Raw genomic sequence first — 72,089 nt, forward strand, 5'->3', positions numbered from 1 at the left:
CTCTCTCTCTCTCTTTTTCTCGTCTAACCTGAATAAATATTTTATTTTAAATGCATGAGAGACAAGATGTTTCCTCTCGGTTATATAGGGTTATTGTAGCTAGTTATAGTACACCACAGTGTGTTTTGGCACGTTGGTATTATATAACAAGTTATCGGTAGTAGTGCGAAATATGTGTTGAAGTATTTTATTTTACAAAAGATAATTATGTTAATATTTTTCTCTAACAAGTGTTATAACTTAAGTATATTATCATAAAGTATATTTTATAAAATATAATCATTATTTCGTAACATATATATTTATATACAAGTTAGCTTAAAAATTAATTTGATATATATTTTATGTTGAAATAAAATGAAAAGAATGATTAAATCTCAGATATAATGTATATAGGGAAAATAATAAAATAATAAAAAATACAAAAGGAACAAAGAAAACAGGAGAAAGGGGATATTTAATCGACAAGTACAGATTTGATATAAAATACGAAATAAATAATAAGAAGACCAAAAAAAATCATAAACAACATTCGAATATTTCTGAAAGTTGATAAAATGTTTTTCTCAACGCAATATTTTTTAACCGAAGCAACCACGCAAAGTATGTAATTCTCGATATCGTCATCAACGATAAGAGGAAACGCCAGTTGGTCTTCCAGTTTGAGATGTTGGTGTAACGTATGGATACGATTTCTCTCAACTTTCCACGATCTCCATGCAATCGATTCCACCGACTTCAAAGCTTTGCGAACTTTCTCGTGCTCTTTCACGATCCTACGAATAAATAACATAGACATTTTCTTGTATTTTTCTGTTTTTTTTTTTCTAATCACCTATCTGATACTTCTTTTTTTTTTTTTTAATTTTATTCTCAATCAATTTCCCACTTCCGTACTTTCAAACGTTTTCTCTTTTCATATAGTTGTTAATTAAACCTATAATCAAACACTTTCATTTCGTTCTTTTTATATTATTAGTTTGACTTTTTCTTCAATTTCTTTTCCCTTTATGTAATCGTACTACAACTCAATAACAAATGATAAAATTAAGTTTAGAAATGAAGTCTAAAGTTAATCGATTAAATTTATCACGAATTCAATTTCCTTCGATTAATGTATAAACGATCTTATATTTCTATCATATATATATATAAATAATATTTTAATAAATAATTAATTATTTGAATATCCTATCTATCCTGTATATGTATATATATCTAAAAATTTCATTTCAAATATTCATTTTCGATAAGAAATAACGAATATATATATTATATCGATAATTAGCTAATTGCTTTCTCAAATAATTCAAATGACTCGATGAAACACAATATATACCCTAAATTAGCAAACAGTGTTCCAGTCAACGAATAATTATCATTCATATTATCATTATCATCAATGTTATTACGTATCTACCTACCTACCTATCTATCTATCTATCTATCTATCTATCTATCTATTATAATTATTATCATTATTATTATCACGATTGTTGCCAGTATTCGTAAATTTTCTCCTTTAGAAATTCTCGAGATATGTTACGATAAAACAAGTCTATTTATCTATCTATCTATCTCATTCTCTCATAGTATTCGCTATTATCGATCGATTCCCCGTATACAGGAGGGGCGATAGGGGGGGATGGGGGGGGGAGGAGGAGTATACGTGAAAGTTAGAAAGCCGTTTTGCCGCATCCATCCATTGGCTGCTCTTGGGTTCTCTCTCTCTCTCTCTCTCTCGGCATTGCACTTTCTCGGTTACATCCATTATCAGAGCGGTTAGTAACTCATTCCACTTATTACATCACGAATACTTGGTGTCTGATGTTAAAGCCGCCACGACTTTTCTTCTTAGAATTTCTATTTCATTTTGATTAAAATTCTTTTAATTATATTCCATCCTCGCTATTCTTTTCTATCTCACCTTCTTCTTCTTCTTCTTCTTCTTATTTTTATTTCTTTTTTCCTTTTTTTTTCCTTTTTACCCCCCCCCACCCCAACCACCACTCCCATTACTCTGAGGTATGTCCAATCGTATTTTTTCTTTTCTTTTCTTTTATTTTCTTTTCTTTGGAAACGTGAACTCAGGGGAAAAATTTCGATCGGTGAACGTTCATCCCTTTTCTTCATTCTCAAAAGAACATTTTTCTATTCCTCTTTTTTTGTTCCTATTTTTAAGGATTCTATTTTGCGAATGGTCCTCTTTGTCTATCGAGAGAGAAAACGGAGGGTGGGGACGAGAGGAGGGTGCCTCATTGAACGTCATTTCTTATCCGAAATTCTTCCACTCTTTTTCTTCTTCTTCTTTTTCTTCTTTTTCTTCTTCTTTTTCTTCTATTTTCGATAGACGAGGAAGATCGAAAATACGAGTTTTTCGTGATAAGAGAATACATATTTGTTTTTGTACGTATAGGTTTGTGTTTGTTTGTGTGCGCGTGTATGCGGAAGGATGAAAATTTCAGAAATTCTTTCTGTTCTTTTTTTCCTTTTTTTTTTCTTCTTTTTTTTTTCCCGTGTCTATCTATCTACTCTCAAAAAAGATTTTTTCGAAAAACTTTTCTTCTTGTGGTTACTTGTATATGTGTGTATATGTGTGTGCGAGTGTTTGTACACATGACACAGACATGGGACACATACACACGGTAGTTTTATGAACGATCGAAAGATAGAGTGAGAGGGAAGAAAAGGTGGGGCAGGGGAGGGGGATGAGGGGTAGCTCTTTTCCGTTTCGAGAAACGAAACGAGTTCCCTTCTTCCGCTTCGATATTTCTTTTTCCTTGTTTTCTATTCCACCGTATTTTTCGGCACTGTTAGTCGTAAGTTTGAAAAATATACTCTTCAGAATTGCGATAGTCTAATTATTAATATTCCACTCGTGAGTAACTTTTATGATTATTTTTTTCTTTCCGTTAGTAGCGCGAACTATTACAAATTTAACGTTTATCCAATTTAGCGTTTCGTAGAGTTATTTTTTTTAAATATCATTGCATCGGGTTGATCGAAAAAGGTTACACTTTTATAATTTGACGTGTCGATTGATTTTATAACAAAAAAGAAAAAATTAATTTTTATTATTTTATGTATAATAAATTATGTGGACGGGTTGAAAAGTTTTGAGCTTTACATAGAAACAAATTCTTTTTTTGTTTTTTCGATATAGGTCTTCGAAATTTATATCGGAAAGAAGAATAGGTTCAAAACTTTTCGACCCATTATATTAATTTTTTTTGTAGTAATTAATTAAAATCAGCATTTAATTATTAGGAATTTAAATATATGTAGATATATATAATTCGGCACAGGTTTTACGGGAAAGTAAATATTTGTATTATAATATAATTATAGTTAAAAAAATATATAGAAAATTAGTGGAGAACGGTAAGCAATAATTAATTAATTAATCGTGGAGCGCAATTATACGAAGTAAATAATTTGATAGTTAGACGATATATTATAGAAGCTTAATTAGATGTAAACAATGTATTTTTAGATAATGAGAAAGAGCGAGAAATTTTACGATTTTTTTTTTTTTTTCTTTTCTAATGATCAAAAATACACCCTCGTCATTTTAACATACACTCGAATTTGTTGGAAAATTCAATCCTCGAGAATAATGTCAAGGATATTGGATCGTTCATAGAAGATTGTTTCTACTGCTATGCCGTTGTTAATCGTGAAATCATGAAAATAACGAAATTTTCAACTTTGACCTTTCGAAAATGTCGGAGAATATTCAGTCTACCGTAATCGATACGCATACATTATATATATATATATATATATATATAATGCAATAAGTTTCTATACGAATATATACAAGGTGTGTTCCTTTTCTTCGATAGTCATATTTTCTTCCTATCATTAATTAAATCTATTCAAATATGACACTGTATGCACATGCCGATATTAAAAACAGAACGAGGATTCACATTTTTTTTTTTTCTTCTTTTTCTTTCTTCATTTTTTTTTTCTAATACATCAAACGCGTATACAAAGTGTCACATATTTTTTACCTTTTTTTTTTTTTTTTTTTCAACGAATATCAAATTTTACATACAAATTAAACAATATATTACGAATTGTTTACTTTCACCATTATTATTGCTGTCTGTTCAATTAATAATTGCTTATGTTAATATTCAAACCTGGCAATACCTTTCAACTGTAATTATATTATAATACAAATATTTGGTTAACGGAGAAATTCGTGTCGAATTATAGATCTCTATATATATATATATAAATATCGTTTAAATATTAATAAAACAAAAATAATATAATTTTAATGAATATCAAATTAAATATTATACGTCAAATATGAATTAAAAATTTGACATGAAATTTTATTGAAATATTTCATTTAGATCGGCTTGAAATGTGTCATTTGACGTATCATTAATATCACAAAACAGAAATTTAGGAACGGGGGTGTATTTCAATTTTTGTTGTTTCTTGTCTGTCTCATTTTCTCTTACACACACAACACATACACACATACACGTATATTCAACATATAAGTACACCACATACATGTTCATATACACCCACACACATATATATATACATGTATACATGTACTCTTCCAGTGGTACATCAAACGCTAGGAACAAGTGCATATCAAAAGCTTTCTCCACGAGTGAATTTCAAAGGAGTCAGGCTACCGAACGATATAGTTAAAAACATCGCGATTTCGTTATGTACTTTCCATACCTTTGCTTTCCGGCAAAGAGTCCAACAATTGTGTCGCATAGTAACGATGGTAGCCATTCAAGAAAAAGTACCACTATCCAGTGTAACCAGCCGATAGCTGTTATTCCTCGAATTCCAAATGTCGGGTATGGAAACTTTTTAGCAGCCTGTTGACCTTTAGTAATTAGGTCACCCCATGTACAACCAATCGTCGCAGTATTGTACACAACTGCACCGAGATCTTTCGGACTATGGAACAAAAATAAATCCAAATTTTATGACAATTTTTTCGTACCTATGGAAAAAATAAATATTTTACCTTTTAAATTTGTTAACGTATTGCATATCTGTTATTACTATTATTATTATTATTATTATTATTATTATTATATATTTAGCAGAGAGGATTTGGATTGATATAAACTATGCCAAATTCATATCAGCATGATTATTGTAGGAATTTCCTAACTATTGTTTTCGTATTCAATAATTACTGCTTTTTGTACGTGTGGATGACTGCGTATTAGTAGGTCGAGTAATCATTATACATTATTATTATTATTATTATTATTATTATTATTCCTATTGTTAATACGACGAGGCCGATAATATTAAAACTTCTTAATTAAGTATTGTTATTACAAATATTTATTATTACGAATTTTACACGAAATTTCATTCGCCCGATAGGAAAGCTCGTTAATTAAAATCAATCCTGCGGGGGGGGGAGTAGGAGTAGGAGGAGGAGGAGGAGGAGGGGACAGGTGGGGATGGAGAAAAAAATAACATACGCCACGGTTCGGAATTTTTGTTCTTTTTTAATCTCCGTTACTTCGTTTTATTGCCCTATTTTTCTATATTCTCTTTTTGTTTTTTTTTTGTAAATTTGTGGAAAAGTTCGACAAGCTGACGCGTTAAATGGCTTTTCACGGAATAGCAAAGTTGTACTCTTCCTTTTTCGTTGAGGGATGATATCGGTGACTCGGGAATTTTCCGTTCGTACGATTAGCTTCCCTTTCCTACCCTATCCTACCCTTTCCTTCCCATCCCTTACCTTCCCTTCTCTTCCGTTTCGTTCATGTAGCAACGTTAGTCGCATTCGACTTTAAAAGGAAATACCTAAGTATAGTGCACCGGAGATATCTCTTTTAGAGGTCGAATGCAATCAGCTTATGCGAGGTTCAGTCGTTCGGAAATACTTCAGAGAAGGATAGAAAGATAAAAGAGAAAGAGAGAGAATGGGGGGGGTAGGGGGAGGTAGGGGGAGGGGGGAGGGAGGAAGAAGGAAGGAATGTAAGAGACCTACAGGTTGAAATTGCTAGCAAACGTAAGGTTTTTAGTCGTGAAAGCCAGTAAAACTCTGGCTCAGCCTTCGTCCCCTACTTCGTTTCTCTTCGATTGCTGCTGCTGCTGCTGCTACTGCTGCCCTCGTCCTCGTCCTCGTCCTCGTCCTCGTTTCGTTTCGTTCGTTTCTACGACGCGACTTAAATAAAAGCTTAAAGGGTAGGTTCTATCGTTTCTACGGAAAATTCCATATGAGTTCGATTTTCGATAAATTACGTTGAAAAATGTTACCCCTGTTTGACATTTCTGTAAAGTATCTTCGTAAAAATGTACGCGTGTGTCACTTACAACGCGTATACAGATACATATTAATGTATATGTATGTATATGTATTTTGTGTATTATTTATGTGTATATATATGTATATTGTATATAGATGTGTATGTATATTATTCGTAGGGTGTATGTGTATAAAACGATTAACGCGATCGTGTTGGTTACCTCGGTGAGAGAATTTAATTAATATCTGGAAAATGATGGTTTAAATTACACCGTTATATTCGTCCGATGCCTTCACTTTCGGATAAACTCGTAGGAAACATTATTTTACGGTATTAACGTTTATTATCGGATACTTATACAAAAGATTACATTTTCATTATCACCGATTGTATTCTATTTATATTTTTTTTTCTCGTTCTTTTTCCTTTATCAGTATGATTTCTTTTTCTGTCTCTCTCTCTCTCTCTCTCTTTCTGTTTCTTTTTATCTATCTCGTTTTTCTTTTTATTACTTTATTGCAACGATTTGATTTTCTTTTATTTTCTTTTATTTTTTAATACAAATTAAAATGGGAAACATAATATTTGATGATCGAAATTGTTCGACATCGACGAAACGATTATATTTACATCGCGAAATCAAATCAAATGAAATTTATCAATGTTTTATCATTGTTTTATCTCCGTATTATGCAATCTTTATATCCAAATAAATCTGACGATTTATTAACCACGGATATTTAAATTAATTAACTCGAAAAAATGTGTGCATAACGTTGTATACGGTGTACCGTAATTTAATATAATGTAATTTAAAAGATATACATTTTATGGTTCTACCAGTGTTATGTATCAATGTAATATATTTTTAGGGGCTTGAAAGAAAAAAAAATAATAATTATAAAACACGAGCATAAACGAACGCACACCCCTCTAAAACATTTGCGAATTTTTGCTGAGAGTTAGAGCAAAAAAAAATGAAGAATAAATTATATATATATTATAACAAAAAAAAATTCACGTGTAACACGAGTTAGATAAATCTACAAAATTCATTTATAAAAATCTCGTGGAAAATATTTTCTAAAAAATCAAAAATATAAACAATTATTTCTAATAAATTAAATGAAAGTAAATTACCGTTGAGCTCTGTCCCAAGCAGCTGCGATCAATGTGTTGGTAACAATATCGATAGGAATCATTTCAGCTGGGTTTTCAGGGTTACCCTTAACGTATCCAGCGCCAACCATAAGTGCGGTTATTCCTTTGAATATTTCCACGTGGCCTGGCATTGGTTCACGAATGGGTGGTGCAAGAAGGGGTACGCGTATCAACGTTAACGGTACGCTCGGTGTATTTTCATTTTGAAGATATTCGTGGATGTGTCCTCGGTGTTTGAAAATCGTCGTAATGGCCGCCAGTGTTTCCAATTTCGGCAATTCTTCGGCAAATTGAAATACCGCGTCGTGCGGTCCGGCAGCGTGAAAAATTACGTTGACTTTTTTCTTAATAATATCTCGATCTTTCTCATTTAATCCGAGACTATCGTAAATCAAATTTCCTTCGTAAACTTTGACCCTTGAAATCGCATCTGGAATTTCTAATCGTAGTCTCGCGTATCTAATTGGAAAATAATCCAATTTATTATCTTCGTTAATATGATTAATCAAATTTAATTAAACACAGTGCATTAAAATATTCAATTTTATTATTATTAAAAATATTAAATATTATTAAAATAAGTAATAAGTTACATATATCATGGTAGGTAGTTACTTTTGATAAAAACAAAATTGACTTTTTTATTTTGTCGTATCTAAATAATATTTCATATAATTATTATAAATTATAATATACAACGCAAGAAAGTACAAACCAATCAAAGATGAGAACAAATGATTGCACAATTGTATCGTTTAACTGATACACGAATTGCTTGCATATTCGACAAAAAACAACGAGTATATTTTTCATATACAAAAATAATATTGAAAATAAATATATTGTTAATAAAATTGTAATAAAAAGCAACGAGAGAGAAGAAAATAGTTGTGGAAGACGACGACGAAATTCATGCGAAAGAGAAAACGGTTAATAATTATTTCAAAATGCGAGAATGCGAGCGTGTTAATGAAAATAAATCTCAGATTAGTGAGAAAGTGTATGTGTGTGTATATGTGTGTGAGAGAGAGAGAGATAGAACGCTTCCGGGTGTGTTTAGTAGAGCAGTGAAGTCTCGCTTCACGTATTTTGCGATTCCACCTGGCTCGTTACGATGAACGATCACATATTACATATATATGTATATGTATGCATGTAATATAGCAATCTAATTTACCTATGTATATGTATGTGTGTGTGTTTATAAGATCTTCCTGTCTATTTCGATTCAAAGTGGTATCAAATATATTCCTACATTTCTGTTCATTAATCCTATCAAAACACATTTGTCAATACGTTAACGTTTTATTATTTTACGTTTTTTTTCTTTGTTATTTTAGAAAATTGCGATGATTTATCATCGACGTCATTCGTTGAATGATAATTATTATGATGTTATCGAACAGGTAATACATTTTCTATATGAAAAATGACTTTTTCCTTAGAAAATGAATGTTAATGGCGGAATGATTATGATCGGTAGACACATAAGCGTGTAAAGAAATTTGTAAGAGCTCGTAAGATTGTTAATTTATAATTTACAGAGAATAATTATTGTTCATTCGATTATATTATTTATATCCTTGCTTGCGAAGAAATATATCATTCAATTTTTATTACTGTAACGCGAAATACAATATTGCTCTCTTAAAATTTTCTTAATATTTATAAATGAAAGTTTGAAAATGAATTTAATTTTTCGTATTATAAATGGGACGATTAATTTTTACGAGAGTAACAAAATTCTTTAAATTATAATTTACGTTAAAATATATATTGGAAGAAAATTTGTTCTAAACGTATAAATATTACAAATTTAAACAAAAAATCGAAACATCTGTGATATTTTTTTTTTCGTGAGAGTGTTTTTGCGAATAGAAAAAAGAAATTAATTTTACGATACGAGGGATGAAGTAAAAAATGTTTTTTTTTTAAAAAAAAAAAGTGTTTCGCATCGTATGCATATATGCCACGTGCAACTTCAAAGTGACATTTTTATCAGGTCAATCATTTAAATGGTTTCAATGAGAATTCCTTTTGTTTTTTACTTTTTCTTTTTTTTCTTTTTTTTTTTTTTTCATTCTATCGAACGATTAGCTTCTCACCTAGAACAACGTCTATCTCTCTCTCTCTCCTCGTTTTTTTTTGTTCTCTTATTTTTTCCCAGTACGTTCTCAATGACGTGACACTGGTAACAGCGTATAAAGAAAATAAATAGAAAAAAAAGGAGAGTAAAAAAAGAGTAAAGAAAGAAGAAGAAAAAAAAATCGGTCAAACGTTTCTAGAAGAAATTTCTTTTCTTTTTGGTTGCAATAGAGATAGATAGAGAACGTTTGCTCGTTTCGTGTAACATCGGAGATCGATTTTCCCGTCAAAAATTATGAAAAATGACGCGAGCTTTTCCCCGGTGTAAAATAAACGAGCACGAAAATTAAATCCTTCTTCTTCTTCTTTTCCATAATTTTTTTTTTATCCCCTTCTTTTTTCCCTTTCATTTTCTTGTTCATTTTTATTATTTTTCTCGCGTTTTCAGTCAAAGGGGTTTGGAAACTGGGAATTGTAGGAAATGAGGGGTGGGGTGGGGCTCGCCGGGGGTGGGGGGTAGGTTGGAAAGAACGTAGCAAGGAACGGACAAATATTTACACGTTTATATTTCCATATTCGATATTCGAGAGAAGAGACGTTGGTGTTCGATTATACATGCGTGCACGCGAGATGTAAAAATATATATGTAGTTTTTTCAAACGTGGGAGTGAACACAAGAATGAAGCTATAACGTATGAAGATGCGAAAGAAGTGAAAACAATGGAAACTTCAACGTTGACCAGTCCGGTGCTTTGTTTTCGTTATCATCGTTCGTTCATACGTACGTGCGTATGTATATAATTGTGTGTATTTATATATAAGTGTGTGTGTGCGTGTGTGTGTATGTATTTACTACGTGCAAATAAACGATCAATATTGAAATGACTTATTTTCTTTCCACCGGAATTATGCTTATCGCAAACGTCAGTATGCTAAACGTTCGTTATATGCATTTATGTATATTTATGTATTAGTATAAGTACTGTATATTAATAACTTACAAATGTGTCTACAATTATACAAGTGATTTCATTGTAAATCATTATTATGTAGCTCTTGTTTTTTAAGATATTTCAAGGAATTTTATATAATATTGTTCTTCCTTTTGTATCGTGTAATTCAAAGAAAATAGGATTTGTGTTCTTTTGAAATATTTTATTTTAATTTTGATATCGAGTAGAGTGTTAGATATATCTTAAATTCTTGTTCATTAATCGAAGGAAATTTATATTGTTATTTAAAAGCACGGAATATAAATTTCATATAACGTTCTTATTGAAAATTACTATTATTTCATTATTTAAATTCGAATACATTTGGTTTGAGAGAGAGAGAGAATTAAATTAAATTAAATGAAATTTATATTACCCATAAATATAAAGTTAAAATAAAGAATAATATAATCTGTAATTACAATTATTACGAATTATATTTGAGTTAGAGATAATGTTATATAAACAATAATTAACAAAAAAATTTTAATTAACTGTTACGGAGACTTTCAATGACTCAGAGTTTCTGGTGAATTTCGAAAAAGATAGTACGTTGAACTTATACTCTGTGCTTTTAGATTTCAATATATATTTCCTTCGATTAATTATCAATCACTTAAGATAAATCGAATATATAATTAGATTTTTGTTTGAAATATGTTTGGTATCAATGCTTAAATTTTGAATTTTATTAGTTGCAAGACGACTTTGTATTTATTTGATTTTATTTATGGCAAATAATGCGAAATAAAGCAGGATTTACTTTCTCGATGAAAAATTCAGTAAAAATTGCATATTTATCTTTTTAAAAGGTTTTATAAGCGAAAATAGCTTTTCTATGGGGATGTATAATAAATATTATAAATGACTTCAAAAGGTTAAATATTTAATAATAATCTGTTTTTAAGAACGAAAAAGATTGAATATGAATTATTCATTTATTTATTCAGTAAGGTAAAATATAGAAATTTGATGTGTGCATTTACGTGGATCTGTGGTATTTAGAAAATTTGCGATAATTTTCAATGGATAAACACACGCTGCGTTGATATTATTTTCATGAAAATAAATTCTTATCGATAAATAATGCAAATTGTTTATACGTTCGTCTATATATTAATCGTTTATTTATGTATATGTATGAAGACAAGCCAATTATTATTTGTTGTGCTGTAATATTTTTTTGTATTACAGGTTTTAACGCAAGGTTGGGTGTTACATATTATTTATCCTGATGAATATATTAATTACTTTATATTTGTGTAAAAGAAAAATTATCACATTTAATATTAATATAATATAATAAATATATTTAATAGATTATTGATATATTTTATTAATAAATAAAATGAATATTTGATTATCTTCAATTTCCAACCTGCGTTATATTTTAATTTTGTAATATTTAAATAGAAATATATATATTTTGTGAAATAAATCTGTACATTTTTATTAAACTATATTATCAAAATATTTTATCGTTTAATTAATTAACAATATAAGCCAAAAAACATTTCAAAATAATCATCGACTTATTATTTTGTATATAATTTTTGTTTTGTTTATCAATTAGAATTATATTTTCGAAAGTTTGAAAATAAAATTGATAAAAAATCTTGAATAAATACCCAGCCGATGCGAAGATTTTTTTAATTCGTTCCTCATTCGTCAAATTATTTCGCGTTCTAACAATAACATGTACTTTAGCGTCTGGAAAGGTACGAAGTATTTTCTCGAGAAGATTTTGACCTAATTCACTGGTCACTCCTGTTAGGAGAATTTCACGATTCGCGTACCACTCGCGAAGAGACATGTTTCTTGACTGAGAAATCGACTAAAGGAATGAAACTTTCAAACTCTCGGCGTTACACTTGTGCGTTATGTTTATACGATCGTAACGAGAAAGTTTTTTTTTTACGTAGTCATCATAAATCATTTTATCTATATAATTTTCTACCGATATTTTTATCCCAATAATAATAATAATATCTTATAAAAATATTTAAAAAAGAAATTTTTAATAGAATTAACATGAAAAAAACAGAAAACATTGTAAACGAAATTACTGCTTATTATTTTATAATTAAAAATATTCTATAAATAATCTGTAAATAATTTATACATTACTTAAAGATTATTCAATCAAATTTAATGGTTAAAAAAGGAAAAAATTGTAAACGAAATAACTGCTTATTATTTTATAATTAAAAATATTCTATAAATAATCTGTAAATAATTTATACATTACTTAAAGATTATTCAATCAAATTTAATGGTTTGTTTTAAATAAAAATATTTTATAAATAATTGAACAAAAAATAAAATTCTGAAGTCTCTTTTGTTTTTACTTTCAAACAAATATACACATACGTACACACATACACACATATTTATTATTTTTTCCTAATGCGTAAAAGTGAAACGAGCATGGTCATTATGGAAATGTATTGATACAATAAAATTATTAATACGAACAATAAGTCTCTTTACAAAACGTATAAAAAACAGTCGAGACGTTCTTTAAACGTTCTTGAAATTAAATGTATAATGATATTTTCTTATACCCGTGATCGCAAACGATCGTTAGCATACTTTTTATGTTAAAAGGTAGAAAAATATTCTTTATAGTTACGTAAACGTAAATTACGTTTTATGTTTTCTTTAGAATAGATTTCCGTTAACCGTTTAAATAAAATGTTTAAATAAAATATACAAATAAATTATTATCGTTTAAAAATATATTTACATACGTATGTGTATTATGTGTAAGAATAGAACGAAAGGAAAAGTCAATATAGTAACGTGTTTAATTGTAAAAAGAAATGTTCTCTGTTTTATTCGTAAAATGAACATTTTCAGGCGTAACGAATCCCTTTTAATTACTTGTTTGCGTATCTTTTTGTTCAAATGTACTAGTAATGTATACAAGAGCAGTACGCGAATAAGTGTTAATTATCTCTTATTATTATTATTATTATTAGTATTATTAGTATTCTTTTCCCATGTTATACATTTGAAATCAGATTTTACGTTATTTCAAGCACAGAAAAATAAAATGTAATTAAAGAAGAAACGAGTTTCAAAAGAAATATCATTAATATACATTTAGAATAATATTATTATACAAAATAATACAAAATTAATACATTTATAATAATATTATTAAATATTTCAGATATACGTATACGCGTGCTTATAGTTGGATTTTTATTTTTGATTTTTTTTTTTTTTTCATCTCGTCATAAAGTTACAAGGATTTCGAATGTACTATTATATAAGATACGTTAATAAAATAGTATAATATTTTAAAATGAAAAAAATAAAACTATGCGTGTGTGTCTTATTTTTATTTTTATTGTTCATTGTAATATTATCCGTGTACCTTGCTTGGATGAAGTTAAAAATAATGAATAAAATATGAAACACACACGTGTGTTACATTGAATAAAGCTATTAATTTCTGTATAAGGGTAGGGAAGATAAAGTTTCGAAGTATTAGAATACGTTAATAAATTAACTAATCACTGATAAGTTCAATCCCGTATCATGGGATAACTTTATGGGGCGTCTAAAGTACTATAACAAGATTTTGAATTTTATTATTAGTTTATGTATCCTCGTTCTCTTGAGAAAGTTTTTGGGTTTTAGGTTAATAAAATAGGTCGATAGTATGTTTGACCTTGGAGACGTCTTAAATTTAGACTGTCTGTCGTCTTACAACCCTTGGATTTTAGAACCTTGGTTCCAATGTCTACTCTTTATGTTCCTTACAAATTTAAATATATTATATTTCTGTTTTGTATTACAACGGTAAGAAAATTCTGTTATTTTTTGAAACACGAGAAGGTAAACTAATCGCTTATGTGTAGCTCTGTTTTCACGTTACGTTTTGACGTAACATAAATCATCCTTTTTTCTTGTTTTTTTGTTTTTTGTTTATTTGGCAAACCTTTCTTGCATTTACGTAAATACTATTACATATTTCAGATATATACAAAGTAAATTATAATTTTTTTCTTCTAAATTGCTATATTATAATATATTTCTTAATAAAGAAAATATTACACGAGTATGAAATGAAATATGTAAAACACATATACGTGATATTATTAAATATATGAAAAAATATATAAATGAAATTATTCTTTTTATTTTCTTTGCAATATTGCACGTGTCTTAAACAAAGTTACGAGCATCGAATGAAATATGTAACATATATCTAAAAGATACGTGTAATATTGTTGCATATTTTATATTTTTATATGAATAAATCGTTATACATTATTATATATATATATATTTTTTTTTTAATTACAATGTGTCGCATATTTCTAGATAAAGAAAAATTTATGAGTAAGAAACGAAGTATGTAATATCATTTTGCATGAATAAAACGAAGTTTCTGCTTCCTATTTTTTTTCTTCTTTTTTTTTTTTTTTTTTTAATTAAAATGGTATATAAAATTTTTTTGATAGAAGTAACGGGTATCGAATGAAAGGATCAACGACCGTCGAATATTGTGTGCAACGATATTCTATAGTATTACTGACGAGCTACTTGTTGCTGCTGCATCTCGATTTAATGCTCGGTAAGACTCTTGAGTTTGGAAAAGTCTAAGTAGTGTATGTACAATACCAAAAGATCTTGCCGATAAGTATGCTTCTAATTATAGTCTACTTAAAGATAACACTTTGACAATTCGTTATCGATAATATATGTAATTATCTATCGAAGCACGTCGATCGTTAAACTTTACAAGAACTTTAACTTACGTTGATTGGGAAACTTTAATTATCCCAAGTAACGTGTTGCATTTATTGACGAGATTTGTGTATCATAATCTTAAGAAAATCATTAGCTTCTGTCTAACGTTTCAATTTGTAATTTAATATCAAATTTCTAATCACTAATAATTTTATATGTATACATATAATTAATATACATTAATTAAAATATATATAATTATATAATAAATATGATTAATAATTATAAATCTTTATAATATTTATAAATTTATTCAATTGTAATTTTCCATTGTTATACGAGTTATGAAACGTATTTATATATCTAAAGTACACGGATAGATTCCATTTGAAATCGTTACGTGATTATTCAATGTTGTATGAGTGATTTACGTTAATACAACAACAAACAAATTGTATTTTATGCTTCGCTGTGTACGTTACGAAACCTGCTCGCGTTTGATACTTCTTTTTATTTTATTTTGTTGTTGTTGTTAGAAACAATTTTTTTTTAGACACACACGTTGACACAAATATACTGTATTATTTATAAAAAAAAAAAAAATATATGAGACGTGTACCATGCATAATCATAACGTGCGTTCATATTTTTTTTTCGATAGTTTATTTATTAGTTATTATAACAAAACAAAATCTTGATATCCATTTTCTATATGGAGATTACCTTTCAACGTTTTAACTCGATATACGTTGGAAAGTAATAGGATACAACGCTCGAGGTTACTAAAAAAGAAATTTTTTTTGTAACAAACAAAACAACAAGATTTTTAATTATACGCGTATCGTGTATCGTGATTAAAAATATTTTAGATGTAATATTTTTTTACTAACGTTCGAACAATATTTTTCGTATAGTTTTGAAATGCTATATTAAAAACGTTAGGAAAAATTGGAAAAATATAATTACCGTTGGAAAATCACTACGATCAAATGCATTTAACATTATTAAATATAAAAACAATCACATTACTTTCTCGTTACAACTATTTTCAATTTGTATAGAAAAATAAACAATTAGAAATGATTATTTTTTAAACAGATTCAACATTCAATATTTTCCTTGAATATACTTAACAATAATAATTATTAATATTACTTTATTCTCACTTAAAAATCACATGATTTATTTACTCTAATAGACTATAATCTTTATTCAATAACAAAAAAAAAATAATTAGTTGTTCTAGACAAAAATAATGTCAAAGTAACACGATCATACTTTTTAAATAGCTACGTAATCGATAAAAAAACATATGAATAAAATCCTTATCATCTATTATTCGATATAAATATCAAATAGATTATCATCTACGATCTATAATAAAAAAAGTAATAATGTTTTGTCATAGGTAGATTTAGTGTTAAAGTAACACGATCGTACTTTTTAGATTGCAATGTAATCGATAAAAAAAGAAGAAAGAAAAGTACGTATGAAGCATCGTAAAAGTAAGCGATAAAGAAAGGATGGTATTAAATGGTGGGTTAGAAATCATGAAAGTGGGGATAGAAAAGTTAGATGAGGAGGAGGAGGAGGAGGAGGCAGGTGGTGGTGGTGGTGGTGGTGGACCAATGACGTAAACGATCCTATCGAGGAAACTCATCTTCGTGACATTCGGTTCGATCGTTTCAACTCTTAATGCATTTTTGATCGGTATGCTCAGAACGCATCGGGCCTTGTTCAAGCTGTACACGTAACCGTAACGGCAGATGCAGTCGAAATGACCGGGCAGATTAATGCAGCTCTCGCCGTCCTCGTACGTGCAATTGTGCATCCCACGGGTGCACTCGTTTACGTCGACGCATAGACCGAACCTCGAAGACCACTCGTAACCTGTTTCCGGACACTCGCAGCTCACGTTTATTCGATTCGTTCTAAGAGAAAAGAAATCTCGATTCTTTTCACGATCCAACCAGCACTCTCGGCCTTCTGTCAAAATCAGTCAACTTTAGTTTTTATTTTTATCCTCTTTTTACGACAAAATCAAAATCGTGCTTTCTTTCTTTCTTTTTCTTTCTTTTTTTCTTTTATTATTATCATTTCAAATATCGCCTACATCGATCTTTTATTTTGTTCTAATTTATTTCTTTGATTTTTTTTATTTTGCAATGTTATTATCAAATACAAATTATATATTAATTAAATAAATAATAATATTATTTTAAATTAATATTATATATATTAGTAAATAATATATAGTATTGAGAGAGACACGGATTATTACTAGATTTTAATAATATTCTTCATTCGCTTATTTAATATTTATATATTACGGATGTTTCGTTCATTATTTTTTAATAGCTTACAAACATAGTTCGAATGAAGGGATTTTTTAAATTATTAAATTCATCGTCCTCATTGTCAAATGATAAATGTGCATTTAAATTAAACAAATTTAGTTTATGCCTACTATTATTTAAAAACCACATACAAAGAAGAAGAAGAAAAAGAAAAAGAAGAAGAAGAAAAGGAAGGGTTAGAGAATGAAATAGTAGTTTGAATTAGGAAATACCTTGAAAGTTCACGGCATAGCAAGGATTCCGCATCGACTGGAAACAATCTTTCATGTGCCAGATGTGTTTCATGGGACAACAGTGATCTGGACAGAAGCTGTAGAGTGCACAAGCGAAAGGTTTTGCATCGTCGGCTCTTGGATCCTTATTATTTGGACCGTATTCGTCGAGACAGTTGGCGAAATTGTCGCAGGATTCACCAAAGTTGGCTAGTTCTTGAACACCCATCATCGTGTACCAACACATATAATAACTGACACTGCTACGCCATTGAAAACGTTCTGAGAAGTGGAACAAAAGATCAATCCGAGTTCTCTATATCTTTTCTCTATTCAAAGCTTCGAGAAAAATTCGTATGAAACGTGACAGGAGTGAAAGAAAGAGAGAGAAAGAGAGAGAGAGTAAAAAACCCTTTTATACTTTTCTGTCATACGGCACATGTACAAATGCATACAAGTTCTAACAAAAGTTTAACTAAAGTTGTAATTTTACGATCGAACGATCAAACATTAATCCGATAATTCGTGAAAAATGATCATTGATTTTTCGATAAATCACTTCAGATCTTTTTAAACCATTCGAAAATTAGGTTACGCTACTTCTTAGAATCCTTCCGTTGATTTTTCTTATTAAGATTTAATAATAAATAAGACAAAGGGAGAGTCCTTTTATTTAGCTTTCTTCTTACTAACTAAGATCGTTAAATATAAATGAGAATTGTAGTTCAAGGTAAATTTTCACTCGGAATACAATCGTGTATTAATATTTTTTTAAACGCTCAACGAGTTATTGTTTTATGAGTTGAATAAAAAAAGAAAGAAACAAACAAACAAATATTTGTGAATATTATGTTAACTTTGATATGAAATAATATAATTTAAACGATTAATCAAATTTATAATATAAAAGTTATTCGATAACTTGCCGATTGGGCCTTGAAAGGGATGCATGGTTTGATTGTCGTGCCTCTGGGTCTCCACACAGTCTCTTTGAGCGGCTAAAATCTGCTCGGTATTGTTTGCTAGACTCCACTTCTGTTCTTTCATGACCGTGACGGTGTCGTCTTTGCGCCTCAGGCCAGTGAGCTTAATGATCCTTTCGAGATATTTCAAGCACTCGACAAAGCTCGCTTCGCAGTATTTGCGTACCTCCCAGTGTACGGATCTCAATGTTGGATTCGGAAATTCCTCATACAAATGACTACGAACTTCCTTGATACTCTTGTAATATCGTCGATCGTAATCCTTGAAAACAAAAAAAAAAAAACAAAAAAAAACAACGAAATATTCCCCCTTTCCCCAAATCGGCGAAGTAAAAATCAAAAATTTTTTTCCACAATGGGGATTAAATAATTCGAATATAATTATTGAGAGAAATTTGATCGAAACAAAAAAAGAAATCAAATTTTCTAGAATTGATTTTTTAAATTAGAAATAATTGTTGTTTATTGCGATAATGAACAATATTTATATGAATATTAAACGTAAATGTTTAATAATAGGTGTACATGGGTGGGTTGAAAAGTTTTGATCCTAACATAGAAACTCCTCGTCCAATCGATCACTTTTATTTAAAACAAATACAAATATCGTAATAATTGTAAATAAAATAGGGAAAATAATTTTTTTATTTTTTTGTAAGTTACGTAATAATATATGATACGTGAAAAATAATTTGAACGATTCTATCTCGTCAAATTGGTTAAACTTTGAAGCTGAAATCTTGTTCCGGATGTTACTTTTTGTAGATAAAAAAATAAAAAGATACTCGAGTGTAATAGATCAAAGGGAATTTTTCTGAAAGATGTTTTCAAAGATGTTTCACGTTAAGAATAACTGGAAATAAAATATGAACGTAGAGAGAGACAGAGAGAGACAGAGAGAAAGAGAGAGAAAGAGAGAGCTGTTAGGATGAAAGTTCGTTTCACGAGTCCCTTTTCTAATTAACTATTTCAAATGGTTTGAATACAAGGCAAGTTGTAGTACCTTCCGTGACGTCTTTCCATAAAAGCGACTTAAACGAAATAGCTTATAGGAGACGTTACCTTAAACTTATGAGCTCGAATGAAGTATGCCACGTCCTTTATAACTTCCTTCGCGTCCCAGTTTGCTTCAGGAGACGAGCTAACATCGTCAACGTCCGGTATATCAACTATACTTATATTATGTTGCATAATTTGTTCCGTCGTTGGTATCGGACCTATTTCAATATTATCTTCTTTCTCATTTTCCAATTCTATATCAGTCGTACTCATCATCGTCGTAATAGTTTCAACTTTATCAACACGTTTTAAAATTAATACGATTATTAATGAATTTATCAAATAACGAGATATCATGGTTATTCATTTTTATTTAAGGTTAGACGGAATTTTGTAATGAGATAATTGTTCAATACGATATAGTTATTTGTTTTTTTGTTTTTTTTTTTTTATCGACTCGTAAGTTGGGATCACGGTGAAATTGTTTTTTCTATGGTGCTGTGGTTTGGAATGGAAATCAAAATAAAAAATGGTGATATTGTTTTTATCGGTTTCGGGACAAATATTTGAATTTGAGGTTTCAATAAATGTAACCAAGTTCTATATTTATGTTGGATATTTTTAATTTATTCCGCGAACAAATAAATGTAACAATAAAAAGTGAAAGAAGAGGGGAAGAGAGAGAGAGAAAGAGAGAAGAGATGACAATTTAATCTTTCGTAATTGTAAATGAAAATATAATTTTTTTATAAGAAAAATATTTAAAGCCTTATGTTTAATTTAACTTTAATCCGTTCAAACGACACGGAAAATAAATTCTTTTGAAGAATTTACTTTTCTCTCTTGTCTCATCTCTCATGGGCGATTTTAATCTACAATCGTTTCTTCTTCTTTTTTTTTTTTTTTTTCTTTTTCTTCTTTCCCCCATGCGGAAAATTATAAGTCAAGGATCATGCAGAAAAAGAAAGAGAGAAAAAAAATATGGTGGTACAGATTTCTTTGTCCCTGGAGAGACTCGCAAAGTTTTCGAATATTTGACCGTAGGGGGAGTGGAAGATATGAAAACTGTAGAGATGTAATAATTCTAAATAATATTTAGTGTCGGTATGCCGAAAGAATTTCTTACGAATATTCCGGATAGGAGAAGACCGTTGTTCACCACAAACAAATTTTCATTTTATAAAACCATTTATATCATACCGACGTGGAAATAATGAATATTATTAGAAGTTATGCATTTTCGTGCGTTACTTTAAAAATAAACCAATAGAAACTTACTATTATAATAATTTAACATATCATATTTTAAAAAGAATAATAAAACAATAAATCAAATATTACATGCATATTGGTTTTTCTTTTTTAATAAAAGTGAGAGTATGAGATTAAAAAAAGAAAAAGAAATGAAAATTGTTTCTGCACAAAACTTTTCAACCCACCTTTCTAGAAACTTACTATTATAATAATTTAAAATATCATATTAAAAAGAATAGTAAAACAATAAATCAAATATTACATGCATATTGTTTTTTCTTTTTTAATAAAAGTGAGAGTTTGAGATTAAAAAAAGAAAAAGAAATGAAAATTGTTTCTGCACAAAACTTTTCAACCCCCCCCCCCGCGTGTACGATGATAATAAAATAATTTATTATTTATTCAAATAACATTTAAATAATAATCATATTCGTATACATATAAAAAGAATAGAATAGAATAATAATAATAATAATAATAATAATAATTTATAATAGCACCCTTTTTCTATCTTGTGATATATCTTTCCAAAGGTAATAAAAATAGAATAATAATAATATAATAGAATTTATTTTAATATTTAATATAGAAAACAAAATTAAATATATTTCATTAGAATCGTGTCACCTGTAGATGTGTATAATATTGGACAATATCTACTTTTTTTTTTGTCGTGTCACCAGGAAGAAGATATGAAATTCTTCGGACAATAAAGTGCTCGTCATTTCGTTAGACCGTCTAGCTCAAATTACGTGCAAAACCTTAATGCAATTTTGAAAAGAGAGATAAAGATAGATAGATAGATAGATAGATAGATAGATAGATAGATAGAGTATGATAGAAGAAGGAAGGCTAGAAGTAAAAGGATAGCATGACGGTCAAACGCGATATACGTCGAAGTGATCCAAGATTAATTACCGCATTAAAAAGAACGGAAAGAGTAAAGCTCGCAATAAAACGACGATGAAAGTTAGCTCCTCGATTAGCAAGTAAATAAAACGACGCTAAGGGTAGGAAACTTTAATTACTTGCTAGTATCGACGAGCTTGCTATTAAGAAAAGATACCCCACTCGCTTATTTTAGAATCGATCCATACCGTTTAATTATTCTCAACTATGCCATTTTCATTTATCCATTATAGTTCAACACGAACGAATTCATTATTATATATATATATATAATTACTATATAAAATAAATACTATATAAAATAATTACTATATAAATAATTACTATATAAACTAAAATTAATACTATAATTAATAATATAAAATTATATAAAATAAATTACTATATAAATAATTACTATATATATATAAATATATATTAATTTACTATATTATTTTATATAATTTAATTTATTATAATTTACATATTATTATATATTTATTATATTTATAATTTATATATTATTTATTATATTATATTATTATATATTATTAATTTATTATTATTATATATAAATCAAAAATGTATTGTTAATAGCAATTGAATCGTTAAATATCTAACTATAAGAATGATTTTTTAATTTACAGTTGATTATACTAAAAACCATAATTTTTTTAATTTGCGTATCATAATTAAACAAAAACGAGTTTGAAAGATATATCGTAAATAAAATATATGTATAATGAAATATTCTCGTATCGTAAAATATTAAAGTAACGTTCTGAAATATCATCGAATAAAATTTGTATTTATTTAGTTATGGATGTTATCGAGTAAATTATTAGAATAAAGAAAGTTGAATTATTCAATACGTTGATTATTTAAGATCAAATGAAGGCCGGGAGGGAAAATTCAACTGAATTTGATTAACTTGGAAAATGGGGAATACGAAATAAACGTATGAATTATTTCGTAGGGTATAAAAACACATGAAATATTTAGATTTGTATATTACTTATTAATTGTCTTGAAAAATCAGAAAGTGAGTGCTATGAATCATCCAATGATACCCGCGTGGTTACCCTCGAATACAAGACTTAAAACATTGCTTGAAAGCTTGCGTAAAATATTGTAAAAAAAAAAAATAAAAAAAATAAAAGGAAAGGGGAAAAAGAGTTTTTGTAAGGGGACCAAGAGAAAAAAAGAAAGAAAAGAAAAGAAAGGAAGAACAGAAAGAATAGAATGACAGAAAGAAAGAGTAAAGGAAGAAATGCGAGGGATGATAAAAAAGAAACCGAACGAAAGAAAGTTCAGAGAAAGACTGTGAAAATAACTCGAAAGGGGAGTTCCAGGCGAGTGAGTTTTTCGTTCCTCGCGACTATTTTTGCAGTCTCATTTCTAAGGGTGTGTTCGGATCAACGAGATCCTTGTTTTGTTCCCTGTAAAAATAGACTTCCTTTAGAAACGACGTTAGGAAGAATCGGTCGGAAAGCCATTCTACTTTTATTCGAGAAACTCATTTTTATGTTATTTGGGGAAACCGAGAAAAGGAATCCTAAATCGAATAGAATAAAATTAGCTTATATATAAATATATAAATATATATATATATATATTGTACAAACACATAGTGCTAGCCTTTTTAAAACTTGCTAACCCAAATAATTCTTCATTCCAAGTAATAAAGATTTTTAAAATAAAATTTATACATCGTAGGAACAAATTGGAAATCAATATTGAATCAAATTTTAAATTTCATGACTACTTTCGACCAAGCCAACCGAATTTTGTGAAATTTTTAATAGCACCCTTTTTCTATCTTGTGATATATCTTTCCAAAGGTAATAAAAATCCGCGTCTAAAAAGCCTTTAAAAAATTCAATTTGCAAGATCTAAGGTGAAACTTCAAATGACATATAACCAATGTTATTACATTTTCTAAATATAATATAAAAGAAAAAGAGAGAGTCTGAGCAAAGAAGAAGAAGAAGAAGAATAAAAATTAAAAGGTTAAAACGTTTCAATCTAATTGAAATAATAATAAATAAATGAAGAATGACGATAATATAACGTTAAAATAAAACACGTTTGTTAATCACCGGGAAATCGATGGGAAAGTTATTTCAAATGATCTGAAAATAAAACTTGGGGAATAAGTTTTGCGTATTTGCGAATGGCCGACAGGTGACGTAGGTTTTACGTTCTATGGGGTGTATGGGTAATACGTGAGCAAAGAGACACGGACGTGTTATTTCAGTAGGAAGTACCTGGCGGATGAGCATGACTTCTCTATGGGATGTCGCACCCCTCTAGTATTTTGTCGGATATTAATGGAAGGCAGCTTGATAAATGAGCTGGTCGTGTAAAGCACGCGAAAAGATAGGGGAGTCCAGGGACGACTTCTCTCCTCTTCGTTTCTCTCAACTCCCCCTTCAGTTTCAACTCCTTAAGTTCACCCTTCCTGCCTGCCAGCCAGCCTGCTTGCCTATCCACCCCTATCCTCTCTTCTTCCACTATTTCCACTCCTACTTCCACTCCCACGAGTGTATCTACCGCCTCCAGGCTTTTGTTTTTTTTTTCTTTTTTTTTTTTTTCAAGAGAAAGACTCCAGACTTTCAACGGCAATCCGCATTGCGTATGCACCCGCATCTAGAGATTCTACCTCCTATTTGGAAATTCTCACGCTTTTCTTTTATTTTCTTTTCTTTTCTTTTCTTTTTTTTCGTGGTCAAAGAAAGAAAAGTGAATCACACGAGTGTGCGTTGTTGTTTGATAACTACCCCTTAGACGGTATCTATCATGAGAGTGAATTATTTATGAGTTGTGATGTAATTCGTTTAAAAAATATTTCATATAATGTATAGAGAATTATTATTATATAAAATGTGTTTTAATATTGTATAGTTTGTTGTCGTGTCGTTTTCCTAATTTTATATATTTAAGTGTATTCAATATAACGACTTATGTTTTATAAATTTGATATATATTCTATGTTATACTATTTCTTTTTATTATTTATAAAAATGAAATCAATTAAATTTTACGCAAAGACACTTACGTTTTTTATTTTTTTTTTTCGTTGTAGTAGTAACGTAATATTCGGATAAAATAAACAGCGCACCGGGGTATCATACATTTTTATTTAAAATAACGCAATAATTAAATTTTGTCGACGATAGGACAGAAACGTGATATAAGAATTTACGATTTTATATAGTAAGTATTTTTTTATTTTTTTTTTTTTTAATAGAGGATTTATTTATCTTTTTGTTTTTTTTTTTTTTTAAATAAAAAGATTTTCCACGTTTCTATATATTTCATATTCTATTTAATACGAATACATATCAATTCTATCAAATATTTCCAAATTCTCCGCACGATCGATTCCGATGTGACATTATTTACAAATATTCGTTCGATTTCGATGAGATCGTTCTACGTTACGTGTTCTATATTTTTTTTATTTTTATTTCTTTTTGCGGACAAAAAAAAGAAAATAGAGAGAGAGAGAGAGAAAGCAAGAAGAAAAGATCGTGTTTTAGTACGCTCGACGTTATCCCAAGAAGTTTCGTGAGTTCATAACCAACGAAACGTAATTTTAGCGTGGTAATATATGTAATAGATGTATATATATATATATATATATAGATGGATACGTAACATATAGGACTATATAAAGTCCTTTCCAAAATACGTTACATTATATAGCATCAACAAATTAAATCTCGTATATGCGCACTCTCTCGCGTATGCCGACCTAATTCGTTCAACGTTGAACTTCAACCTATGTAAAACACGTCTATCATCGCTACCGGTTTCACGTCATTGTTGGAATCTGAATTCGTCTCGTGTGTGGAAACGAAGTTTCCTTTTATTTTAATCTAATCATTTGTTTCCGCGAATGTAGTAATAATAATCTATTCCTCGTCATTTAATAACGAAGTATACATTTTTCTTTTTTTTTTCTTTATCTAATCGATCGCGTTTAAAAATGAATTTTTTATTTATCCTCTATATTTGCGAGATAAACGCGAACTAATTATTGGAAAATAGAGAAGAGAACAAAAAATATGTATGCAACGATTAAATATTATACGTACACCGTATATATGTGCAAGGTGTTTAATAAAATATGGATATGATTGTATATTATTATATAAGTAGAATGTATTAGTGCATTAAAATAATTGTTAAATAATTATTAGAAGTGTCTCTATTGTTGTTTAAAAGCTAGGAGTGTACGATCTGTTTACCGTCCTCTTCAAAATTCGCCATTGGACTTAATCATCGTTCTCTGTAAAATTTCTTTTATTATATTTTGTTTATGTGCGTTTCTAAACGTTGCGCATGTGTATAAAGGGAGTAATTCATCTAATCGATAAAATTTAATATTTTAGTATGTTTTCATTTTTATGTCATTGTTTTAACAAATGTACATTTTTTTAACGTTTCTGTGTAGTGGTGACTTCGGAGGGGGAAATTTTCATCGAAAAAAATATCACATCTAAATTATTTAATATTTAAAGTATGTTAATATAAGTATGTAATGCTTATATTAGTAAATATATGTTTAAACAATCTGAAATATAAAGAGAGTGTATTAGAATATTAAAATAATTGTTAATTAATCGAAAAAAATATGTATTGTAATTTAGGAGCACTGAGTATATGTTCGGAGCTCCGTCCTCTTCGAAATCCCCCTTCAGACTGGTCCTTTGTCCTCTATGTAAATTACTTTTATTAAATATTGTTTATATGACTTTCCGAACGTTACGCATGTGTATAAAATGAATAAAATTCTTAATGAATAAAATTTCTTTATTTGGGAAGTCATATAAACAACATTTAATAAAAAAATTGTCAAAGATGACAAAGTGCACTTGCATCGATTAATTAACAATTATTTTAATGCACTAATGCACTCTACTTATATTACAGGAAAATTTTACTCGCGAAATCATCTTTGCGCAGGAGCAGTTAAATAATTACATAAAAATGATGAGAATGCTAAAATCAGAACGTTATAATTTTAATTTCTTTTTTAATTACAAATAATATTCTCGTTAAACACATGAGCAACTTTCGAAAAGCCATGTAAATAATATTCAATAAAAAAACTTCATTACACGACAACGTGTCAATCTAACACGAGATTTCGAAGAGGCAGGTTCATCAAAAGGTGCATCCATATTTTTACGTTACGTTCCATACTTCCATCGCCTAATTAACAAATTTGTTAATGCACTAATGCACTCTTCTAATATTATATATAAAATTGAATAGATTTTAGAAATGAAAAATTAATTGCACTTATCCATTTATATTTCTTTTTTCTATGTTTACGTAATAACGACTATTACAACGATATCGCGATATTTATTTTATCGTATAAATAATTGTAAGAAAAATTAAACCAATACAAAAAAATATATCATCCCCGATTACGTGTCAATAAACGTAATCCTTACAATGATATCAAATAATATAACAAAGTAAAAGGTATCGTTAAGTATTTACGATCAAAATAAATCATTGCTCGATTCTCTCATATATATAAATAAAAAAAAAAAAAAAACAAAATGGATCTCTTTTTTGTCCCATGAAAAGAAACGTTTCGGTGGAAAGGATTAAAAGAAAATTATATCGCGGTACAGTAGGTACCTAGTTGGTATTAAAAGGGAAAAAGAAAAAAAAAAACATAGGTAAAAAGAGAGAGAAGAGAAAAAAATACAAAAAGCACACGAAAAAAAAAATGAAATAGAGGGAGAAAGAGGAGCGAGGGGGTTGAGGGGTTGAGGGGCGGGGAGGGGAGAAAAAATAGGAGATAAAAAAGGGTAGTATCAGGCTCGATCGTGCAGCTTGGACACAGTAGCGGTTACGTAATGAACTTTTCGCGTGAGCACGCATCGCACCTTTTTTAATACCGAGCACGTTTCCATGCGTTTTACGTACTTCCCTCTCTCTCTCTCTCTTTTTCTCTTTCTGTTTTTTTATGTATGTGTATTATATAGACGTAGGGGAATAAAGTTTGTGTGTATACGTTGGCTGCGTGTGAAAAGAATTCATGTGGAATGTGTGCGAGAAGCTTTATTACGCTCGCTCCCGGCATTGAAACAAAATGAGAGAGAGGGAGAGAGAAAATAAAGAGAGAAAATTATAAAGAGAGGGATAGAGAGAAAGAGAGAGAGAGTTTCGGTCACGGAAATGTTTTTAATGCCAGGCACGTTAGTTCAGTTGGTTAATTACGGCCGGCAATAAGCAAGACAAGTACATTACGCTGAGTTACTTGGTGTGCGAGTAAAACTTACAAGCAAAACTCCTGATTTTCGCTTCTTTTCCTTTCAATGATGACAATCTAAGGAGTACGGAACGTGTTCAAATAATTCGTTACGTTGACTTTCATAAACTCGTGGCTTGGGGGAAAAAAAAAAGAAAAAAAAAAGAAAAAAATAAATGAAAAATCGTACCCACGCGGGGGTTTATCTTTTCAATAATATTTTTCAACGCGCCGCGTCTATGTTTGTTATTATATTTAAAATATTTAACAGAATGAACAGAATGAAAATTGTAACTAAATTAAATCAAATATACGTATACGCACATGTATATATATATATGTATGTATATTTACTTTCTTCTTTTTTTTTTTTATTCTTCTTTTTTTCAAGTTACCACAGATATGTTCGAAGATAAAATAAACAGATACGTGGAAAGATACGAATAAATGATTTATTTTAACTGGACAATAAAAAATATATCAGCGCGTATTTGCGTTGCGGTATGTTATTTAAAAAAAAAAAATAAATAATACAATTTATCGAAACGCGTTATATTCCTATTATCTTCTTCTAATATTTCTTTTGTTAAATCATTCTAAACGTAATAAGAAATATTAAAATTCGATAATTCTCACACGAAGAGAAATTACATTTGGTAATTAGGTATTACATTTAAAGTTAACCAATATATATATATATATATTATCAAGAAGGGGAGGGGTATAATAATGATAAAAAATTTAAAACCACGTAGTATAGATAGGTGTGTGTCGTAGCAACGTGATGGTGAGGGGGGGGCGGGGATGTATTCGCGATGAATTTAACAGACATTTACGTTTCCATATTCTTCGCTCGTTTAATCTCGACACGTTCTCATTAAAACGTTTTTACGATAGTGGTAAAAGAAAGAGAGATAAAAAGGATAGATGGTACAGTGATAGTGTTGGTTTTGGGTATACCTACCTACCTACCTACCTACATACATACACCCACACATTATAAGTTTTAAAAGAATCTCGTAAAAATTAATCAACGCATCATACCGGAGTTCGATACGAGAGAACGTGTATCGACTTTTGAACGATTATTATCATTCGTTAGGTAGGAAAATATTTCTGGCGCGTACATGTTAATTAACGTCAAAATGCGAGCATAAGAGAAAGAGTGAATGAAAGAGAGAGAGAGAGAGGGGGAGAGGGTGGAAGGAAGAAGAGAAGCTCGCATTGAAATTCTCTAACAGCGTTGCTCATTTTCAAGTTAATTATGTGTTCGAAACGATCCGGAACGATGCCTTGACTTCCGATTTACACGTTAATCGCGTTGCACTGGTGTATCGAGCCCGTGCCTTGGATAATTATCGATGCGAATAGATAAACAAGTGTGAGTATGTGTGTGCGCGTGTGTGTGTGCGATAAAGAGAGATAGAGATGAAAAGGGGAATAGGAAGTATCAGAAAGTTTGACTAGTTGTCTATGTTAACGACTCGTTTAACGTTAAATTGTATTGGTAATAGTAGTAGTAGTAGTAGTAATAGTAATACTGAAATAGCGATGATGGGAGAAGAAGAAGGAGAAAGAGAAGAAGAAGAAGAAGAAGAAGAAGAAGAATAAGAGAAGTTAACGTTTTAGAAAAGATACACGAACAAGTAAGTGGAGAGTAGGATGTCTGGTAGGAACAAAGGTAGAAGTTCGTAGTATTGGAATCCTGACATTGTTAAGTGGGATTCCGTAGTTATTAATTGGACTTGGAATTAATCCCACACCCGATGTTGCTGCACGCCCTCAATACGAACCACCTGAAAACTTGATTAGTATTCCCTCGAGCGCCGCGAACACGCTGATGGTGAATTTCTGGAAATAGTTTGGTATCGATCTACGTACCTAGCACCCTATCTATCTATCTATCTATCTATCTATCTATCTTTCTCGTTTTATCCAAGCTGCTAGTGCAAGAATGAGATAAAAAGAAAAAGGACGAGAGTGAGTAGGTGAGTGCAGTTTAAGGGTGATCGAACGTACCGGCGACAAACATTCAAGAAAATGCCAGACCAGGGATGAGACAGCACTATTTCTCCTACTTGTTATGCGTCTAGCAAATGAGACGAACGTTTTGTCGAAACTTATTCTATACATTCCTGATTTCTAAAAAGGAGAAAGGGATGTGACATAGAAAGAAAGAAAGAAAGAGAGAGAGAGAGAGAAATAGAGAGATAGAATGAGTCGTTTTTGAAGTAGCACCGTATTTGCATTTCATTTGGATGCCAGGCCGACTTTAGGGAGAAAACGAAGTGAGCTCTCGGCGAAAATAGATTTCTTCCTCTCTGATTACTTCCCAGACATACTCCATTAGTTTCCACGAAATTGAATACGGACCTAACCGTCCCTTTACCCCTCCCCCCTCTCCTCCCTCTCTCTCATTCTTTTATCTCTTTGTTTAGATCGTCTCGAGATTTGCCAGATTTTCCTTTCCCGTTTCGGCGTGAATTCTTCTCTTCTTCCCTTCTTTTTTCCCCAACCGATATTTACGGGACTTATCTAGTCTTCCTTTATTCTTTTTTTCCTTTCCCTTTGATCGTTTCACGCTTGTATATTATTATCAGAAAAGTTAGAAAGGGATGGGTGCTTACATCAAAGCAACCCTCTTCTTCTTCTTCTTCTTTTTCTTCTTATCCTCTCGTTCCTCGGTAAATTTCTTCTTATGAAGTTTATTCGGCTCGTATATAATAAAAATCATCTTTGTAAAGAGAACGAGGTTGCAATACCCCCCCCCCCACCCCCGACCCTTCAAGCATTTATTCTTTTCATCTTAATTATTTCTTGAACTTTTTGTTTAAATCTACGGCATGTGTGTAAATCTTATCTGTTTAAATGTTATTTTTATTTTTCTTTATTATTATTAACGGCATCGAAGAAATTCAACAACTTGGATGAACGTTTGTTAAGAAAAAGCTTTTTTTTTTACACCCCCATCCCCCCCCCAAATCCCTGTCCTTTTTTTTATTTTTCTTCCTTTACAAACCTGTCTTTGTTAAAGGTTCTCATTTAACGATAATACGTGAGCATTACGGTGTTCCAGTTTTATAGCCACGGAAATGTTAGTTTCGAAGGAAACGAATCGTCGGAATTTTCGAATCTCGCTACGTGATGTCTATTTTTAATCGACCTATCGATTCTTTTTGACCGTTTCATTCCAAGATTTTTCTCTATTATCCGTTTCCGGTAACTCCATTTCATCGGTCAAAAGAGAATTGTTTTCCATTTTCTTAACATCTGTTTCCTCCAATTAAACGATACGATATTAAAAAAAAAAACAGCACGAATAATTCAAAATGTTATTAATTACCCGATTGTAATAATGTCATTTAAAATTGTTAACGGTAATTCGATATTGTCGAAATTTATTATTATTAAATTCGATCGTTCGTGATTACATAAAAAAAAAAAAAAAAAATTTAATTAAATAATGAAATAAATAAATAATAAAAATAATAAAAATTAAATATAATAAAAATGTTCATTGCGAATATGAAAAACAAAATCGTTTTTGAATTATTATCACGAGAGAAAAAAAAAGAGAAAAAAAAAAAAACTAACACGAAATTACTTTCAGGCCAATCCAATATTTACTTATTCCAATCCGATATAGAATTTGTGGATATTACCTTCCCATACCCACCGATCTCTAATCTCTTTAATAAGGTTTTCAACCGAATTAACAAGTACCTATCTCAAATATCGATTTTCGAATCTCCCAGTTGATATTAAACTTGTAAAACCGCAAATAGTAGTCATCGAAGAAGTTCCCTAGTAGCGATAAGATCAAAACTTAAGAGTCAAATTTTCTTTGAGATACATTTCCCGTCTCATTAGGAGGAAGACAGAGAAGTCAGTTTAAGGAAGATGGGAAATGTAAATGGTGTGCTTCATTAACGATCCAAGCAATCGGCCCGACAACCACGCTTCTCCTCTCATTCGTTGATATCCGCTGCTGCACTACCCCCCACCCCCTCCTCCTCCCACCCCCCGGTAATTGGGCCTTACCTATTCGACGATGTCACGAGGTGATTCTCTTGAGAGGGGTTAATGAGAAGGAAAGTAACTGAGACCGACAACTTGCTATAGACTAAGAGTGAAAGAGAAAGAGAGAGAGAGAGAGGGAAATTAACACCAAAGGATAGACAGAGAGACGGGTAGAATGAAATGGAGAGAAATTATGAAAGAGAGAGAGAGAGTAAATCAGTGAGTGAGTGAGTGAGTGAGTGAGTGAGAAGTAGGAAGTGAGAAATGGGGAGTGAGAGAGAGGGATAGAGAGTGAGTGAGTGATTGAGTAATAGAGAGTAAGAGAAACAGAGAGAGAGAGAGAGAGTAAATCAGTGAGTGAGTGAGTGAGTGAATGAGTGAGTGAGTGAGTAATAGAAAGTAAGAGAAATGGAGAGAGAGAGAGAGAGAGGGAGAAATACAAAAAGGGGATAGAAATATTGCGAGAGAGTGAGAGAGAGAAACTTTACCGCGGACAGAAATACGTAGCCGTCTCTCGGATGATTAAGATTTTCGTTAATCTCCTTAATTCCGCAACGTAGATCCTTCCACGTCGTAGTCACGCTTTTCTCAAGGTTTCGCAAGCTTCGTAAGGCGATTTCATATCGCGATCGTACCGCCGAGACGTTAACGAGTATCGCGTGTTACGCGTTTATGAGTAAAGAGACGAGTTGAAAGTAAATTGCGAAATCGCGAGGTTCCTACAAAGTTCCCTCTTCTTCTTCTTCTTCTTCTTCTTTATCTTTCTCTATGTTTTAAGGAAGAAAGAGAGAACTATGTACTACTAATTACGTTCTACGGAGTATTTAAACAAGCATTTTGTAATAGAGAGAGAGAGAGAGAACCGATATTTTCTTATTATTTCGTATTCTCTAAGATCTGAGGATTTGGTTACGGTAAAGCTCGTTTATTATTATTATTTTTTTATTAATATTACAATTAATAAACACACGTTAATTCACAGAATAATATTTTAATCTTAATTTTGTAAGGTATTTTATTAATAATATATTTTAATAAGATAAAATAAAACAATTAAGAAGTATATATATTTTATCATTTTTATAATACTAATAAAGTTGATTTTATTAACGCGTGTTATTAAATTTAAAATAAAAGATATTATTATTGATTATTTTAATATTTTTATGGCTAATTTTGTGGCAATATAATTAGTATTTTTTGTTATTGTTATTAGTTTGAATTTGTTTGGTAAGGAATTATTATTTTTCATCGAAATACTCGGAGTACGAACAAATAATAAGAAAATCGTTTATGGTGGAATATCGATGGCCGTATTACCTAACCATTATGCTTACTTTTCCGAGAACAGTTCGTTGAAGTAAAATATGGAATATCCGATTCGCTCAGCCTACTTCATATCCCTGCAAGCGCCCTTTCTTTCGAGCTTTTAAATCGTTCGATAATGCAATTCCATTACGATTTTCTTTCGTGCTTGCTCGGAGTCTCTGCTCTACAGGAAAATTTCATTTTCTTCAACGTTCTCGTCATCCTTTTACGTAAAACGCTCCATCAGCTATACGATTTTGTTCCGGTGGAAAGTACCCAGGAAAGTTTAAATAACTTCACATAGTAAAAAAAAAAGAAAAAGAAAAATATTTACGATTAATATTATAATTTAATACGCATATTTTCAAAATCCAATTGTTTTTCTCATATTATTTTATTATACAATGTATTTATTAAATTTATATACTTGAAGAATTTGGTAATAAATTATTATAATTATTTTTCAATTATTGTTATTGAGTCCACAAAAATAATGACACAAATTAAAAATAATTTTTATGTTTTTTTTTTTTTACTAAAGTATAACTATATAACAAATAAATATAAATAAAAAAATTATAACAATTACAAAAATTAGTGAATATTCAAAAGAAATTTATCTCTTATCTTTAATAAATGTTTTATTACTATTAATCTAATTTATAATAATAATTTATTCATTTAATTCGATTTTATATTATATCTAAATTTTATCCTGTAACTATAAATTAATATTCTCGAGTATTAGATGACATATAATAATTTATTGACCAAATATTTAAACTAACAGTAAGAACTATCAAATAAAAAAATCTCTATCTCTCGTGATATCATTTTTCTACTTCTTTGAATAATCCTACCTTATATACATATACATATATATATAAAGTAAGACAGTTAACGTATACACTTTGAATAATTTTACTATGAAAAATTGTATCGTCTTATATATAGATTTTTCAGTAAATACATAATCGCTTGTGCATAGACTGACTCTTACTACTTTTCAAAACCATTTCAAAAGTGGTCTCGAGAGAACGTCCCACTCGTGGTAACGTGTGTTACATATATGATGTGTACACATATACACACGCACACACACCTACACACACTCACACAAAGTCATGTATACATTGACCACATAAATCACGTTCATACGAGAAGCCTCGGAGCTCTGCATCATGACTAACCGGCCCGTTTTCTGATTTACGATCTGAACTTCGTCCTTCGTCTTATCTTCGTACATATTTTCGAGGAAGAAGAGAAAAAAAGAAAAAAAGAAGAAAAAGAAAGGGAAAGAAAAATAGAAAGGCAAGTAAAAGGATAGATCGAACGTGGTCGCGAAGATGTGGAAGAGAAGACCTTCCTTCAGAGCTTTATATAATGCGTATCCTTTCAAACATGAAGTAGTATCGACATGTAAAAGAGGATAAATTCCTTTAAACGTTATATTTCGTTCTCCTTTTCTTTTCTTTTCTTTAACTTTTTTTTCTTTTTTTTTTAATATTTCTTTTTAATAAATATCCAGTACTTTACTAATTAAAAAGACCCACTTACGGTTAATTAAAAACGCGATCGTTTTAATTAGCAAGCGAATCGTTAAAACGACAAATGATATCTTATTAATTATTATACGAAAGATTTTCTTACGTATCATTTTTCTTATACACCGTGAAAGAAATTTTTAATTGGTGCTTTTCCTGTTTTTTTTTTTCTTTTGCGTGTGTTGGATTTAACAAATCAATAAATGTGTTGTAAAAAGTATGTTATGTTAAATTATATAAAAGAAAGAAAAGAATTTTAATTATTTTTAGTTTGATTTTTATTTCTATATATTATTAATTGTTATTTTTACTCATATTTTTATTTTCAAAAAAAAAAGAAAAAAATGTTTTATCAAATTATAGTAATCATTTTTCAAGCACACTCTTTATTAATTCGTTTTTCCAATTTATTTTTATATTCCAGAGAATCCCTTTAGAATATAAAAATAAATACTATATTTTTAAGATAATTAATTTGTCCTGTTTTTATATTTTATATATGTATATTAGAACTTTCTATACTATAGTATACAGGTATAGTATTTTATATACAGTTTAAAATACGTAAGTCCACTTAAGAAAAAGCTCAAGCTTCTTATAAAACATTGAATCAACCAAGAACCGCCCTTAGTCGTTTCCATCGAGGACAGTTCTTCTTTCCTTATTTAACGAATAAGAAGATGTCGTTTAAACTTAAGAAATTAGAAAGGATAAAGAGGAGATCCGTTAAAAAACTTGATTCGACATTTTGTCGAGTTACTTCGTTCGTTAACGATTACAAAAGACGATATATTCAATCATTTAGAAAATAAATTCTAAATAATACGAACGAAAATTGATATACATCGAAATATTTTTATTTTCAATCATCTCACGGTATTGGAATAATGAATTTTTCGCGATAATGTTTTACAACATTTAGTAATTAATTGTATAATGATTCCGTGCATTTAATTTTATTCAATTTTGATGCACACACACAAACTATTATCCATACATATATATATAAAATAATTAATATTAATAATAAATATTTTTCTCATCTACAATTTTCGAACAATAAAGACTCTTTCCATTAAATTTATCAATATTAAATGCATTACTCGATTGTATCGAAAATAATAACCTATTGAAATGAATTCATCGTTGAATTCATTTATCATTACAGAACGATGGATAAAATTAACAAAATATCGTTATGAAATACTAAGTTGAACGATGAGGATATTTACGATGAATATACAATACGTATTGGAATGGTATTGGTATATTAGCTATTCACGATTGGATTAATTATAATATTTTGCAAGAGTAAGAGATAGAGAAGTGTTGGCGCGAAGTAATTCGTTTAATCACTTTGCCGTGTTCAAACACCCGTTTCTCGGACTTCTCCGATACATAATTCAATGAATTCCATCGGTGAGAAAAGCAGGGGAAGAGAATACTGTTAGATCGTATCCACGTTGGTTCTAGAGGCTGTACTACTTCGTAAGAGAAGCTGATGCCGAGGGTGAGAATACTAACGTCATCATTATTTCGTGCAACTGCTTTCACCGAGAAATATACTATTCTGACACAATTTCCCTTAATTACGATGCTATAATATATACATATATACATACATACATAATGATACATATATATATATGATATTATAAGAAAAAAAAAATTATTCATTTGCACGTCATTAATTTCTTTAAATAATTACTTTAAAATTACATATAAATTACTTATTAAATTATATATATAAAATATTAAATTATATTAATTACTTATAAATTACAATTTTCGTAGTATTACTGCCGGAGGGATTTTAAATTTTGACTCACTGTATAAGAAGTTCTACGATGGCTCCAAAAAACTCCTACTTCGCAGCAAGTATTGCAGTCTCACTATTGAAGAAGATCTATCGAAGAATTAATTCCACATCTTTGAAAAGGTAGAAAATCCGTCGTCATATCTGTAACATAAAATAATACAATGCAATGAGTTATCTGCAATATGATTTAAAATCGAAATAAAAATGCAAATTAAAATGAATATTTACAATGCATTCCAATGGGACGAAACTCAATTGCATCATGGCGATGCATCTCGCGTGAATCTAATAACGCGTTATTAACGAAAATAAGAAACTATAGATGAGTTTCTTATCGCGAAACCGAAATTAAATTATGCGACGAACAACACTGATTCTAATTCGCGTATGATTTGAATTTATTATGCGCCCGATCACTGATTCTACAACTGCTTTCAAAGACTGCTTTGCACGCAGTCAATGCAAGTACAAAAAAACACACACTTTATTTGAAATCTTCATTGATGCACTGATTCTAACACGCGAACAGTCTGTGCGACTGTTTAAAAATAAAAATACAACTTTACTCGAACAAACTCTAACACAATTACTGCATTGGTCGCAGTTAATTTAATATATAAATTTCATAAATAGTACGCGAACGCGACCGAATTAAAATTAACGAACGAACGTGCTTCTAATCCGTGATTTTAATTATATTTAAACCATACAGCACTCCCGTATATTGCTTCGCGCACGTTTGCAATAGTCATCTGAAATAGAAGAAAAAAACAGAACTATTAATATCGCTTTTATAACAAACAGATATTAAAAGAATTGAGGAAATATTTAATACAAAATATACTTACTTCGAGTCTTCATTGATGAATGCACGATGGGTCTCCTACCCTTAGGATGACGATGAGCACACATTTAAACCGAATATAAGAAACTTACGGAGTTTCTTTACCCGAAAAAAACGACACTTCTACATGCGGCGTACAACACTGATTTTACTTTCCGATTCTTTTGTATTTTATTTTAACGATGCAACACACGAGCACTTCATTGCCTACGCGCTCGATTGCAATGATGTTCTGAAACAGAGAAAGAAAAAGAACAATTAATATCATCGTTATAATAAAAAACCATGAAAGTTATCATAGAAATGTTTGATAGAAAAATATACTTACTTTTAGTCTTCATTGATGAATGCAGGATGGGTATCCTACCCTTAGGATGACGATGAATAAAATAAAATTAAAAAACAAATCTGAAAAGCTGAAACATACTAAAAATTATATTACAATATTTCCTAGAATCATTTCCGAAGACAGTAATTGCATACAAACTATGTAATGTTATTAAAAATTGTTAATAAAAATCTTTAAAATAGTGTAAACAAAGCAATATCTATAACAACAATCTCAATAAAGAGTAATCTAAAAAGTCCAACAATTTTTGTACCATACTACGTAATAAAAAAGTTATTAAAGTATTAAAATTAACGTTAGAAATAAAATTATTGAATAATCTAATACGTCACGTCACTTTTATCGATCTTAACTAGTCGAAGGAAGGGAGAGGAATGAGCATCTCTCTCTCTTTGTTTACCTTTCAGAGTAACGACTTTTGGCTGTGTTGTTTTTATCTCATCGTTAGCTCGAGCATTGCTGAAAAACACAGAGACGTATTAATACGTGTTTATATGTCGAATGTTTACTATTCCTATTCTCTCTCTCTCTCTCTCTTTCTTTTTCTCCTTCTTCTCCCTTTTTCACATTTTCACTTCTCTACGTTATAAAAAAAAGCAAATGTATTATAGTTTAAACAATTACATGAAAATTAAAAGAATACTAAAATGAGAACGTTTTAATCTTAGATTTTATTGATTAGGTGAATTATTCTGTTTCTTACACATGCGTGACGTTAGGAAAGTCATATAAACAACTTCAATAAAAGTAATTTACGTAGAGGACAAAGGACCAGTCTGAAGGGGGATTTCGAAGAGGACGGAGCTCCGAACGTATACTCAGTGCTCCTAAATTACAATACATATTTTTTTCGATTAATTAACAATTATTTTAATATTCTAATACATTTTTCTTATATTTCAGTTTGTTTTAACACATATATATTGATTGAAATATTACATTACCTATTAACGTATTTTAAAAGAAAATAATGTCGATATATTTTACTTTGATGTTTTTAGATGACTTTTTTAAACTAGATTTCGTTACTGAGCCAATATATAAACATAAAATTGAACGATAACATACGTTGTTTTAAATCAGTTTTTTGTTAGATTTCTCTCTCTCTCTCTCAAGTGGTTGTTATAATAATTTATTTATTAAATAAATCAATAATCAATTTTAGTTTTTTTATTAAGTTTATATACGTCTCGAATTTAAAAAAATCAAAAGAGTCCGTTTTAGTCTCTTTATGCATTTGTAAATTAAATGAAAAAGAAAAGGAAACAAACTTATTTTTGTATTTAAAAATGATAAAACAGGATGTTATGAAAGTAAGTAAATACTGGAACGAAAGGTTTTATTTTCTATCAACTCGAACTGACTCGATTGAAAAGGAAAAATTGTCAAAGTCGTAAGATCTGGAAAGGAAAGTTGAATATTTTTATAGATACAATCCAGCACCCATCGAAACCTTGACGATAGTTATTAAAAATAGAAGAAAAATGAGATAGAAAGTTAGAGAAAAAGATAGAATAATAAATGGAAGAAAAAGTAAGAAGATCGAAGAATTCGACGTGGTAAACATGTCACCGCGTTTGAAAGCGTGCCATGCGTTTTCCAGGTCGGTGAGAGCTTGCTTCTCCTTTGGGTTGTTTCTTTGATATCTCTCACCCAATTTACGTGTTCCCTTTTGCCGGATGCCTTTGGATCGTACCTCGAATACGAAGGTAATACTCTGTTCGATGCTTTCGAGAGTCATATGATTCTTCAAACGTTTTCATTCTAAAGGACCTTCTACTACTACTTCTTCTTCTTATTCTTCTTATTCTTATTCTTTTGGTTCTTTACCAACGTCTTACTTTTTATTATTCTACTATTTTTATTCCTTATCCGTAACGTTTAGAAAAGAAAGTGGCGTGACACAAAGTTACATATAAAAATCCAAATCAGGATTTTATTAATACAAAAAGTAAGTTCAATTGCATTCGATAATAAATTCTCTTGTAAAGAATCTATTTTCATATTAAAAATATTACAAAACGTTTCGTTCGAAAACGAAAAGAATTATTTACGTGACTAATATTACTATTATAATATTATAAAAGAAATATAGGATCAATAAATTCAAGAATAAATCTATTTATGAATAAAAAGTAGTTGCAACGTTTCATTTTAAAGGAAAAAAAAAAAAAATATTGATTCTTAGACCGACATTAGGTCAACATTTTCTAACCCTTTTCTATAAATCATTCTGAAGAAGAAGAAGAAGAAGGAAACAAGAAAGGAAGAAAGGAAAAATGAGAAAAAGAGAGAGAAGTATGATATTACAGTCCGAGAACATGGTACACGCGTGGAAAACGATCGCGGATGCTATGAATTATTCAGAATCAAAAAGATGCTCTCTCTCTCTCTCTCTCTCTCTCTTTCTCTTCGAACGTGAACACTTTAAGGAAAGAAAATGCCGCGTCCTTTGTGAAGGCGATACGTTTCGAATCCTTCCGCTCGAGAAGTTCCTTTCATCCTTCTAACGATGAAACTCCGGATCGTAGGAAAAATTGAAACGCGAGCGAAAGAAAGAAAGAAAGAAATAAAGAGAAAGATAGATACATAGATAGATGAATAGATAGACGTAGATAAAAAGAGAAAGACAAGGGATGTTGTAAAAAATTCTGGAAGCGATGGAGCCCGTTCTCATAAATTCGATTGCGTTCTATCCGATATTTCTTTCCTGGAGATAGAGAAAAATAGAAAAGAGAAAGACATCACAGAGAAAGAAAAACACGGAAGAACGAACGAGAGAGAGAGAGAGAGAAAGGTATGGTGGGTGGGTGTAGGGTAGATGGGAAAAATGACGACACAACCATAGCCACGAGCTATCGTATTACCCAAGTTAATCCGTATGCACGATGGACCAAATTTATTGGACGACCGACAAATTTCGCGTGTTGGCCCGTTACCGAAAGAAAAAAGGACAAACTGTGTAGGCGACGAGTTACAAAAAGGAATAAAAAATGAAAGCGAGAGAGAGAGAGAGAGAGAGAGAGACACTACGATGAGAATAAAAGATAAAAGGAAAGAAACAATGAGGAAAATAAAAAAAGGATAAAAGGAGAGACAGAAAGAGAAAGAGAAAGAGAGAGAGAGAGGGAATAGGAAGAAGACAAAGTGAATGAGAGAATGAAAGAGTTGACAAGTGGGAGAGAGAAAGTGTGAGAGAGTATAGGAGTGTCAGAGAGTGTTTAAAAGTGTGTGTATTCGAAAGAGAGTGTGAGAGTGAATAATAAGAAGAGAAAAAAATAGTGAAAAACAAGAAAAGGGAGAGGAACCGTGCGATCGTCCTGACGAAGTCTCTAGCAATATCCTGTTACGAAAGCCAATAAATAAAGGACGGCTTTACCGCGGAATTAAAACACATAGATCACGTTAGCTCGCTGCCTGCCATGTTCTCCAATTCCCTCGAGTTTCTCTATCCTTCTTCTTCTTCTTCTTCTTTTTCTTTTTCTTTTTCTTCTTCTTCTTTTATTTTCTACCATAATACTTCCTTTTTCTTTTTTTTTCTTTTTTATTTTTTTATACTTGTTTTTTTTCCTATACATTTATCAGTTTTATCTTTCTTTTTCTTTTCGATCGCGTGATTTTCATTTTTCTACGCCAAAGAGAACCTCTGCGATAGAGAAAAGGAACGAGAGAGAAGGTTTCATCCCCCCCACTCCCCCCTCGACCCCATATTCTCAATCTCGTCGTTAGAAATACATCGCGTAAACGATACTTCGTTTCCTCCCCCTTTTCGAAGCCCTTCTTCTTTAACTCCCCTTCCCCCACCCCTATCCTTTTCTCTCTCGCTTTCCATTCCGATACTCGAAATTGTTTTACCATCGAGAGACACGAATAAATACGCGCATCCCTTTTTTTGTTTATTCCCATTTCCCTTTTTCCCTCTTACCAATCTTTCTCTTTTTCTTTCTCTTTCGTGTCCTCTTTTTTCATCATCAACGATAACTCTTTTCCGAGAATACGAACGTCACATGATAATACGTATACGTATGTACGTACGTTTGTTCGTTTTTCTTTTATTCTTTTTGGTTTTCTTTTCTTTTCATTCGTTCATTCGTTCGTTCGTTCGTTCGTTCGTTCGTTCGTTCGTTCGTATGAGATTAAAAGTAACGATAGAAGGGATGCAATTATTATTCCGTCAATGTCTCTTCGATGCATTCGATCTAATGGCTGGGCTGGGAGATCGTTCATGGCGGTTTTACGTTTTCTCTAATTTCTTTTTTTCTTATCTTTTCTTTTTTCTCCTCCTCCTATTTCCCGTATTTTAAACAAATCATTTATTTTCGTCCCGTTTTAAAATAAGTTTATCTCCCCCGTCCTGTTTTTTTAAATAATATTTATTTACGTTTACTTTTTTTTTGGGGGGTGGGAATGGATAGAAAGATTTGTTTTCTTTTACTCTTTTTCTATTTTTTTTTTTTTTTTTCTATATATTTTTGAATTATTTATTTACGTAAAATAATTAATCGTCCACGCGCGATATTTTCGTTCAGTTTCGTGTTTTTTATTCCATTCAGTTTTTTTTATTTGGCCAAATAGCTTCGCGTAAACGAAAATTGTTTTTATTTCGATTTTTATCCCCTCCCCCCCCCTCGCCCCACCCTCCATGGAAAAAGTGTTAAATTTATTCGGTTTACTTTTTTCTATTATTTGTCTTTTCCTTGTGTTTCTATTCTCTCTTCTGCGCCTTTTTTTTTTTTTCTTTCCAGGACGAGAAGAGAACCTTTTTGACATTTCCACTTTTTTTGTTTCTTTTTTTTTGGAGGGGGGGGTTTGTGTTTCACGATCAAAGGGATGGAAAGACGCGAATAAGTTTATTTTGAAAGAGTTAAAAAGTCTAACCCTTTTCGTTCCCTTTTCCTCTTTCTCTTTATTTTTTCGAAGGGAAAAAAAAGCAAGCTCGTTAGCATTTGGCACGTTACGCAAGTTGTTTTCTTAAACGCGAATTCGTGTTCTATCTTCCTGGATACGGGATGCATTTTAATCGAGGAAGAACCATCGGGACACGTTTCTCGATCGTTTAACGTGTTCACGCTCGAGACACACGTTGTGTAAAATAATTCGACGAATAGTAGTAGAGTACTATACTTCGATAAAAAAATCATTATAATTAATTTGAAAATTAATTAGGGAAATATCGAACTGTAAAAAAAAAAATCAAACCAAAAATTGCGATACAATAATCAGCAACGTTAAATCAACGATAAATAATTATATATATAATTTTTTCTTTAGAAATTAATTTAACTTACACACACATACACACACACAGACACGAATATCGAACGTGTGAATAAATCGATTATCGTCAATAACAAAAAAAAAAAACAAAAAAAAAAAGAAAAAAAGAAATAAATAAATAATTCCGAACGAGAAATGAACAGTTAACTGGATTTTTTGATTGTTGACGTAGTTTCGGATTTACGATAGAAACTGGAAAATAAATGCATCGAAATTCCTTGTGTATTCCATCTCTCTCTCTCTCTCTCTTTCTCATTTGATTCGTTAAATACATTTAACCAGAAATACAATAGGAAGTGGAAAGGGTATGGAATATTTAAACTATTTGTATCGAGCGTTGAGAAGTATTGGCCATCGAGAGGGTTTTTCGCACGTCATTAACATTCGATCGGCACTATCCTGGAGAAAGGGCAGATTAAATATTCATGAGAGCTTCGTGCCGCGGTATTGGACCTAACACCGTACTCGAAACTCACCTACCACTTCCTCTCTCATTCCTCATTCTCTTTTTCTCTTTCTCTTTCCTCTCTCCTTCTCCAGCACCTTTAAGAGATTTCCAAAGTTTTATTGCATCGGTCGACTCTCGTGGAACACCACCGAACACTTTTAAGCGTATCGGGATGGCTTTCGACTACAGTTGTGCTCCTAGAAACTCAGACTTTTCCCACTCTGAACATTTGAACTTTCCTTTTATCAATATACAAGATGGTCCTGGCCACGATAAATCCGATCACTTTCAAAATAGGATTGTATACGATACCGATTCCTAATGCAAATATATTTTTGTAGATTAATTCTTCGATATTTTCATTCTAATAATTGCAAGCAACCGCGACGCGAAGGGCCCCGAGTCATTGAGACCCCCCTCCCCCTTCCCAATGATTCATTTCTTTTTTCTTTTCATTTTTATTATACGTAAATTAATATTTGTAATTAATTAATTAGTTTTCATATATAATATTATGATTTTTATGTCAACGTAAAATATATATGCTCAGACTTTTCCCACTTTGAACATTTGAACTTTCCTTTTATCAATATACAAGATGCTCCTGGCCACGATAAATCCGATCACTTTCAAAATAGGATTGTATACGATACCGATTCCTAATGCAAATGTATTTTTTTAGATTAATTCATCGATATTTTCATTCTAATAATTGCAAGCAACCGTGACGCGAAGGGCCCCAAGTCATTGAGACCCCCCTCCACCTCTCCAAAGATTCATTTCTTTTTTCTTTTATTTTTATTATACGTAAATTAATATTTGTAATTAATTAATTAGTTTTCATATATAATATTATGATTTTTATGTCAACGTAAAATATATATGCTCAGACTTTTCCCACTCTGAACATTTGAACTTTCCTTTTATCAATATACAAGATGGTCCTGGCCACGATAAATCCGATCACTTTCAAAATAGGATTGTATACGATACCGATTCCTAATGCAAATGTATTTTTTTAGATTAATTCATCGATATTTTCATTCTAATAATTGCAAGCAACCGCGACGCGAAGGGCCCCGAGTCATTGAGACCCCCCTCCCCCTCCCCAATGATTCATTTCTTTTTTCTTTTATTTTTATTATACGTAAATTAATATTTGTAATTAATTAATTAGTTTTCATATATAATATTATGATTTTTATGTCAACGTAAAATATATATATGGTTAACGGTAAGTGATATTTTTTTGTTTTTTTTTTTTTTGTCGATGAAATTTTAATTAATTACATCTACGTAAATATTTTATAAATGAAAATATGCGGGAAATATTAAATATGATTTAAAAACGAAATTATTCTATTGCTTCTCTCTCCCTCATTTTTTCTCTCTTTCCAATTTGTATGAATGTTAAATTTTTCTTCTTCTTTTTTTTTCTTTTTCTTTTTAAATCCAAACAATTAATCCAATTCTCCTAATTTTCTTTTCAATATATAAAAATTAATTAACGAAATATACGTGTATGTTAGATACAGGTGTACACATTTACGTATTCAACAAAGCTACTGCGTACGAAAATATATGAACACCTTCGGGATATATAACTCGAATACTGTTTTTCTATTTTTTTTTCTTTTTATATTTTTTTTTTTCATTTTTATTTTTTTTTTTTTTTTTATGCTTAACACATAACTCTCACTTGACAGATGTTTTTTTCGCGTGGCTGCAAATTCTGGACAAAATTCGTCCCATATATCTGACTCCTATCTCTCTGCCTCCTCTACCGTTTAGAAAACAAGAAAAATGCCCGAAGCTTTTTGGTTTGAGTTTGTATATGTCATACGTATACAGCTTTACTACCAGTTATGAGAATACTAGTGGTCGTAAGTATACGTGAAAATCAATGCGATCAATTTTCCAAAATTGATAACGTACTTCTAATAAAGTTCCAATATTTTCTACTTCCATTTGAATTTTTTTTTTTTTTTTTTTTTTTTGAAATTTTCTTTCCTATTCATTCCCTTTCTACTACGGGTTTTAAAAGACTTTATGTGCGTTCATATTTAACGTAAACGAATTAAATTTACGTATAAAAAAAAATATTTCGAAAATACACACAATACACATACACACATACACGCACACACGTATTTTTTGTTTCTACGAAAATGAATCAACAATATTTTCGATCATAATTTAGATGATATCGTTCAAAATAAAAATAAAAAAATCTTTTGCAATAATTTTGATCGAATAACGTAATGTAAAAATATTAAAATGCGATGAATTTTGATTATAATCGAAAAGTATTTATTCTAAAAAAACGTTTAATCCATCCATCGGGATTTTCTGATTACAGTGAAAAAGAGGAAAGAGAAAAAGTAGGGAAAAGAAATAAAAGGAAGAAAAGAGAGAGAGAGAGGAAGGTTTTCGTCAACTCGGAAATTGATTTCTTAGCGTGGGTGGCACGTGATTGCTACTTTTCGAGGGATTGCTTTTGTGCGATACGTTGAAAGATAAAAAGTGAGTAAGTGAATGAAAAAGAAAGAGAGAGATGGTTATATAAAGAGAACGAAGGGGATGATACGAATCATAGGATTGAAAGAAAGAGAGGACGGAGAAGGGGTGAGAAAATTGTTAGGGGGAAAGGGAAGAATAAGAAGAGAATTCTAAACGGTGTCGGTTGAAATAAATAACAAACAGATTGGACATTAACCAAACTCAATGAGCCAGGAACAAAGCAAGCTTGCTTGTTCGGGTTGGAATGAAACGTGACTCTCGTTAGATCGATTTACATTCCTTAATAGATCGACGAGAGTAAATACGAAAAATAAGAGTCCAACTATTGGAAAGAACATTCCCCGTTTGCTTTGTAAATTTGGATGAACGGGAAAATGAATGAATGAAAAGAGAAACAAAAAAACAATTATTTTGCTCATTGTTTCGTAGACCTATTTGATTTTGGTGGCGTTAAAATCTTCTTTAATGATATCGAAATAAACTGACGCTACTTTTTTCGTCTCGTAATCGAGTTAAATATGTGGATGTGTGTATATTCGCATAAATAGGAATGCGAAACGTTAAATAAAAAATATGCGATGTAAAATGGGGAAATTGCGAAAATTCGAAACGCCGAGTTTTCCTGTTTATTTCTCTCCCTTTTTTTTTTTTTTTTTTTTTTGTAATTTAATTACGTAATACGCGGTTAGTGAAATGTGGAACAAAAAAAATTATTTTTCGCTACTTGTTGCATTAAGTATGAATACTTTTGCATTCAATTTCACGCTTCGATATTTACTATAAATTGATATATATTCGTTATATTTCGTTAGTAGGGAATATTACACAAAAATGTGTTGTTTCGTTGTATTAATATTTAACGATCGATAATTTTGTCGAATTTTTTCGTTTTTGTTTCCCTTTTTTAATTTTTGACTTTAATTAACCGAAGGCGATAAAAATCCGTGGTATACAAAAAAATTCGTTTACAAATTTCAATTAATACGGCGAATGAAAATAATAAATCAATCGATCGATTGGGCGTCGACGAAAATTTATAAATAAAAAAAAAATATTATTATTATTAAATAATTATAAATAATAATATATATATATATTATATTATTATTATTATTTATATATATAAAATATATATTTATTTTTTTATTTTTTATTATTTAATAATTTTCATTTTCTCTTCTCGTGACGACGATGTTCTTAACAAAAAAGATAAAAAAAAGAAAAAAGAAAATATACAGGAGGTATAATGATTTTGTACGGGATGTTCAATCATCGATTGAAAAATTAATTCGTAGATTCCCATAGAGGTGTTCGCGTTGAGAATCTATCGAAATAACTATGGTGTATCGTAGCTTTTTTCGAAATTGAATCGTGCAACTCGATATTCATCTCGATCCATTTTCTCGTCATTCTCATTCTCTTTCTCCTACTCTTCTTCCTTCTCCTTCTCCTTCTCTCTTATTGAGATATTTTATCTCTTTTTCTTTTATTTATTTTTTCTTTTTTTTTTTTTTCTTTTTCGTTTTAATTTAATTTGTCCATCCTCTCGGACACCAGATAGATTTTATTTCCAATTTCATTTGTATTTCATCTTTCAATTGTAATCACGTTAGACGTTTTGTTTTATATTCTTTTATTATCAAATAAATCGATTTTATTTGATTTCTTTTTTATTTAATTTTAGTTTCTCCAATGATATTACTTGTATAATACGAATTCGATATCTTCGTATAATCATTTCGTATTACTTCGTTTATCATCACTTCGTATAACATTTTTAAGTAGTACGAGTCAGATATCTTTTTACGATGAAACATTTTATCGGACTATAAATACGAGATATTTTTTATATAAAATTTCTTACTGTGTATAATAATCTTTAATAATCGATACTATTAATTTGTATATTTAATAATTTGATATACATATATAATTCTGTTACTTTTAATTCTATAATAATAAGTTTATCAATTAATACAAAAATGATATATTAATTAATAAAAGATAGATAATAGTTCTGTTAAATAAAATAATCAACAATAAGATAATATTACCTAATTATGATACTTGCAGATAATAATTAATAATCTTTTACATGGTAAAATCTTATTAAGGTAAAATTAAAGTAATGGTAAATATCGTTGAAAGGATAGATGATAAAACCGAAGAAATGTTAAATAGTTGGAGAAATAAAGCAGATAAAAAACATAGTAGTATTAGTAGTAGTAGTAGTAAAGGGAATAAGATGAACAAAGGAAACCGAGAGAAGGAAAAGGAGATGGGATATTAATGCCTTGCTAGACCATAGTAGAACGAGCTAGTGGCTTTTCTCAATGCTTTGCTGCACATAGTTTCCGTAAGAACTAATTAACGAACAATTAAAATTAATTTCACGCAGAAGAGAAGCAGAGTTATTCTCCTGATCGGCGAGTACTACTTTTGTATATATATGTACGTATGTTTGTGTGTGTGTGTGCACATATATGTGTACACAGACAGATATACGTATGTAACGTACGTAAGCATCCATTCGTGTTTTCCATACGTGCATGAATATGCATGTGTGTGAGTATGTAAATGGTGTCTGTATGGGTTGAAGTTCGTATAAGAAGAGAGACAGAGGGGGCTAATTCTCGGCATAAATCAGCTGACGAGGTGGAATTCAAGGGGCGCTTAGTTGCTCGAAAACCGACGTTGACTTTCTCTCTATTTCTATTTCTATTCCTATTTCTCTCTCTCTCTCTCTCTCTCTCTCTAAGGTTTCCCCCAAAGCACAAATCTTTTTTACGTACGTACATTCATTTACGGTTTAAACGAGAAATTTAAAATACTAATTTATTGCTTGCAAATATATATATATATAAAAAATATACTCGGAGAAAATTTATTTAATTTTATTTAATTATTATATATAATTAAATAATATAATATATTATAATTTAATTTTTGTTTTAATATAACACGAATTTTTTATGACGAGTAGACACAATATTTTACTCAATCGTTATCATTGTTATTATTTATTATTGTTATTATTTATTATTGTTATTATTTATTTGATTTGATTTGATTTAATTTCTTTTTTTTCTTCTTTTTTTTTTTTCACGAAACAAATTAATCATCGCAATTTATCTAATAATATTAAAACGATAAAAAGTATATTACGAAGAGAACGGGGTGGGGGGTGGTGGGGGAAAGCAAAGGGAAAAGAAAAAAAGAATAAATAAAAAAGAAACGCAAACGTCGTAGAATCTAATGCTCGATCTTATTCAAACGTTTTTAAAACATACAATCCGATAACCCTTTTCTCTCGTTATAATTTCCTCTTCGCGTGTTAGGCAACACACAACTACGAGAAATCTCGATGAATAATTATCTTTAATGAAATAACGTCGTATTTTTCAGCTTCCTTATTTTTATTATTATTTCTCCTTTTTTTCTTTTTTTTTTCTAACGAGTACCGTTCCACCCCATCTCATTTTTCTTTTTCGACTATCGAATGCGATACGATATCACTCACTATTGTGTAACAAATATATAATAGGATTAGATTATCGAAATATTTATTTCATTGGGAATTATCGTTGAAACTTTTAGCTAACTTTTACACAAATTTTTCAGCTTAATTTTTATTATTATTATTATTATTATTGTTATAACATGGCTTGCGGTGAGTTAAGATTTCGTAAAAGTTGAAACCTTTTTAAGATATTTGAAGAATTTTTATGTCCACCATTCAACGTCTCGAGCACGTTTCCACGAACTTTCTCAACTCTCTCAAATCTTTCTTGTTTTTTTTTTTTTTATTTTTTTGTTTCTTATCCGTGGATATTATCCCTTGGACCTATATAGCTTATTTATTAGATAAGGGAGAAGGGTTGGTGGGTGGGGTTCTGCTGGTGGTAATTCTAAGAATACAAAAATAAATATTTCAACTTCTACGTAACGAAAAATCGTATTACGTTTTTCCCCGTTTGGCAATTGGAATTCGTAGAATTAAGAAGAAAAAGAACAAAAAAAAATAGGAGTAGATATTTTTCAATCGAATCATCGTTACGCGAAAAATATTACGAAATTTTTAATAACAACGTACTTAACGGAAATATTTTTGCAGTTGTTTTCCCCCCCCGTTTTATTTTGTTCCGTTCTAATATTTTCTTTTCTTATTTTTCAAACTACACGAACAAATTGGATACTTTTCTCTGTGTAAACCTTCGACCTCGTACGATTCCACCCCCCCCGACCCACTCCACCCTTCCTTCCTTCCTTCCTTCTTCTCTCTCTCTCTCTCTTTCTTTCATTGTTTCCGTCTTTTCTTCCTTCCTCTTCAGATCTATTCTTATCTTTCACCGTTTGTTTTCTTTTTTTTTGTCTTCCAAGCAGAAAAGCAAGTTAATTGGATGGGAGAGATAACAATTTAGAAACGCGGATAAGGGAGAGATCGCTCAAAAATATTATGAGAAAAAAGATTTTTGGAATAAAAAAGAAAAAAAAAAGAAACGAATCGAACATAATCGAACGGGATTTGAAAGAATAATAATAATTATGTGAAAGAAAAAATATGTATGGGGAATCGTTAAATGACAAAAGAAAAATCAGATCAATATTGAGCTAAGATACGGAAAGAATGACAAACATTCGAAAGAAAAAGAAAATAAGAAAAAGAAAATGAGAGAAATAGAGAGAGAGAAAGAAAGTAAGTGAATCGTAAGAAACATTGTAAGGGTTCTTTGGATGAAAATTCTTTCGGGGGTACGTCGTGAGATATTCTACGTTACATTGCAGATATGAATCTTGTAAAAACAGGTAGGAGTTTCAAACCTTTTGATTCATACGTGCGCATACATGAATTTGGAAAGTCCCAACGGAGGAAAAGTCCCTTTCTATTCCTTCCCTTTTTATACTATTTCCTTCTATCCTAGGGATATTGAGAATTACCATAGCATAGCTCTCTTTCACTTCACAGTTTTCCACGTAGAATATAAATACGTATGTTATATGTATGTTTCTTCGTGTATAAGTTCATATACGTGTATATCTATGAAAGAATATAATATACGTAATACTCATACAAAATCACGAAGAAAATCTTTTAGCTCGCAATCGAAACAAAACCAACGGAGTGCTTTTTCTTTTTTTTTTTTTAGGGGATCGTTAGATTATCAATTTTTATATTTAGTTTATTATTTTTATATTTAGTTTTTATTTTTTATTATTTTTATATTTAGTTTTTATTTTTAATTATTTTTATATTTAGTTTTTATTTTTTATTATTTTTATATTTAGTTTTTATTTTTTATTATATTTATATTTAGTTTTTATTTTTTATTATTTTTATATTTAGTTTGTAGAATTTTTCTAAACGAGAGATTTGGATGATAAATAAAATAACAATAGATTCAAAATAATCGATTAAAAAATATGCATTTTTAATATCTAATGATATTTTATTAACACATCGAATGTGTTGTAAACAAGTTTGAATTATCCAATTGACTTTTACTATCGTTTTGATCGAAATAAAACACTTCACTTTTTTCCTTTGTTTGATTTTTATCCCCTTTTTTTTTCTTTTAAACCGTAAAAAAGAGGGTATAGCATAGTATAACTATAATAATTATAAAAAAGCAAAGCTTTTTACAGAAAGGCATCGAATAGAATGGAACTTCGTTACCCTTCTCTCAGTTTTCTTCTTCTTCTTCTTCTACTTTTACTTCTTTCAGAGACCCCACCCCCAACCCCACCCCCACCTCTTCTCTTTCTCCTTCTCCATTTTACTCCCATAATTAGGGCAAAGCGTTCTGTAATTAGTAAAGAACTTTCTCATTTGATTAATCACTTAATTAATTAATCGAAAGGAAAAGAGGGAAAGAGGGGGGGGGGAGGACCAATTTACGCGGAGTCGTGCGGCCCATTAACTTTCACCGTTAAAGTTTCCTTTAGTCCGTCGTCTGTCGTTGTATTCCTTCTCTTTTCGCCACCCCCAACCCCCAACCCCCAACCCAATTCTCGCGAAATTTCATTTCTCTTATTCGTGAATATTATTATTAAAATGCAAAATACGTGATTCTTCCTATCATTATTCGTTACGATATTCAAATTGTTGTTAATTAATTAACGCATAAAATCATTCTAACGTTTGGAAAAAATAATCTAGTTTTTTGAAAGAATTTTTCGTAATTACAAGGACAAATTCGTTTGCAGGATCTTCCTTTAATTATACACACTTTGAATTTGGTATTTAGAAAAACTTTATAACATAAGTGGTTGAGTATTTTAATATTTTTTTCCTATTTCTTTCTCTTTCCTTTTAATCCCTAGCTTTTTTTTGCTATTTTATTCGTAAAAAGGAGAAGAAGGATATATTTTTCGATGTGGTATCGATTTCCAGGACCTTTTTTTAATTATACACACTTTGAATTAGATGTTGTGAAAAACTTTATAACATAAGTGGTTGAGTATTTTAATATTTTTGTTTCTTTATTTTTTTCTTCTTTCTTTCTCTTTCCTTTTAATCCCTAATTTTCTTTTTTTGCTATTTCATTCATAAAGAAGAGAAGAAGGATATATTTTTCGATGTGGTATCGATTTCCAGGAACTTTGAATTAGATGTTTGGAAAAACTTTACAACATAAGTGGTTGAGTATTTTAATATTTTTGTTTCTTTGTTTTTTTCTTCTTTCTTTCTCTTTCCTTTTAATCCCTAGTTTTTTTTATTTGCTATTTTATTCGTAAAAAGAGAAGGAAGGATATATTTTTCGATGTGGTATCGATTTCCAGGACCTTTTTTTAATTATACACACTTTGAATTAGATGTTTGGAAAAACTTCACAACATAAAAAGAAGTATAACTTCAAAAATTGGTCGAGTATTTTAATATTTCTTTTGTTTCTTTGTTTTTTTCCTATTTCTTTCTCTTTCCTTTTAATCCCTAGCTTTTTTTTTGCTATTTCATTCGTAAAAAGAGAAGAAGGATATATTTTTCGATGTGGTATCGATTTCCACGTCATCGTCGTGACAAATCAATGTGATTGAAAAATAAAAGAGATAGAAAAGAAGAGAAAAAAATGTAAGTAAAGAAAGTAAAGAAAAGAAAGAAAAAAAAGAAAAAAAAAGAAGAAGGAAAGAGAATACACGATCGTAAGAATTCGACAGACGGTGGAAAAGCACAGTTCTTCCTTCTCTCGTTGAATAAACAAGTGACTTAACTTAAAAGGGACACTCGCTTCGTAACTTTCTGGCAAGTCGAATTCGCGTCAATGTCGTCCTCACCGAAGAGGAAGCTTACTTTGGCTTGAAACTGTCTTTAACCTCGTCTTTAAAATCATCTTTAGTCTCACTTCTTTACCTCCCACTTTCCCTCTCTCTTTCTCTCTCTCTCACATTCTTTCTCTCTTATTCAGTCACTCACTCCTCTTGCTTTCACGTTTGATCTCAACGAGTCTTGCGAATGCCCCTACATTTTACTTGGATCTTTTTAAAGGTTTCATGAAAGAAGAAGGGAAAAAAAAAAATAGGAGAGCATAAAAAACAACTACGCTCTCTTCAGCTTTTGCTTTCTTTCTCTCTCTCTCTCTCACTCTGGTTTTTCTTTCCTTTTTTTTTTTCTTTCTTTTAAATATACAAATTGATGTTATATAAGATAATAAATGTTTTTCCTCCTTTTGATTTCTTTCTTCTTTCCATCTTTTCTTATTTTTTTTCTCTCTCTCTCTCTCTCTCTTCTTTTCACGTTCCTTTGATCGATACATTTTTTTTTCTTTCTTTCTTCTTTTTCTACTTTGATTCGTTCTTAACGTTAAGAACGAAACGTGTTTCGCACAGCTACTCATACATTTATTATCGTGTATGCATGCACGTATATATATTCCTATCTCGTTCTTCATCTCGTCAGAAGTTAAGTCGAGCTTTGCGTTTGAATAGAGAAAGCGGAAACTGAGTTAATTAATGCTATTTTATTCGAAAACCCAAATGAATTATTTAAATCGTGGATATAGCCGTGGGACGATCCCGAAAGTTCACGAAAGGTACATGAAACGCTAAGAGAGAAGGATCGATTAGCTAGCTTCTTCTTCTTCTTCTTTTTTTTTTCTCTTTTCACAAACGTACTTTAATGACATGGAAAATGAAGTCCGTTGATTACTGAGAACCTGTTTTCTTTTGTTTTTTTTTTTTCTTAAAAAAGATTTAATATCAAAATTTGTGTCCGTTTAATTAGAGAAATTTTATTTTCATTTATTATATTGTATTTTAATGTTAATAGTTGTCTCGTGTAATTATCTTTGCACGAAATTATCATTTTCCAACATATGTGCGTACATGACACACAATAATTGTATAATATTTTACAATATTCATTTTAAATGTTTAATATTGGTTAATAAAATATCCTTTTAAAAAAATAAATATAAATCATAATAAAAAATAATTTCACTAATTCTCGAATTTACCTTGATAATATTTTTCCCCTACCCAAAAGAAAGAAAAGAAAATATTCCGTACACTTATATATTTATGTACGCTACTTTAAGATACGTGCATACAAACTCAGCGTGGCCTTTCCGCAACCTGACCATATTTTCATGAGACGACTTTAAATTTCAACGGTACGACGTATCACGATGAAACTGCTGCTACTGATGGTGTTGGTTGGTGGTACGTACACGTCTGAAAGGTATGCGTTGTCGTTGGCAAAGAACAAGAAACTACAAAAGGAAGAAGAAAAAAGGGGAAACGAGAAGAATGATATAAAAAAAATAATAGAGAAAAATAGCCGAAAAGAGAGAGAGAGAGAGAGGAGAGTACTTTGTTTTTTCTTTTTTTTTTTTGTTTTTATTTTACTTTCTTATCTTTTTCTTTCTTGAATCGGGTCGTCGCGATTCTTCTTTCCTAGAACAACGAGTTTAGGTGTTAGGTATACCCTCTTAAAAATATTTTCTAGCTTGTGAGAACGAGAGAAGTTTCGAGACGTGACGAGAAATCACGACTTTTCTTTTCCCTTTTTTCTCTCTCTCTCTCTCGTGCTTTTGCTGCAGCTTCTTCGATCGTCCAACCGGAAACCTACTCCGTTTTCGGGATAATAAAGAATTTAAGTCTCGGCCTAGCTACCCGAAAGATTTACTATCGCTGATAAGGAAAGGCCTTTGCCATTGCTTACTTTATAGGATCTTACCGAGCTATTCTTAAACTTGGATATAACTTTATTTCGTTTATTTGTCTTTTATCTCTCAAAGATATCCTTAAATAAATAATAAAAAGAAAAAATATCAAAAGTGACAAAAATATACGATAATTCATACAAATTTTTTACTTAAGTAGTACGAGTCAAGCTTTTAGATTCTATTGTACGTAATTAGTAGAATTCAATCATTTATCATTTATCTCTCAAAGATATCCTTAAATAAATAATACAAAGAAAAAAAATAAAAAGTGACAAAAATATACGATAATTCATACAAATTTTTTACTTAAGTAGTACGAGTCAAGCATTTAGATTATATATACGTAATTAGTAGAATTCGATCATTTATCATTTATCTCTCAAAGATATCCTTAAATAAATAATACAAAGAAAAAAATCAAAAGTGACAAAAATATACGATAATTCATACAAATTTTTTACTTAAGTAGTACGAGTCAAGCTTTTAGATTATATCGTACGTAATTAGTAGAATACGATCATTTATCATTTATTTCTCAAAGATATCCTTAAATAAATAATACAAAGAAAAAAATCAAAAGTGACAAAATATACGATAATCCACACAAATTTTTTACTTAAGTAGTACGAGTCAAGCTTTTAGATTACATTATACGTAATTAGTAGAATACAATCATTTATCATTTATCTCTCAAAGATATCCTTAAATAAATAATACAAAGAAAAAATCAAAAGTGACAAAAATATACGATAATTCATACAAATTTTTTACTTAAGTAGTACGAGTCAAGCTTTTAGATTATATTATACGTAATTAGTAGAATTCAATCATTTATCATTTATCTCTCAAAGATATCCTTAAATAAATAATACAAAGAAAAAATCAAAAGTGACAAAAATATACGATAATTCATACAAATTTTTTACTTAAGTAGTACGAGTCAAGCTTTTAGATTATATTGTACGTAATTAGTAGAATTCGATCATTTATCATTTATCTCTCAAAGATATCCTTAAATAAATAATACAAAGAAAAAAAATCAAAAGTGACAAAAATATACGATAATCCATACAAATTTTTTACTTAAGTAGTACGAGTCAAGCTTTTAGATTACATTATACGTAATTAGTAGAATTCGATCATTTATCATTTATCTCTCAAAGATATCCTTAAATAAATAATACAAAGAAAAAAATCAAAAGTGACCAAAATATACGATAATCCGTGCAAATTTTTAACTTAAGTAGTACGAGTCAAGCTTTTAGATTACATTATACGTAATTAGTAGAATTCGATCATTTATCATTTACCTCTCAAAGATACCCTTAAATAAATAATACAAAGAAAAAAAATCAAAAGTGACAAAAATATACGATAATCCGCGCAAATTTTTTACTTAAGTAGTACGAGTCAAGCTTTTAGATTATATTATACGTAATTAGTAGAATACAATCATTTGTCATTTATCTCTCAAAGATATCCTTAAATAAATAATACAAAGAAAAAAAATCAAAAGTGACAAAAATATACGATAATCCATACAAATTTTTTACTTAAGTAGTACGAGTCAAGCTTTTAGATTATATTATACGTAATTAGTAGAATTCGATCATTTATCATTTATCTCTCAAAGATATCCTTAAATAAATAATACAAAGAAAAAAAATCAAAAGTGACAAAAATATACGATAATCCATACAAATTTTTTACTTAAGTAGTACGAGTCAAGCTTTTAGATTATATCGTACGTAATTAGTAGGATTATACGTGATCGAACACGAGTCAATTATTAAACACAATATGTCACAAATTTCCAACTGAAAATAATCGAACTAATCGAATAACTTTTTCATACTTAATAATTTAATATAATAATTAATAAAAATATAAACGACGTGTAACATTTTCCCTATCCTTTTTCCAGTTCAATCTTCTTCTTCTTCTTCTTCTTATTCTTATTCTACTTCCTCCGTTTCCAACAATATCACGAATAAAAAGTTACTTCGAATAAGCGTTACTTTTTTTTTTCTATAGATAATCCAATTATTAAATCGTATCTAGCGTATGTATTTCATTTCTTTATTCCCTTTTTTGTCAGAATATCGACTGATGTCGGTAAAGGTTATCGAATTTTTCAACTCGATGTTATCCCCTTTCCCCCACCCTTTTCTCTCTCTTTGTAATGCATAGCACGATTCCAAATGTTTACCGGTGGGGGGTGAGGAGGGGGAAGAGGGGGAGGGGAGAGGGAAAGAAAACGTATCGGTTATCCCCGCGTCACCTTTTACCGCAACTCGACATAGAATTTCCCGAAAAAAAAGTCGACGAATATCGAGGCAACAAACCCCTTTTGCTTCTTACGATCTCCCCCACCCCTTTTTGTACCCCCCACCCATCTATCCGTCTACCCCTCCGAATACCAATTCCCCCTCTCTTTTTTCTTTCTTCCTATCTACCTCAGCCCCTTCCCTCAACCCTCGACGAGTACTCGTCGTCGTAGTCGTCGTGTGTATCGAACTTTTTTTCTCGGATAAGATATGCCGTTCTTGATGCAAGATAGGAAGCTATCAGAGTAACTGTCAGAATATAGAAAAGCTTTGGAGGACGCACGGAGAATATTACTCTTTCCTTCCTTAAACTTCCTAGTCTCGTTTAACTATGCGTATCAACGAGAGACCTCGGTTCGTGTATGAGTTTTCACAGAGAGAGAGAGAGAGAGAGAGAGGACAGAAAAAAAAAATAGAATCAAATTTACGTGTTCGATATAGTCATTTTGTTCCCGAGGAATATCACATTCGTGTCGTTTGATGTCCCGTCGATTATTTTATCACCGTTATGAAAATCTGACTTTTTTTTTATTTTCATTTCATTTTTCGACAATTTTATTTCCAACGAATCTCAATCGAATTTAACAACGATCGTAAACAACATTGTTTTATTTGAGAATGTACATGTTGAATATAATTTTATATATGTGTGTGTGCGTGTATGTGTGTGAATAGGCGTGTTTTTTTTCTAAAAAGTAGTACAGGTCGGATGTTCATTTACGGTCAGACATCGAGTAGTACGAGTCAAGCTTTTATATACGATGAAATAATTGTAAGTAGTACGAGTCAATAGTTCATCTATGGTCAGACGCTAGTAGATGGTTTTATAATGACGCGAAAAAATAAACAAGATTTCTTTTCGTCTCGTAAAAGAGAGAGAGAGAAAGGAAAGAAAGTAATTGATAAGCAATAAACGTTAACCATAAAACAACATCTTGAATGTTTAGTAAAAGGATAAGTGCACTAGCAACCTTCTGATAGATGAAAGACGAAAGAGAAAATGTCGCTGAGTTAGCGACACGTTTATCTTTCCTTTTCATTTCTTTTCCTCGAGTTTTAGCCAACGTTTTCACATTCGGAACCCAGACACATCTCGAAATCCTTTAATTATCGACTCCGTCGTTGCACCAGGTACAAAGAGATGACGTCGTTTCTTTTTCTACTCTCTCCTCTCTCTCTCTCTATATATATATATATGTATGTGTGTGTGTGTGTGTGTGTGGTTTTTTATTATCCTTTCTCCCCGTTCATCTGTTTGTTCGTTCATTCGTACGAGTTCGTACGAGTTCGTACGTTCGTTTCCAACATTTCTTTCTCGTACACGTGTGTGTGTGAGTTGTATGCGTGTCTATGTATGTAGTTTTTTTTTCCCGTGTGTTATTCCTTTCTTTCCTTCATTCGTTCCGTACGTACTACGTTCGTTCTTTTAACGATCTCTCCACCTATCCTGCCGTTGGCGTTTACTTCCTCCCTTTCTCTTTTCTTCCTATCGAAAAATCCTTCGTAGAAGTCTTCTTCTTCTTCTTCTTCCTCTTCTTCTTCTTGTTCCCTTTGATATCGGGACTTTCCAAGACATTTTCAAGCCATTTTCTATGAGAAGATCGTGCTTTACGCCACGTATTCCCTAAGATTCTTCTCGTATTTTTCAATAAGAGGGGGTGGTGGTGGTGGTGGTTGGTTCGGAGATTGCGAACTTTCCCTCCCTTTTCACTTTTCCTCCCTCTCTCTCTTTCTCTCTCTTTCTTTCTTATAGAAAAGAATCCGACACAGCAGCTGCGCGAGCCATCCCTAGTAAGCTTTCCCTCTTCTTCTTCTTCTTCTTCTTCTCGAATAAATCGCGTGAAGAGAGGAAAAAGAAAAGAAAAAAAAGGAAAAGAAGAGAAAGGAAAATAGGAAAGAAAGGTAAAGGAATTTTAGAGCAGGTTGACGTTGTCATAGAAGAAATAATATATTTTTCGGAGTAAAGGTTGCAGCACGTGTATCTATATGAGACTAGAGATGACTCTCTTGTCATTTCTATATTCCTTCGATTTATCAATTCGCTTGTTTCTTTTTTTTTTCTTTTTTTTTTGTTTTTTGAAGTTATACTTCTTTTGGAGCGTTTGGGAAAATGTAATGGGGAGTGATTTTGTTCCGAGCGTCTGGAAAAACGACACCATGAAGTTTGTCGGTATTTACGACGCGCGGCAAAGCGATTTCAATTATACGGCATGAAGTTGTCTTCTTTTCTTCTTCCCCCCCTTTTTTTCTCAAGCGGGTCACCCATCCAAATACTAATCGTACTCAGCGCTGCTTTACTTAAATGATCGAAGCGAGAACTATGCTGTAACCGCGCCATGGCTGTTGACGCGTGAAATAATTCGATATATCTCTCTTATATTTAATGTGGACTGATATCTATATATTGATATTTTCTTTTTCTTTTTTTTATTCTTTCTTATATATATAATAATTATTATTTCTTTTTAAAGTTATTTTTTTTGAAGTTTTTTTTGAAGTTATTTTTGAGATTATTGAGGTTATGTTCGTTTTGGTACGGCAAAGAAGTATAACTTCTTACGTGCGTACATAAGTACACATACCAGTTTTTTTTTCCTATCCATTTTTCTCCCTTGAAATTTATTCTCGTTAGAATATCTTGACAACAAAATATATATGAGCCGTTTATATTTTGAAAATGGCCTAACTCCATTTAACCTTAAATTGAGATATTTAAAGGTTTGCGTTTCAATGCAATTAAAAATATACGTAAAGAATAACAATGAGTTATGTTGCTTAAGCGTATCCAAAGGTGTTCAATTTACAGTTCCTATTAAAATAATGGCAATTGTTAAGTGAATAATATGCGTTTTCTCACCAAAAATGGAGTTAGGCCACTTTCAAAATTAACAATCAGATTCGTTATAAAATTTGAAGGAACCGAAGTCCATTCAACGTAATTTAAGATGCTTCTAATTGCGAAAAAAACAATACTTATTTTATTTTACACATCTTTATAACACTTTAAAAAATATAAATTATGCGATTCAAAATATTTTTTACAAACATAAATTACAAATATAATTATAATATATTATACGAAAAGATGTTAATAATAGTCTTAATAATCGTTTCAAAATTTATTCAAATTCGATATTCGAAGTTCGTTTAAATGAAAGACAAAATTTCGTTCCAATTGAATATATAATGCAATTATAATTTATTGATTTATTTTTGTTCTTTATGTTTCCCATTCTTTGAAATGTACAGACTAAAAATTAATAATTGTTAATCCAAAATTATATTAATAATCATTTCTCAGTGCTGAGTATGATTAAGACAGTTATTTAAACAATATATTACCCTTCATTTGATGACTGAAAATATATATAATAAAATACGAAATGAAAATGAATGTTTTATATTCGATTATTCACTCTACTCTCGATTTAATTTCTAGATAAGAATGGCATTCGTCATAATTTGAAATAAATTCATTTATAATCAAATCCGCAAGAGACAGAGAAAAAGAGAATTAATATTATGATATAAATTCTACATTTCCACCCCATCTTATATCTTTCTCTCTCTCTGTTTTTCATTTCTTCTTCTTCTTCTTCTTCTTACGAATTACTCTAACGCAAGATCCCTTTGACCGAAGAAACGAGGAGAAAATAAAATAAAAAATAAAAAAAAAGAAAAGAAAAACGCACCGTTTTCCATTCTCACTAAAATTCTCATCTTTCTCCTTTTAATAGTTGAAATCGTTTGCTATGGTTGCAGACACGCACAGCTGGAATTACAAGATTGTTTAATGACTTTTAAAAGTACACGGTAAGCTTTATCTCGGAATAAGTCAAAGGTAAGTAAGTAAGTAAGTACTACAATCTTCATTTTACGTGTCTTCAATTACAAATTCTATTTCTTTCTCTCTTTCCCACTCTCCCTCTCTCTCTCTCTCTCTCTTGGGTATTAATCTTACTTTCAAAAGAATTCAAACCTTTTCGTAATAAACGGATAAGAAAAATTGGCAAGGAAGGAGTTCGTTAAATAATTAAATGCCCTCGTAGAAAAAAGAAAATTTTCATCTTAAGGGGGATGATTTAATGCTCTGGTACGATCCAAACCTCCCCCACCACCACCCCCAATCGTTCGTTCAACAATTTTTCATCTAACTTTTTAAATAATCATTTTAGATTACGATTAACGATTAAGAATCAAACAACATATTGTTGTACATATTAGATGATAGTAAATATAACAATAGTATTATTAATATTATATCAATCGAATCGATAAAGTAATATTATAATAAAGTGATCGTTTCTATCGAGCACGCGTATCCTTTGTTACGATTTATTCAATTATTTTCTTCCCCCCTCTCCCCATGAATAAAACGATCATTTGTATAGATCGTATTCATTGTTTGCCATTATCCATTGTTATTCGTTACTCTGATTGTCAGTTAAAAATGATATTTGAATAGGTCGTAATTCATACGATAAGTTATTTCCATGAATAATTTTCTATAACGATAGTTGTTAAATGAAAATTTTCGTTTGCATATGTCTTTTATAAATTTTTAAGTTAAAGATAAACACACACATATACACAACCCATATAACCCATGGGTAAATCCATACGGTGAAAAACGAACCGAAGGATTCCGAGGAAGGTAACAATAAACGAGTCACCCTGTATAACTATACTAACTTTTGAATACCCTTGAGGAAGGAAAATCTACGTATTACTTGCTCCAGTTTACCGAAACGTATGCAAAGGGTATAGATAATGGTGGTATATATGTGTAGAAGGGGTACAAGTATCCTTTCTCACCCTATTTCATCTTCTCTCTCTCTCTCTCTCTCTCAAGTTGGTTCTACTCTAACCTCCCAAGAGACCTCTTGCAATGGACAACATCTACCGTCAGCCCCTATTGACCGAGCCAACGAAACTAAACAAAACTCGAATATTTGTTCAAGTTTTCACCACCTACGTTAACCGTCATTTCTCATGTGACGCTAAATCCGTTGTTGGAAGTTTAGTTTTGTAAACAGTTATATGTAGGTACACTTATATTTATATCACATATATACAATACACGTACACGCACACACGCACACACACACACGCGAGAAAATTTATGCTCGAGTAGTTTATTCAAATTATTTGAAAATGAATTCATATCTATGTTTTTTTCCTTTTTCTTTTTTTTCTCACTCGCGAATTTCACAGATTTATGCTCATACGAGTTTTAAATGTTTATATCAAACTTATAAAATATTATTTCGTATCCGCAAAGTTTTCGCATTTAATTTAATTCGATAAATAAAACGATATAAGCGAGAATATTACGTCAAAATAATGAATTATAAAATAAAGAATCAATTAACGTTAATAAAACATAAGATTTAATAGATAAATCTATCTAATAAAAGTAATCTATGGGTGGTGATAACGTAATGACGAATTAAATGTAATATTTAAGAATTCTTTATGAACGTTATGTCGAGGAAAGGGGTGGAAAAATATTTTCAAGAATAAAATTATATTCTTATATAATTCCATTCGCAGAAAAATAATAATAATAATAATAATAAATTTTCTGCTTAACGAACTCGCGGGGATTATTAATAAGTTCTTTCATAACGGTTGAGAAGATAGGGGGAAAAAGTATCTTGTCTTAACAAGAAATTTTATTGCTTTTATGTCACTCGCATTCGTCAATTTAGTCACGTGCAGTATCACGAGACTAAAACTAAAGAGAAAAAGAGAACAAGAGAAAAAGAGAAAGAGAGAGAGAGAGATGGAGACTAGGAATGAAAAAGGTTTGTTTGGCTTTGTCCTTTGAAAATCCGGTTAATGAAGAGTCATTAAATTGACATGTTCAATATCCTGGATTATGTATATTCGGTAAAACGTAACAAACGAAATTCTGACAAGAGTATTAGTATATTGTTCGTAAACAACATACATACATATACACAGAAACAGACACGCACACACGGAAAATACAACAACGGGTGTTTTTTAAAATTTTAATATCGTTCGTATCCCCGACGATCGTTCAATTTTAATAATATTCAGTAAAATTCATATGACATCGGTAAATAATCATTTTATTGTTATACCTGACTTGTGTACTCGATTAGGTTAATAATTATATTAATATTGAAATTTATAATATTTTATTAAACGATGTAATAAATGATATATGAACATTTTTTTTCGATGTGAAATATTGAAAATATGCGAGTGTCATTTTTTTATCGATCAACACAAATGATTCTTTCGATATAATTTTATTTCGATGAGAAGTGTGATCAGTCGTTTGAATCTTTGAAATCGTTAGAAATGATCGGATCGGTGAGTTTGACGAATTCACTTGAGAATGAATTATATCAAACTGTAATGTTTCTGTAATGTTACGATTCTAACGTGTTTACTTACTTTCGTGAAAAATGGGAAAGGGATAGGGAGGAAGATGTCAAAGTTAAATCATCGAATGAATATACGTGCACATCCTTCGGGTATGATTCATTATAGGGACAGATAGAAATGTATCCACCATTACAGTAATTCTCAACTCAATTTTTACTCCGATTATATTTCCTATCACCATACTTCGAAATAATCGTAACAAATGTAACTCACAAAAATATTACTCAAAATAATACGCAAAATAATATGTAAAAATTAAGAAAATGATTCGACGATGTTTAAAAAAAACACGCAAATTAAATTGTAGCGATTCGAAATTGTCTTATTAGAAAGGCTAAAACTTAGACTCAGGTAGATAAGAGGAATTCTATTCTATTTGAGAACACCTGGTCTATTATACGAACTTGGAGAAGTTGAAGTTGGACCACCCAGTCGAAACACAAGGGACAAACTCGAAACTTTCTCAGACTCAGCTGTGCGTTTTCTCTTATTGTGTAAGTGTATGCGTATCTCTGAAACATTATATCATTCTAACATAACTTTCGTAAGATAATAAGAAAGATAAACTGTTATCAAGTATATACACGGGTCACAATGGTAGGAAAAATCTTTTTCATTTTACGAGGATTAGACGATTAGATTCGTTTCGAATTATATTGATCGGAAAAATAAAGATCGGTCATCTCGAATCGATTTCTCTTATTTTCCGTATCGAGAAACTTTCTTCTTGAAATCGGTTCGGAAAGAGAATTTGATAGTTTCGAACATTGACGGGTCGATTTGTAATTGATATAACTGACATTTAATTAGTGGAAAAATAAACTTTCGTTTTACTCGGGGTTATCGATTAATTTTACGTGATTTATTTTTCTCAGCGTATTTTTTCCAAATTTTTTTACGAGATAGGAATACCACCCTCCGAACAGAAACACGCACACACATACACACACCCAGAAAAAATAATAATAATAATAATAAAATTTGAATGTAGAGAAGAGTATTCGTTTGACTTGGTTTTACGATAGAAATGGATGGAGAAAGAGAGAAATAGTGGAATACTAGGTTGAATGGGAACTATCCTTTCGTATTATCGGATTCCACGAATGTATTTGGCTATTTGCATGGAAATCGTCTACGTCGCTTAATGCGGTGCGGTCAACGTAACCGACGTGTGCGCGGTGACCGTTGGTGGTCGTCGTATTTTTAGGCACGCGTTTCCCCTGTCACGGTGAGTTTAGTGCGTTAAACATTACTCCTGTTTAACTACTATATGATACCAATCAATCGGATGTCCTCTTATTCTGCTCCCTGGGGGTAGAACACGTGGATTGTTCTAAATACATTGCTATATCAATTTTACTTAACTTTAATCTTGCTATATTATCATTTACTACTATTCGAATATTATTCGTTTCATCAATAATTTGTTATTTAATTATATATTTTATACTACTTATTTATATATTATATTTATCGTTTGTTCTAATTAATTGTATTTACTGAATCGTAGATAAAAAACATTTTGACGATACTTAAATTCTTCTAAATATATTGCCATATCAATTTTACTTAACTTCAATCTTGCTATATTATCATTTACTACTTTTCGAATATTATTCGTTTCATCAATAATTTGTCATTTAATTATATTTTATACTACTTATTTATATATTATATTTGTCGTTTGTTCTAATTAATTGTATTTACTCAATCGTAGATAAAAAAACATTTTGACGATACTTAAATTCTTCTAAATATATTGCCATATCAATTTTACTTAACTTCAATCTTGCTATATTATCATTTACTACTATTCAAATATTATTCGTTTCATGAATAATTTGTCATTTAATTATATATTTTATACTACTTATTTATATATTATATTTGTTGTTTGTTCTAATAGATTGTATTTACTCAATCGTAGATAAAAACATTTTGACGATACTTAAATTCTTCTAAATACATTGCCATATCAATTTTACTTAACTTCAATCTTGCTATATTATTTACTATTTATAGATATTACTATTTATAAATATATATATTTATAAATATTACTATACATTTACTACTATTCAAATATTATTCGTTTCATGAATAATTTGTCATTTAATTATATATTTTATACTACTTATTTATATATTATATTTTTTATTTGTTCTAATAAATTGTATTTATACTCAATCGTAGATAAAAAACATTTTGACGATAGTTAAAATAGGAACGACGAATTTGTATTTCCATCTATTATATAAATTCGTCATATATTTTGTAAATTTTAATCTCCAACGAAGGAAGATTATCTAAGAGAATGATCTACTCATAAAGATTAATAAGATGAACTTTGGAAATTGGTTTGTTTTATCCGGTAATTATTTGATCTCGATAAAATCGTATCCCGCGGAGTATATGCGGTCGTCTGGAAACGTTCGCGTCAGCATACGAGCTAAAACACATCGTATCCTGTCCTGTAACGAGTAATCCTTCGAGGATTAGCACAAGAACGTTACGAATTTATGTCCTGTGAGTCGAGTTATTCCGGACATTCGAGAGTACAACCAAATCCACAGAGCTCGGAGCTACGTACTTCGTCAAAAAGGTTCTCTTTCGATGGTTTCTATCCCCCCAAGCCCTTTCCCCCTTCAACTCCCCCCCCCGCACCGCCCCCCCTTACCCCACTTCTTCTTCGAAACTCCTATATCCTTCCAATTCGATCCTTTCTCCCACTTCAAATCGAATCGGATTCAACGATTCTTTGAATAAAATAAAATACTAACAAATGTATCACAACGATTGATAATCTTTCATAATCGTACAAAAAAAAAATATATATATATATATTATATATTGTTAAAATTTCGATACTCTTGTTTTGTTCATTTTTATTCGTATAGGAATACGTTTTTAATTTTTTTTTTTTTTTGTTTTTTTTTCAAGAAATATTTCTTAACTACCAATCGTGAAAACAAAAACTATATACGAAGTATTATGATTTAATCTTTTACGTTAAAACGGGGGAAAGAGATTAAGCTTATATTAAACGTTTTTAGATTTTATTTAAATAAATACGTACGAGGGGGAGGAGGTTAGATTGAAATGTTGGGAAGTTTTAACATAGAAATAATTTTATTTTCGTTAAGAACTCACTTTAATTCTTTGAAATAACATGTCTTTTTTACAAAGCTCAAAATTCTATTCGATTCATTCTCGCGTATCTCGCATATCTCAACTATTCTTATATATTTCGTTTTTTTTCTTTTCTTTTTTGGGTGAAAATTAAATTATATGAAAATGAAGAAAAACTTTATATAGAAATATATTAAAAATATATATATTTTTGAAATCTGAGAACAACGAACGTAGTATTAAAAATAAAAATTTGTTTAAGACGTACCATAAATGTTTTATCAGATTTTTATCGTATTATTTAGCCAGATTAAAAATAAGAAATCTCAAAGCATATATATATAATATTATTTTGAATAAAATAATGACGAATTATAAAATCAAAAATTGACATAAACGTCGAGAATAATAATAATAATAATAATAATAATAATAAACATTTTGAAATTGTTACTGATTTTTTTTCTTTTTTTTTTTCGTGGGAAGTAAAAAATAATGCGTAATTTATTTTTCCTTTCGTCGCAAAAGAAAGTAAAATCATTTTAACGAGTTAACCCGTTTTTCCCCTTGGTTAACAGATTAATAAAGAAAATTGCTTTACAACGTATGTATGTACAAACGAAACATTTCAGGTCAATTTGATAATTCATTTTCATCGTACATACACATACGCACACACACGCACACACACAACACATATATACACAAATACATACGTGGAAAGTTGCAATTAGCATCAACGTGATTCAGCTCTAGCTTTTACGGCATGAAAAACAAAACAGGAAAGAAGAAAAAAAAGAAACAAAAAGTAAAAAGGGTGAAAGAAGTGTTAGTATTAAAAGATTCACCGGTTGAAAGTATCTTAGCTTGACGTTCGCGAATGAAAAATAAAAAAGTCGAGGAGAATGAGAAAACTTCGTTAAATCTGACAATTTAAAACTAAAAAAAAAAAGCACAAAAACCAGACAAAAAATAGTAACATATTAAGGTGTTTGATAGGTTAAGTATATATCTATTAAACGAATGAACGAACGAACGAACGAAAAAGAGAAAAAAAGAGACAAAAATAGAATAGGATTAGATCAAGGTGTGTAGTTTCGATTCGAACAAAGCAAAGCAGAAATAGAGATGGAAATCCTCGTCAAATTTGTGAGATAGAAAAACGCGAATGGAAACGAAAGAGAATAAGAAAGAGAGAAAAAAGGGGGGAAAGGGGGGAAAGGGGGAGAGGGTCGTTTCTATTTTGGTCCAGCAACGAAAGGTTACGAAACCTTATCCTTATCTTGTATGCAACTTTCACATATTTTAATCGTATTTTACATGTATATGTAAAAGCAAATGTTATAACAGTAGAGAGAGTAAGAGAACTTGTGTATGTATGTGTGTGCCTTGGGATCAACATGAATTCAGTTCGACTGGAAGCTCCGTCACTGTAATCCAAAATTCAAGGGGCATGGACCCTTTTCGATAGATGCAACCTGCGGAACGGCAACAAACGAACGAACGAACGAACGAACGAAATGTATCGGGAACAGGACTCGAAGCAACTCAGTTGATACTGCACTGTTGCAGTTGCTGGTTGCTGTTGCTTGTTTTGGGTTCCATTTCTCGAGTGTACGTGCAGGGACACGATCGATCGATGAATGGATCAATCGATGAGATCGATTTCTATCCTTTCCAAACGTTTTACTCAGTGAGTTGGTGGCCCCTTTCATGTTGGCCCCGACCATCCGCCTATAGTTCGGCTAAAGAATGATACACGTAAAACGAATCATACGAGTAAGAGAATTTGTCCCCCTATCTTTTTTTTTCTTTCCTTTCTTTCTTTCTTCCTTGTTTTTCTTTTCCTTCTATTCAATTTATTTATCTCCCGTTTCTTTTTCTATCTCCAAGTAAGAGAATAGAATGGGATGGAATAGAAAAGACGAATAGAAGTTATTTTTATCTATTACGTTGACCACGTTAAATTCGTTCTCCCCTTTTCTTCTTCTTTCTACGACCCCCCCCCACTCCCACTCCCCGCCCACCTTCTCTCGTCTACCTATCTACTCACCCAAACCACCTATTCTCTTTTTCCTCGACAATTGTCCTTTATCTTTGATTTTATCCACTTTCATTCAAGATAGAGAAGAATACTTTCTTTTATTGCATGCTGAGTCTCTCTCTCTCTCTCTCTCTTTCTATTCTGTCCTTCGGAAGATATCATTCTATCATAGTGTGTTATAATAAATTGAAACATTTAGGATTTGTTCTTACATTTATCTCGATCTAGGGTGTATTCTTATTTGGTGATATAACATTTGATTTCTATCGTAAAAATTAGAAATTATTTACTTAAATATGAATATATATATTTATTATATATAGGATTGAGAATAAGTATGTAAGTATATGCATATTTGATTAGATATTATATCTATGTGTTGTACGTGCATGAATATACATAAATGAAATAGAGAAATGAACGTCGAAAGATAGTTTGAGAAAATGGTTACGTTGCATACGAAACGTGTACGAGTATGTAGATAATTGGAAATGATATTCGTTTCTCTCTCTCTCTCTCTCTCTCTTTCTCTTTCTCTTTCTCTCTCTGGCTTTCATAAAAGCGTAATTACTTCTTTGTAAAGGGTTGCTACGTGCTACGACAAACCACGCGAAGATCGTGTAAATCTCGTCAAGTATAATTTCGATGCACAACTTGACTCGACATATGCATCGATGTTATTTCAAAGCTCCTATCGAAAACACGAATAGAAACAGAACAGAAATTACGCATACACACACACACATATATATATACACAGACAAAAAGCATATATATAAGCTCGAATGAACTCGCTTTAAAACGTTCGTTGGAAAATCGCGGTTAACGTTTTATTCTACTATTCGAATAAACATTTTTCAAAATGGCTGTACTACGGTTTGGTTTTTTTTTTCGACGCGACGAGGACCGAAAACCCGAACGAAAATAAAACATTTAAAGATACTTTAGGAATCGGTTTCACGTTCTAACGAAAACATAACCACGCCGCCGCCCCCTTCCCACCCCCCACCCCCACCCCACCCGCCTTTCGTACATATTATTATATCGATTCTCCTACTCTTCCCCTCCCCCCTCCCCTCCAACCCGCGACTATTTTCCTATCTCGATATTCGAATATTATACGTGTAATTTCTTGCAAAATTTTATTTCGACGGGTATCGTCGATACGTAAAAATCGGTTCGATAATAATCGATAACGTTAGCACGGTGCCAAGCGCGTTCTGTAAAAGCATAGAATTTTATTAGATACTACCCGCGGAAATGGTCGACTCGTGCACTTTTATTTTCTCCCTGCAATCTATTTTTTTTTTTTTCTTTTTTATTTTATTTTTTTTCCGTATTATTTTTTTATTCTTTTCCTCTCTCTCTCCTCCCTCGCCCCCATTCATTTTTATACAGCAAAAATCCATTGGATATATACGTGGATGATGTTACGTGTCCCTACGTGTGTACACGTGTGTGTGTGTGTGACTACGTACGCGAATATGGAATCGTCGATGTGAATACTTTTCTAACAGAAAGAAAGAGAAAATGGGGGGAATAACTTGTACGGTTAGTTTTTGAGTAATTTTTTGTTCAAGTTATATCGAGATCTCAATTTTACCTCTTGGGAATTTTCGAGATGAACGTATAGAAAGTTGCAGAAAAACGTACGAACGAACGAACATACGAACGATAGAACGAACGAACGAACGAACCACGCTAGGTTTTATACCACTGAGCAAGCTCTTGGTGCTACACGGTTATCAAAGTCCCTTCGTAAAACTTTATAAAATAGCCGGTTCAGGATTGCTTTCCATTCAACTACAACGCTCGGCCACAACTTTTCCCTCCTTCTTTCGATGGTTATTTGATCGTCCATACGGGGGTTGGGGTGGGGGGGGGGTGGAAAAAAGTCCTCTCTTCGCGTTAGAGATAACTTCGGATACATGGATGAAAATTATTATATTATATCAACTGTGTATGAGCATTTTTTTTTTATCGCGGCGAATATTTTTCTTTTTTTTTTCTCTTCTCTTCATTTCATTTCATTTCATTTTTATTTCGTCTTTTATAGGTCGGGTTTGAATATAAATCTAATGCCGTATATGGTTAATAAAAAACATTTAACTACGGATTTTATATCGGCAAAGTGAAATATCCTTTTTTGAAAAGTTCGTTAATGTCGTGGGATACGAAATTTTGGATGATTAATAAAAATTAATTATAATATATATTATATATGAAGCACACACACACAGACACACACATACACAATTGATTATATAAAATGATATATTTCAAAACATAATTTAGCACACAAAAGGCGATCAATTTTAATTAATCGAAGCTTAGATTTAGATTATAGTTTTAATAATCAAAGCACGTGTGTACGCGTCTTGCTTATAATAAATGTACGCATCACTATGCGCTCGAGAATGCGGTGCTTATTAACGCTATTATGGCATCCTAAAAGGTCAATAAATTTCAATATTCATTTTATTAAATATAATATATTTTAATATTAATAATAACAATTATAAAATATACGACAAAAGAAAAGAGAGAGAGAGATAATATAATACGTTGACAATTTTCATAAGTAAATCTTATACCTACGTTTCTTTGTAAAGGTGTAAAAAAAAAAAACAAGAAAGAAGAAGAAGAAAAGAAACGAAGAAAAAAAATATGTGATCATCTGAAGTAAATTTTAAAGGGTAGACGTAAGGTA

General features: G+C 30.5%; 2 protein-coding genes across 2 annotated transcripts; both read right to left on the reverse strand.

Annotated features, from left to right (window-relative positions):
* Positions 1–457: 457 nt before the first annotated feature.
* LOC122519438 (putative fatty acyl-CoA reductase CG5065) lies at positions 458–12,308 on the reverse strand. The gene is made up of 4 exons (XM_043638854.1): positions 12,124–12,308; positions 7,398–7,877; positions 4,714–4,941; positions 458–776 (listed from the first exon to the last, which is right to left on the reverse strand). Exons 1-4 carry the CDS (start codon positions 12,306–12,308, stop codon positions 458–460), a joined length of 1,212 nt encoding a protein of 403 aa, XP_043494789.1.
* A 1,700-nt stretch (positions 12,309–14,008) lies between these two features.
* Positions 14,009–20,107, reverse strand: LOC122519443. The gene is made up of 5 exons (XM_043638863.1): positions 19,814–20,107; positions 18,695–19,013; positions 17,769–18,050; positions 16,890–17,185; positions 14,009–14,071 (listed from the first exon to the last, which is right to left on the reverse strand). Exons 1-5 carry the CDS (start codon positions 20,105–20,107, stop codon positions 14,009–14,011), a joined length of 1,254 nt encoding a protein of 417 aa, XP_043494798.1.
* Between the last annotated feature and the right edge of the window lie 51,982 nt (positions 20,108–72,089).

The sequence above is a fragment of the Polistes fuscatus genome, unplaced genomic scaffold (genome assembly GCF_010416935.1).
Source record: "Polistes fuscatus isolate 324 unplaced genomic scaffold, CU_Pfus_HIC Scaffold3, whole genome shotgun sequence".
Lineage (NCBI taxonomy): Eukaryota > Metazoa > Arthropoda > Insecta > Hymenoptera > Vespidae > Polistes > Polistes fuscatus.

Bases quoted from the DNA above. Each gene is read 5' to 3' on its own strand.
- LOC122519438 (XM_043638854.1), bottom strand. From the start codon at position 12,308: ATGTCTCTTCGCGAGTGGTACGCGAATCGTGAAATTCTCCTAACAGGA. The intron at 7,878-12,123 runs GTATTTATTCAA...TTTTCCAATTAG, and splicing joins AAAATCTTCGCATCGGCTGG to ATACGCGAGACTACGATTAG. The intron at 777-4,713 runs GTATGGAAAGTA...ATTTATTCGTAG, and splicing joins CTCTTTGCCGGAAAGCAAAG to GATCGTGAAAGAGCACGAGA.
- LOC122519443 (XM_043638863.1), bottom strand. From the start codon at position 20,107: ATGATATCTCGTTATTTGATAAATTCATTAATAATCGTATTAATTTTA. The intron at 18,051-18,694 runs GCAAGTTATCGA...TCCACTTCTCAG, and splicing joins TCCCTTTCAAGGCCCAATCG to AACGTTTTCAATGGCGTAGC. The intron at 14,072-16,889 runs GTTGAAACGATC...ATCTTGTTATAG, and splicing joins CGATCAAAAATGCATTAAGA to TACTTTAGACGCCCCATAAA.